This window comes from Suncus etruscus, chromosome 12 (assembly GCF_024139225.1).
Source record: "Suncus etruscus isolate mSunEtr1 chromosome 12, mSunEtr1.pri.cur, whole genome shotgun sequence".
NCBI classification, from domain to species: Eukaryota; Metazoa; Chordata; class Mammalia; order Eulipotyphla; family Soricidae; genus Suncus; species Suncus etruscus.
The window spans coordinates 82410454-82482542 of NC_064859.1; the positions used below are offsets into that span (position 1 = coordinate 82410454).

Sequence of the window (72089 nt, forward strand, 5' to 3'; positions counted from 1 at the left end):
TCTCACTGTTTGCAGATGACATGATACTCTACTTAGAAAACCCTAAAGACTCTATCAAAAAGCTTCTATAAACAATAGACTCATATAGCAAGGTGGCAGGCTACAAAATTATCACACAAAAATCAATGGCCTTTCTATACACCAATACTAATAAGGAAGAAATGGACATTAAGAAAACAACCCCATTCACAATAGTGCCACACAAACTGAAATATCTTGGAATCAACTTGACTAAATATGTGAAGGACCTATACAAGGAAAACTATAAAACTTTGCTCCAAGAAATAAGAGAGGACACACGGAAATGGAAACGCATACCCTGCTCATGGATTGGCAGGATTAACATCAACAAATTGGCAATACTCCCCAAGGCATTATACAGATTTAATGCCATCCCTTTAAAGATACCCATGACATTCTTCAAAGAAGTGGATCAGACACTTTTGAAATTTATTTGGAACAATAAACACCCTCAAATAGCTAAAGCAATCATTGGGAAAAAGAATATGGGAGGAATTACTTTCCCCAACTTTAAACTGTACTACAAAGCAATAGTTATCAAAACAGCATGGTATTGGAATAAGGACAGGCCCTCAGATCAGTGGAATAGACTTGAATACTCAGAAAATGTTCCCCAGACATACAACCACCTAATTTTTGATAAAGGAGCAGGAAATCCTAAATGGAGCAGGGAAAGCCTCTTCAACAAGTGGTGTTGGCATAATTGGATAGCCACTTGCAAAAAATTGAACTTAGACCCCCAGCTAACATCATGTACGAAGGTAAAATCCAAATGGATTAAAGACCTCGATATCAGCCCCAAAACCATAAGATATATAGAACAGCACATAGGCAAAACACTCCAGGACATTACAGGCATCTTCAAGGAGGAAACTGCACTCTCCAAGCAAGTGAAAGCAGAGATTAACAGATGGGAATATATTAAGCTGAGAAGCTTCTGCACCTCAAAGGAAATAGTGCCCAGGATACAAGAGCCCCCCACTGAGTGGGAGAAACTATTCACCCAATACCCATCAGATAAGGGGCTAATATCCAAAATATACAAGGCACTGACAGAACTTTACAAGAAAAAAACATCTAACCCCATCAAAAAATGGGGAGAAGAAATGAACAGACACTTTGACAAAGAAGAAATACACATGGCCAAAAGACGCATGAAAAAATGTTCCACATCACTAATCATCAGGGAGATGCAAATCAAAACAACGATGAGATACCACCTCACACCCCAGAGAATGGCACACATCACAAAGAATGAGAATAAACAGTGTTGGCGGGGATGTGGAGAGAAAGGAACTCTTATCCACTGCTGGTGGGAATGCTGTCTAGTTCAACCTTTATGGAAAGCGATATGGAGATTCCTCCAAAAACTGGAAATTGAGCTCCCATACGATCCAGCTATACTACTCCTAGGAATATACCCTAGGAACACAAAAATACAATACAAAAACCCCTTCCTTACACCTATATTCATTGCAGCACTATTTACCATAGCAAGACTCTGGAAACAACCAAGATGCCCTTCAACAGACGAATGGCTAAAGAAACTGTGGTACATGTACACAATGGAATATTATGAAGCTGTCAGGAGAGATGAAGTCATGAAATTTTCCTATACATGGATGTACACAGAATCTATTATGCTGAGTGAAATAAGTCAGAGAGAGAGAGGAAAAACGCAGAATGGTCTCACTCATCTATGGGTTTTAAGGAAAATGAAAGACATTCTTGCAATAATAATTTTCAGACACAAAAGAGAAAGAGCTGGAAGTTCCAGCTCACGTCAGGAAGCTCACCACAAAGAGTGATGAGTTTAGTTAGGGAAATAACTACATTTTGAACTGTCCTAATAATGAGAATGTATGAGGAAAATGGAGAGCCTGTCTAGAGTACAGGCGGGGGTCGGGTGGGGAGTAGGGAGACATGGGACATTGGTGATGGGAATGTTGCACTGGTGATGGGTGATGTTCTTTACATGACTGAAACCCAAACACAATCATGTATGTAATTAAGGTGTTTAAATAAATTTAAAAAAATTAAAAAAAAAATTCACTTAAGCCAGGGGTCTCAAACTCAATTTACCTGGGGGCCGCAGGAAGCAAAGTCAGGGTGAGGCAGGGCCGCATAAGGGATTTCGCTTACCGAATATTCGCAATAAAAAATCGCATTAGTTAAAAAAAATGCAAAAATAATCGCATTAAACATTTGCATACCCCAAACGGAGCTAGCTCGCTCAGGGTATGCGAATGTTTAATGCGATTTTTATTGCGATTATTCGGTAAGCGAATAATCGCGAATACTGCGATATTTGAAGCCCGGCCAGGGGCCACAAAATGTTGTACGGAGGGCCGCAAACGGCCCGCAGGTCGCGAGTTTGAGACCCCTGACTTAAGCTATTAATTATCCTTTCAACAAATTATACTTCTGACATTTGTGCTTTTTTTTTTTTTTTTTTTTTTTTTTTTTTGGTTTTTGGGTCATACCCGGCAGCGCACAGGGGTTACTCTTGGCTCTACACTCAGAAATCACTCCTGGCAAGCTCAGGGGGACCATATGAGATGCTGAGATTAGAACCACGATCATTCTGCATGCAAGGCAAATGTCCTACCTCCATGCTAGCTCTCTGGCCCTAACATTTGTGCTTTTGATTGGATTCAAATTGGGCATTCTAAATCCATTCTTAACTTTCCCAAATATAGTATTCTGGCATTGTCTTGTTTATAATATAGTTATAGGGAAAAGGGAAATAATTATCTCTGTTCTGATAGGACCTTTCTTTCAGGAAATGATTTAACTATTTCTCAATGAAAATATATCCTCACATGAGGAGGACCAGTCCATGAAAGGAAGCTTGCTGGCCACAAAGAGTGGTGAATCCAGTTTAGCTAATGAATGGTCCACGTGACAGTGATGGTTGGAACTGATCAGTGTGGACAAGAACTGGGTGCTTAGTGTATAAAGTGTTATACATGGCACCCCTTAATTAATAATAGTGCAAGCCACAGTAAAAGTGACAGAGAGAACAAGAGAAAAAGAAGTGAAATGTTTGCCCATAGGAAGGTAGGGGAAGGTGGGGGAGAGGGAAACTTGGGACATTAGTGGCAGGAAATATGCACTATATGCAAAACAAACTGTCTAAAAGAAAGAGAGAGAAATATGTATGTATGTATGTATGTATGTATGTATTTATAGAGAAGAAAAGAGATAGAAAGGGGAGAGGGCATTGGGGAGGGTGAGAAACTGGAATCATTGGTGGTAGAAAATGTGCACTGGTGAAGGTTGTTGTACATTGTATACTCAATCATGAACAACTTTATCTGTGAAAAGAAATTGTATTGTAACCATAGTACTTAAATTTAAAATAATACACACTCACTCAAAAGCTATCACCCAATAAAGAGATTTAAAAATATTGTTAAACTACTCTTCTATTATTCTAGAAAAATGGATTTAGATGATCGCAAAACCTAACATATTGTTGTTTCAGTGAATAATGTTTTTTACTACTTTTTACTGCTTTTTATCTATCGAATGGTATTGGTTTAGTCATTATGTGTCAAATAAAAGGAAATAACTTATTTTCAAGGACTATATAAAAATTAAATAAAAGAAAAATGATATGGCCACCCAGTATTTTACTGCCAGTATTTTCATTTCTATGGCAAAAAAGACAGCAATGATACATTCCCTAAATTTTATAGTGACAAGTCTGTTATTCATAGTACATAGTCACAAAAGATAAATTCCTTTGATAATAATAACTTTATTACTATATATTACAATGTAATTTCTGTGAAAGAAAGCTTCCTTCTTTAATAATAAATTTATTATGTGTTATATTGGGATCAGAGCAATAGCACAGCGGTAGGGCATTTGCTTTGCAATTCGCTGACATAAGACAGACCCGGGTTTGATTTCCAGGTCCCAAATGATCTGAGCCTGGCAGGAGCGATTTCTGAGCACAAAGCCAGAAGTAACCCCTGAGCACCTCCGGATGTGGCCCCAAAACAAACAAAAAAATGTGTTATATTATATTACAATGTATTTTATGTGAAAGAAAACTTGCTTCTCTAACTTTTCTAAATATGATATTGCATGGAATACTTATGAAATTATTTTTTTTATTTAAACACCTTGATTACATACATGATTGTGTTTGGGTTTTAGTCATGTAAAGAACACCTCCCATCACCAGTGCAACATTCCCATCACCAATGTCCCAAGTCTCCCTCCTCCCCACCCGACCCCCGCCTGTACTCTAAACAGGCTCTCCATTTTCCTCATACATTCTCATTATTAGGACAGTTCAAAATGTAGTTATTTCTCTAACTAAACTCATCACTCTTTGTGGTGAGCTTCCTGAGGTGAGCTGGAACTTCCAGCTCTTTCTCTTTTGTGTCTGAAAATTATTATTGCAAGAATGTCTTTCATTTTCCTTAAAACCCATAGATGAGTGAGACCATTCTGCGTTTTTCCTCTCTCTCTCTGACTTATTTCACTCAGCATAATAGATTCCGTGTACAACCATGTATAGGAAAATTTCATGACTTCATCTCTCCTGACAGCTGCATAATATTCCATTGTGTATATGTACCACAGTTTCTTTAGCCATTCTCCTTTGCTTATTTTTAAGATGCCATTGAGTTAAGCGTACTGGCTAATAGAATTCTTATCTTTTGATCTGACATGAATGAATGGGAGAAGGTCATGCTAAGCTAAAATACGTCAGAGGAAGGACAAATACCGGCTTTTATGGCGTATACAGTATTCATATAAATTAAAACGGGGGTCAGAGTGATAGAATAATAGGTAAGGGCACTTGCCTTGCATTTGGAGTACGACACTTGCCTTATATATGGCTAACCCAAGTTCAAACCTCATGAATCCATATGGTACCCCGAGCATAGCCATGACTGATTCCTGAGTACATAGCCAAGAGTAACACCTGAGCACTGCCAGCTATAACCCAAGGAAAATAAAATAAAGCAAGGGAACGATATCTAATTAAAACTGATAACCTGACCACAGGACAGTTCGCTACTGATGTTGAGTGGGATTAAAAGGAGAGGGTCCAATTGCACTTTGATGATATCTAATTAAAACTGATTAACCTGACCACAGGACAGGTCGCTACTGATGTTGAGTGGGATTAAAAGGAGAGGGTCCAATCGCACTTTGATGGTGGACATGATGTGTTAACATACCCCTAAAATAGTCTTTCTTTGTAACTAATAAATTTTCAATTGAATCACTGTAAGGTACAAAGTTAAAAAGTTGTTCATGATTAAGTTTTAGTCATACAATGTTTCAACACCCTTAGTCAAGTTGATTCCAAGATATTTGAGTTTGTGTGGCACTATAGTGAATGGGGTTGTTTTCTTAATGTCCATTTCTTCCTTATTAGTATTGGTGTATAGAAAGGTCATTAATTTTTGTGTGTTAATTTTGTAGCCTGCCACCTTGCTATATGAGTCTATTATTAATTTCTTAGATTCAAAGAGGAAGATACCAGACCAATAGGTAGCACATGTTGCCTGTGTTCTATTTTTTCAAATGGAATAATTCAATTGTATTTGAAAATCGTTATTACTAACCATCCGATGTTGCATAAATAATCTGATCTTTTAAAACATGCATGACAACTTTGCTTATCTATAGTTACTGAAGTTTTTAAAATTTTGAAGTAATTTGACTTTTCAAAGCTTCAAAAAGGACTCAGAGAGAAATTTTTTTCTTTTCTTGTAGAAGGGTGCAAGTAAAATTATTTCCAAATTTATTATAGTTTGGAATTGGCCGTACTATGTGAGAACTGGGAAACCAATTGAACTTCTATAAGAAGGAAGTAACTTTTCCAAATGTGATCTTAAGTGAGAGAGTCTTGGAATCTCCTTAACCAGCAAAGGAGGAGCATGTTCGCTCCTTGTAAGGAAGTTTCTCACTGTATTTCTGCTAATTTAAAGCATAGCCATAATTTATCAAGCCCCACACAGAAGTTGGCAAGTCGTTCCACATGAAGGATAATAGCCTATTTATAACAACTAGTAGGTAGCCTTGTAAGAATTAAGAAAGACAAAATAAAATAAACAGGATAATGTTTGTTTACATCTAGAAGGAATGCTATAAGCAAGCAACCATAAAAGAACATTCTCAGTAGGACGCAAAGAAAGTATTTTACTGAATAAAATATTTAAAGGAAACCATACAGGCCCAACTAAAGGCAGAATGTAGGTTACAGTCAACAACAAATATTATAAATGTAAATTCTTATGTATTTTTTAAAGTCAGTCAAATTGAGCAGTGTGTGTGTGGGGGGTTTATATGCCAACTTTTGTGATACTAATGTTAATAAGTTCTGATAAACCACTGCTATCGGACCAGCCTCTTATGTATTTTTGATTGTCAATATGTATTCTTTCTATCCTTCTCTTTTCCATATTTTGAGTTGTTAGTTAGCAAATAACCACTTTATTTCTCCACTTGAATCTAATGATATCACAATGTTAAGATTTTAAGATGTTTGTGTTTCTAAACACTGGTTAAACTAATCTTAAAAATGAGGAAGAATATTTTTCTTTCTCTACAGCTGTGAAAAATATATTCTTCATACAACTAGACTTCATAAAATAGTATCAGGAACATATCAAAAGATAATGATCTTAGATTTATGAAGCAATGTATTATATATTCTACCTCAGGTTATTGAAACTGACTTTATAAGTACTATTCATATAAAGTAATGTGGAGTCAGGGTATAACTTGACATTAGAGGTTATTACTCTGGCCTGAAAAATATAATCTGTTGGCTGTCTAAATTTGTAATTATGAAAGCAGTCAATATTCCTATTATTACTTGCACTGGTGATAATGTTGAAATTGGCATCTTTGTCTCCAAAAAAGGTTAGTAGTGTAAGTTTTGGATTTTGCTGTGACTTTTATTTTTATTTTTCATTAAACTAGAAGATAACTTTTAGATTTTTATTTCCTTTCTCTTTATAACCTAAATGTAAAAACAATACTATGAAAAAATGCTGAATTCTTTATTTAAACGATGATTTCATGATGCTTTGTCTTTCGACTGGAGCAATAGTATAATGGTCAGGCATTTTCCTGGCAATACCCAGCTGAATCAGGTTCTATCCCTTGCATCTCTAATGGTTCTCCAATTTCCTACAGAAATGATCTCTGAACTCAAAGAGAATAATCCCTGAACACATTTGGGTACAACCTTAAAACAAAATAAAATATTTGTTTCACTTCAATTAAATCTAATATGTACTGGGGCATTCTGAATTATAGGATCTTCCTGAGACTTTTTAAATAGAGTGAAGATAGTTATTTTAGCTAACAATATATTTACAGTGTTCCTAGCTGACCTCTTTCTTGAACATGAGGTTGATTAAATATTAAAATACACTTTGATCTTTCTGTTAATTAAAACTAAAAAGACCAACACCTATTTGAAAATCCATGTTCAATTCTAACTTGCTACCCCCTCATGGAATATCTCTAATGAACAAGTTAGAAAACTCTATCCAAAGACATAGAAAGGAAGGAGAAAATAATGAAAAGTTGAGTGCATGTTAGAGAAAACAAGAGAAATGTGAAAGGAAGATTGTTAATAAGCAAATGTTCATACCAATTTGCACGAAGATGGAATTAAGGGAGACAGGAACTATGGATTAATGGATTTAGCAGGAGGCACATTTTCCAAAACATTTCATCTCACTAAAGTTCCAATGGGGAAAGACGGCTTAGGCCAGCATTATTATGTGGTTTCAGCATTTCAAAGGAATTCATGCTAAAGGGTTCCCAATGCGACAATCAGTACTGTGCTTCTTACCTTTCAATTGTTAGAGTCATTCTTAAAATGTGCTTAATTGTATAACAGCACTTCATATATGAGCCTTCTTAAATTAGAGGAAAATTGATGGTACTTATTTTATCTGATAGCATCCATTCAGTATTGATATAGTCACTTCTGATCTTTATGTTCTTGGGAGGAAGATATTAGATGCCTGCTTATACTTTGTGAAATGCAATAGACCACATAGAGAACACAAACTGGAAAGCTACCTTTTTTCCTACTTCTAAATAGGAAATCTTATATATCTGACTTCTCCAAACTATCTAAAATGCTAAATGACTGAAAAAAGCTCATAAGCCAGAACCTTATACAGATCAACACCACTCTTCTAGTGAAATATGTTAATATGTGTATTGAGAAACCATTGAATTTGGGGAAATGTGGAATGATATAGGATTGGTGTAATATATGCTTGAGTTTCACAGTAAAATTTTTTTGTTATTATAACTACCCTAATTTTGATTCTCATTTACTGCTGGTGAAAATGCCGACTAGTCCAGCCTTTTTGGAAAATAATATGGATATTCCTCAAAAAAAAAAACTAGAAATTGAGCTCTACATGATCCAGCAATACCATTCCTAGGAATATACCTTAGGAATCCAAAAACAATGCAAAAAAGACCTGCTGCATTTCTATGTTCATCAAAGCACTATATATAATAACCCAAGTGCCCCAAAACAGATGAATAGCTAAAGAAACTGTGGTATATCATACAGCCATGAAATTTGTGAATAGCATACAGCCATGAAATTTGCTAATGTGGATAAATATGGAAATTATGCTGAGTGAAATGAGTTAGAGGGAGATGGATAGTCATAGAATAATCTAAATCTTTTGTGGAATGTAAGAAAAATAAAAGACAGTATGGTAATAATATCCAGAGACAACTGAGATGAGGGTCAGGAAGATCAATTCATGGTAGGAAACTTGACACAAAGATCAGTGGGTGCACACACAGTAGAAAAGAATCTACTATGACAATGATCATTGGAACAATTGCTCTGAACAAGAACTAGGTGCTGAATGAGGATAAAGTGACATGTATATACCTCTTCATTAATAATAGTGAAAACCACAGAGTCAAAAAGAAAGAAGAAGTAAAGGGAGAGAGAGAGAAGCAAAAATGCCTGTCCCAGAGATAGGCAGGGGTGAGCAGGTGAAAGAAAAACTGGGGACATTGGTGGCAGAAAAAAATGTACTGGTGATGTACATTCTATGACATCACCATATTCAATTATGAACATTTTGTCAACACAGTGCATAATAAAAAGAAAAATCTACCTTAAACACAAGGCATAGTGCATAAAACTAAGCCAAGTACATTCTAAGAACTTTACTACAGTATTGTCCAAATAAATGCAGAGTAGTGCTCACCAGTCAGAGGACTTAGTCCCAGTCTTAAGGCCACTATTAGAACTGATCACAGGTCAATAATTTATAGAACCACAAAGTCATATCTTACAACACAGGATAAAGTAGATAATGTTTACAATTGATTTTGTATTATAATTGATTTTCTATAGGCCAAGAGAACTAAAGGAGCAGTAATTTTGTACTATCCAATAATAGTTTTATTAAGGAGAACCAACAATAGAAATCAAACAACAAGCTGAATAATAAAGTACTCATTCAGTGAGTATGTTTTTGCAAATTTTTTTCAATTCAGGCTAGTTTGCTATTATATTATAATGCCCACGTTTTTATTTTGCTTTCAGGAAAGGAATCTGCATGCTCAAGACCTGGTAGGTGATACTTCATGGGGTATACTTCTCTTACATTTCTCATTGCCATATTTCTTAGTATTCTAGAGGAGATTTGCTGGCCTCATATTTTTTAAGCACACTTACCCATTCCACCTGGATCAGTTCTTCAACTGCAACCTATGGATCAATCTTCAATGTCTGTCTATATGTGTGTATGTGAGAGTGTATGTGGAGGACACCTGTATGTCTGTCTAATGCCCATGTGTATTGTACATAATGCCTGTCTATCTTGTACATAGTCCCTATTATATATACCCTTCCTTTTTTCCTCCCCTGATTACCACATTACATTTCCTTTTCTATCTTCTCACCCTCTGACCCCTGATCTCTTCTTTTATCTCCCTATTTAACTTTTTGTAGCCTCAGTTCTTAAATCCTCGGGAACTGAAATGTTTCCCCTGCCCCAATCAGCTGCCAATCAGTTTCCATTACATGATTCCTGACTTCCGCAGTTTTTTCAGACTCCACAATCACAGAGCAGGTTGAAACTGTGCTCTAGATTTTATCTCCTCTCGCAGACTATTTCAAAAAACTTAAAGAGATATGTATATTTCCTTTGCACATTTCTTTAGATGTATTTTCTTAATAAGTATATTTCTTAGTGTGTATTTCATTTAGTAGGGGTAGCTTTCCCCATCTCTTTTTTGGATGTGCTTAGTAAGAAATTCTAGTAGGTAACTTTTTCTTGGAGTCTGAGTTTAGGCTAAAATAAAGTCATAGAGATGGTTTGGCTTGCCGTTTTTACCCCCATTTGCACCAGTTACATCATGTGGCATTGTTCCTTTTAGCATGAGTACATTAAAATAGGGAAATCTTACTTATATAAAGAAGTTTTATTGAATAAGGTAAGAAATTCATAAATTTTATAGTGCAGGGGCCTTTCACCCTGAATTTTTGTCACAGTGACTTTACTTAGGCCTCAGTTGACATAAACCATCCAGCCCTGAATCTTGGATCCCATCTTTGGAACTGGCATAGTTTTCTGCACCAGAACTAGGAATCAAACTTTTACTGGGGGAGGCCCTAATGGCACCTGGGCACCAACTTGCTCCACCTTCAGTTCATATAATAGACTCTGTGTTACTCTGTGACACCCCAGCTTCAACATAGGATCTGAGAAATGTAGCATTTAAATAAATTATGCCAAGCTGATATTGGATGACACTTTTAAGAAAATAAACAGCTCAAAATGAGATATATTTTGTGTATGCATTCATATATATTATGAAAAAATACTATCTAAAAACAATGTTGCTAGAGGCCAGAGCGAGAGCACAGCTGTAGGGCACTTGCCGTGCATGTGGCTGACGCAGGACGAACCTGAGTTTGATCCCCAGAGTCCCATATAATCCCCTAAATCAGGAGTTATTTCTGAATGCATAGCCAGGAGTAACCCCTAGTGTTACCGGGTGTGAGCCTCAAACAAAAAAAAAGTTAATAAAAATAATAACCATAGGGCCCGGAGAGATAGCACAGCGGCGTTTGCCTTGCAAGCAGCCGATCCAGGACCAAAGATGGTTGGTTCGAATCCCGGTGTCCCTATGGTCCCCCATGCCAGGAGCTATTTCTGAGCAGACAGCCAGGAGTAACCCCTGAGCACCGCCGGGTGTGGCCCAAAAACCAAATAATAATAATAATAATAATAATAATAATAATAACCATTGTATTGTAAGTGCTTATAGCCTATGCACCAAACTGGATTCTTCAAAAATATCATGAATATAAAGAAAGACCTTGGGGTGTGACTATGAACATGTCCAGAGCCTGTCATCGGTCTCATAACATTATGCTTCAAGGGTGGAGACACCCTGTATCATCTCTTAGGCCAAAGAAATTTCCTTCCTAATTTCCTCAATACTTAAGGTGCCCATGCAAAAGAAATATTGCACATCAGCCCCCACCCATTCTTTTTCCTTTTTATTTTGTTTTTGTTTTGGGGCCACACCTAGTAATGCTCAGGGGTTACTCCTGGCTATGGGCTCAGAAATTGTTCTTAAGGGGCCATATGGGACATAGGGGATCAAACCTTGGTCCATCCTAGGTTAGTGCACACAAGGCAAAAACCCTATCACTGGCCTCTGTTTTTCCTCTTTTAAATTTATATTTATAGTTTCTAGACAGGGGCTCACACCAGCTTTCTTTTCTTTCAACAGAACTATAGAACATAAATCATTTTGTTCTGCCTCATATTTCTATGGCTTCCTAAAAATTGAGGGCGAAAAAACACGGATGATACAAGCGGCAAAGCATTGAGTGAAAAAACAAAATGATCAGACCTAAATACTAAACCCAAAGCCAATGACAATAGAATCAAGAGACCCACACTACAACAATCTATACACAAAAGGGACCTGTTACACCAGCAGTCTAGGGGGCTTAGGGTGCATGCTGGGAACAGTGGTGAAGGGAGGTCAACACTGGTGATGGAAATTGCCCTAATTCACTCTCACTATGTATCTTAAATATAAGCTAAAGACTTGTAATTCACATTGGTCTCAATAAAAGTTAAATAAAATACCATGAATAAAAAAATTTAAAAACAAAAACAAAAATACCATGTCTTTTAAACATATTAATAATCATTGTGTTGTTACTGTCTCAAGCCACACCCATTGATACACAGGGATTATTTCTGGCTCTGCATTCAGGATGTATACCTGGAATTTCTGAGGAAGTATATGGGATGCTGAAGATTGAGCCCAGGTTGGCCTCATGCAAGGCATGAGTCCTACAGCTGCACTATTACTCTGACCCAATATTAATAAATCATTTGAGTCAGTGATAACTATTACTGTTTTACAGATCAAGGAAATAAAGTTTAAATAAATTAAATGGCTTGTTTTAGATTAAGTAGCAATAAATTACAAAACTTTTGTCTGTAAACTTGTAAAATTAATTAACTTCATTTTGCTTCTCAAAACTTGTGTCAAAATAAAGACATCCTGGGCCAGGGAGATACCTCAACAAATTAAAGTACATGTTTTACCTGCAGAAACCAGTGTTGGAAATTCAGCACCATTTGGTTCATGTTCCAATAAGAGCAACCCAAGTCCTACAATGAAAATAATCCCCAAACATCAACATATGTGGCCTAAATTCAAAACCAAAAATGGGAATCCAAGTTAGATAAGAAAACGTCACTGGTTTTCAAATTTACCCAATTTGACTATGTACAATTCATATTAGCATGATAGATAAGAAAAATGTAGACAATTCTGAAAATACAGAATTGTCTATAAATCCATAGATTTATAGTTACCATATAAATATGTTTCCTAGAATTTCAAAATTTGGATGATTGGATTTGGATGATCCAGAGAAATTGCTTTTTGAATTTCCCAAATAAGTTCCCAGTCCTATGATCCACATAAGATGAAAGTATTTAGCAAAAACATTCTACCAAAGATGGAGTCCTTTTACAGTTTGGAGAAGAGTAAAATTACCTGATCTCAGTTATTCTAGTTTCTGGGGCAAAAACAGCTATATATTCAGGTCACCAATATCTATTATACATATATGAAATTGACTTCAAGGCTCATAGCAGATGTTTATAAAATTATAAAAGCCTTGTAATAATCAAGAGGTTTAATTCAGTGTTGACCTTCCTGGCATCATTAACTTGATGAAGTAAAACTCTCGTTTCAAGGATTTATAGAATGTGAGTCAACAGTCATAAAGAAAAGATGGAACACACATCCTTCCACATGTATAGAGTCCATTTTCATTGTTGAGAACATCAGCTGTTATCATTCTAATTACAGTAAACAGTTTACCTGGACTTCTCATACACTTCCCACCCACATGTTCCAAATAATTTTTCAAAAATATTTTATAATACTGTACTTTGATTATATTTGTATTAGTCACAAGAAACTACGTAATGTATTTGTAAAAAGATTTTAGGTTGATGACTAAAAGTGAAGCTAAGCATAAAAGAAAATGTCTTCTGACTCATTACTTGTTTAATGCCCCCTGGATACATTTCCTCATTGGAGCTACTTTTCCAAAGAAAGTGCCAGAGAAATGCTTTATTAACCTTGGCTCAGAAGCCAAGGTTAAGGCAATATTCTCTTTGGTTAATGTATCGTTGTTACAAAAGCATGTCCCAGAATATCTTTATGCTACTGATTTCTAAAGAAAGTTAAGTTCTTCACTTTACACTCAGTCACAGATGAGTATTTTGTGTTGTACCTGAGTTTGGGGTACATTTAACTTAAAGTTTATTTCTCAGGAATAATAATATTTTACTTTCTTCTACTTCATAACTTTTACTCATATGCAGTAAAACTGCTTTTGATGAAAACGTTTTCAAATTATTTGTAGTATAAAAATTTTAGTTTTATTATTAATAAGACTTTAAATAGGACCCTTAACCAAATGTAAAGATTCTAGGGCTAAAGCCATAGCACATGGGTTAAGATGCTTTTTTAACCTGTAAAACTGTTCAGTCCACAGGCTGTATGTACCACCACAGAGTACAATACCCCAGCACCAGAGCCAGGAATAATCCTAGACCATATAACGTAACATATAAAAAAATGTGCATATATATGTATATGTGTGTATATTCTACAGAAACAGAACATATAACAAATATATGAAAATATATTTATAATAATACAATATATACACAATATATAATACGATATGTATTTATGTAATATACAATACAATTTTGAGATTTGTGTCAACAAAGAAATATAACAGCAGTTAACAAAAACTAAAATGAAAAGTTAAAAATATTTTAAAACCATTTAAATTCTTCAAGGTTAATATAAATATATAGAAATAATTATGGTAACTACTTTCTTATTTGATTTCTTCAGGAAAGACACTTTTTTTGTTAAGCTTGTGTAAACATTATTATCTTTATAAATAAGAAAAGGGAGAAATAGAGGGTAAAGGAAAGAGGAGTAAGTTCAGGAGCATCTTTAACAACTACCCAGTTTTATTCTTGTCAACGCACTGAGCATGATGACATTTGCTTCATAGGGAATTCTGTGACTCACAAACACTGTTGATGATACTATGAAATTATACACTTTGGGGGAAAACCATTAAAATTTCTTAAAAAGTTAAAGATAAATCTACCCTCTGACTGCAATTCTTCACCTAAATGTTATTTAGGAGAAATACAAACATGCTTACCAAGGCTCTATACAAAAACATTCTGTGTCATTTTGTTAATTGAAGTCATCATATGGTTGTAGATGAACATACTGTGATAATATTCCTACAATGGAACACTCCTCAGCAACAGAAAGGAACACATGATTGATCACACAACAATAAAATCGTAAATGAACCACTGAAGCATTGTGCTGAATAAAACCTGAGATATAAAAAGAATATAATGTATTATTTCTTTTCTATTAAATTCAAGAATACGTAAGACCACCCTATGCTAATTTAAATCATGTCAAGTGTTTTCCCCCTCTGGTGTATATATATGAGTAGAGAGAGGAAGAGGAGGTGGTTTCTTTTTCTTCATTCTGTTTTTGCCAAATGTTTGTAATTATTTTTAATTATGACATGAAAAGTGGGTGGATATTTTCATAGCAATAAATTGATTTGTTTATGTTTGCATGAAGGTTCTTTATTAGTTTTTCCCTACTACTGTTTTGACATTTATAATGATCAATTTGTCTATTTTATTCTTTATCATTTTTAATATAATATTCTAATGTAAATTTATGTTTTAGTACCATCTTTGGCTGCATATACTGTTTCCTACTGCAGCTATTTCCTAAAGTTGTTCTCTTTAATAAGTTTAATTTCTAATTCTTTTTTGATTGCCTTTTTTGCTTCATGTTATAATGGTACAATGTGGTCTGAACAACTTCTAGTTCTGAGAGTTTTCTGTGGCACTTCATTTTATTAAGTTTCAAACAATTCCCATAGCTATTTCAAAGAATGAGGAACCTGAGATATTTCTGGAGTCAGGAAATATTTCCTTGTATGCATATGACCACAGTTCTATTCCTATCACCACATGGTTCCCCAAAAATTGACAGTCAGTGTCCCCCTAAAGAATTCAAATCATCAATAATTTAAACAAAATGTAAGAAGTATTAGTAAGATACTCTACCACTATATGTTGTTTGGCCTATCAGAACTTCCTTTTTATTGCACATATAAAAAGTTTTATCTTTTAATTTTATGTTGATTTACAATAAAAATTATGTCTTTTATGGATCACGGGTAGATTGTAAATCTAACTGATATAGAATAATTTTCTTTGACGTTTTTTATTCAAGTGTGAGAAAAAAACTGTGGGAATTCATTCCCTTAACAACAAAATTCCCAAGGACAGATATATACCCCTAAGTAAAATAGTTTAGGTCTTGGAATGCAAAGGGTTTGCAAATGTGCACCCAGAAAAGAATATAATAGATGACAAATATGGCAATATCTCTCAACTGCAAATGTGCCAGACCAACAGAAAATAAGATTAATTTGGGTCTTTTAGATGTAGGGACAGCATGGGCAAAATAGAACAGGAAACTGTCACAGACTTTACACCTTCTGATTGGTAATGTGAAATGCCCCAGCCTCTGTATATTGAATGCTGTTATGCTTACTAACTGCTCTTCAAGTCCCTACCAATGTATTAATGTATCCATTAAATTCTCCAAGATGGCTGTCAGGTGATCTTAATGCCTGAACAGTTTAAGTATGTTTGTCTCCTTACCTTTGCATGTCTCATTCTTTGCTACCAACCTCTGTTAATTGGAGGACAAAGGTCAAACTTGGCATTAGAAAATCAACCCAAATTACCAAGCATAATAGAGTTTTAAACTAAAACTCTTCACAGTGACTAAATAAAAAAAAAAGTTGAAAGATTAATTAAGGCTTCTTCAATTTTATATTACTTGATTATCTACATTAACATGAATTTCCTACCATTCAGGAGGTCCCCCAAAAAAGCGGTAAACATGTTTTATTAAAGTTACTTATTTCAAGAAGAACTGCATCTTTGGAAAGTACATAACAAGGACAATCTTGCAAAAATTTCTACCAGTAATCAATGTTAAGAAACGAAGCAAATCGGTGCAGGAGCGACAGTATAGGAGATAAGACATGTGATTTACATGTAGCTGACGCCAGTTCAAGCCCCAACTCCATCAGTGCTGGGTTATGTCTCAGGATGACAAGATGCTCATGGCAAAGCTTGAGTCAGAAATTACTTGTTAGATGAGGAATGACTACATTTCACCCCAGATGGGGAAAAGGGTAACCTTGACCATAGTTTTTCCAAACCTTTTAAAGAGAGAAGTACATCTTCCTAGAGCCAAAGTGTACATGTAGATAAACAGGTTCACAAGAAGTAATTTGTAAGTGGGAAATTTGTAGTTACTGGCCATTTTAGCAGTTAGTTATCAGAAAAGCCTCAGTGATGGTCATTTTCAAAAGGAGGTCCCTGTCTCTAGACTTGATTGATTACTTCTATGGAGTTGTTGATTTTTTTTCAAACAAAACAAACAAGCAGCAAAATGGTGGTCAGGAGTAACCCCTTTGAGTACAGACCCAGAAATGAGTCCAACAGGGAATAAATCAAATAGCTCAAACATTTAAAAAAAAAAAAAGTGAAACAAGTGGTTGAACTCTAATCCTTAAATTAGAATTGAAAATTGAATTTCAAAGATGATTGTGATCTTATGGCTTATGAAATGAACAAATCCAGTTATACAAGATTAAAGCTAATATTAGATTCTACCTTGTTTTATTCTTCAGCCTTAATATATGAGGAAGCTAGATGACCATATAGCTCAGTATTTAAAGAGATGTTCTCAGGATTTGCCTGAAGTAAACCCTAGAAAAAACTCTATTCTTTTTTTTTCTTTTTTGGGCCACACCTAGTGACGCTCAGGGGTTACTCCTGGCTATGCGCTAAAGAATCGCTCCTGGCTTGGGGGACCATATGGGATGCAGGGGGATAGAACTGTGGTCCATCCTAGATTAGTGCCAGCAAGGCAGACGCCTTACCACTCCAAGGCACCACTCCGAAACTCTATTTTTTGAGTAAAACATCTGGCAAATTCCCCCAAACTTTTGTGATTTATATTTGACCCTATACTATTTTGTTAATGTTCCTCCAGTAGTAAAGCTTTTAAGTGTATAGCATATTTCTTCTAACCTTATTTGTGTTGCAAGTTATAGTTTTCTTTGTCAATCTGATTCTGTTTTCCATAATTAAAATATCTGATAAAATTATGAAGTCACGACTTACATTTGAGGGTTTTTTTTTCATTAAGATAACATTTCTATTAATGGTGTATAAAATACTGTGTTCTACCAAAAACAACATGCTCCAAGAACTTCCATTATGTTCCTGGTGTCACATAATTTGCCTCTTACCCATAATTTGATTTATCTTGATTGGGAGTGGGGCATACCTGACAGTGCTCAAGGGTTACTTCTGACACTACACTAAAGAATCTCTGGGATGCTTGGAATTGAACCCTGGTTCATTACATGCAAGGCAAATGTCCTTCCTGCTGTGCTCTCTCTTCAGTCCTGAAATATTATTTTCCTTTTTTTTTTTTTACTTTTTTTTGGTTTTGGGGCCACACCCGGCAGTGCTCAGGGGTTACTCCTGGCTGTCTGCTCAGAAATAGCTCCTGGCAGGCACGGGGGACCGTATGGGACACCAGGATTCGAACCAACCACCTTTGGTCCTGGATCGGCTGCTTGCAAGGCAAATGCCGCTGTGCTATCTCTCCGGGCCCAAAATATTATTTTCTTATACCAAATTGTGTGGTAGGGAAAAAATATTCTCTGGAAGAAATTTTTGTTCTTATCCACAGACGTATGAGTGCTCATTTATTTGTAAGTAGGAATTATTTTTTTCAATAAACACATAAGAAAGTCTTTTGGCTCAATATTTTTAGTCCCAAACCTTAGCCAATTTAGATAGAGATGGTCAAAATGGTTCTATTTTTCCCTGAGTCAAAAATCAACTCCAGCTCTCATGAATGTAAGACATGTAGTTTATTTCTGAGCCATAACCTAGGCCTATCAAACAGTGCTTGTGAGATATTACCCCACACAGATTATTTTTAGAGCTGATTGTTTTCTATTGCATTTAAATTAGAGGCCTTTCATTTTATTTTTCTGATAAAAGCAGTCATAAAGCAAATGGGAACATTTAGAGAATAATAGCTGTTTTACTTTAACCCCATGATTTCTTTCTCTCAAATTGGAGATATTATTAATATTCTTCTTTTAATTTAGCCATGTCTAGAGAATAGTTCATATTAACAAATTATGAAAAACTTTTAGCTATTCTCACATAGAACACAGGTGCCATAGAGATGCAAAATTTTAATAGCCAATCCTGCATTCTCTGAAACTTGTAGAACAATAATAAATAGTCTGCACTACCAAGAATGGCCCCTTCAAAGTATTAGTGATGGCTAAAATATGATAGACTAAACTCCTTTCTGTCTCAAAGGCCCTGTCTTGCACAAATCCTTGCAAAGCAAGGTCAGCTTATATGAATGGTATCTTTTTGATTTTGGTAAAATGCTGGTCTCACTCAGCTTCTTCTTAACACCTAGAGCTCTCTCCTAAAGTCAGCTTATTCTGTTGAAATTGCATGTACATGTGTGTATTGTAAAATCATGAGAAAGAGGGGCCAGAGTACAGCAGGTAGGGCATTTATATGCTGCAGATATGGGTTTGATTCCTGGCATCTCATATGGTTCCCCAAGAGTAAAATCAGTAGTAATTTCCTTTTTTAAATAACTTTATTGTGTTCAAAGTGAATTACAAGTCTTTCACAGTAATATTTAAGGTACATAGTGACAATGTATTAGGTCCATTCCCACCATCAGTGCTGTCCTCCTTCCACTCACCCATGTTCCCAACATGCATCCTATACCTCTCTCCTTTGACCGATGGACTGCTAGTGTAACAGGTCTCCTTTGTGTATAGCTTGTTGTAGATTGTGTATTTATTCTGGTATTGTTGACTTTGGGTTTGGTACTTAAGTCTATCAGGGGTAATTTCTGAGTACAGAGAGCCAAGAGTAACCCTTGAATGCCACCAGTTGTAGCTTCGAATTAAAATAAATTAATTAATTAAATAATATTTCCATTATATCTTAGAATTAAAATAAGCATCTTCATTACTTCCAAGAAATGTCTAAGAAAAGTATTTATTAGAACTAAGTCAACATACTTATACTTTTGATAAATAGAATCCCAGGTATGTCACCAGCTAATAATAAGACAAAATCAGAAGACTTGTCACCCTCTGGTCTCTCCAAATGCCAAGATCGCGATTTACGGGTGACTGGCTGATAGAACCATGACCGGACTGTATTTTTCCTGAGACCAAAAAAAAAAAGGCACTAGTCCAGGGTTTGAGCTACGACCTGCGCAACAACCATGATCTCTAGTTTCAGAGGTCTGTCTGAGACAATTGCAACATAATGGGTCTTCTGGAAACAACGAAAGACGCTATCCCAGGCCCCATCCTAAGATCACCACAAAGACCATGACCACCAACCACAGAAGACGGATTAAAATGACACTGAGAGAACAGAACTTCTAGAACCACAAAGAAAATTTCATCATAAGTTCCACTCCCTGACCTGTGCAGATACCGAGATCTCTAGATACAGAGGTCTGATTTTATCACCCAGGACGGAGCAGAAGTCTTCCATACACCACAAAAGCACCAACGGGAAAGTAAATGAACCTGAAAGGAGTCTATAGTTAATCCCATGACAAAATGCTTCAAGGGTGAAGAAACCCTGTATCTCTTAGGCCAAGGGAATTCCTTTTGAATAACCCCAATATTTACTGTACCTGTGCAGGAGGGAAGAAAAAAAGGGGGGAGGGAGGCAAAAAGCACAAAACAATTTTTTTTATTTATTTATCTATTCTTTGTCGATTTCTTTGTTTTGGTGTAGATATTGAAGTTTTTGTCTCCATTCATTTTTTTTTCTTTTCTTCTTTTCTTTTCTTCCCTTATGTGCTCTGCCATGTTTTTTATCTCAAGACCATGGCTTTTATGTGGTGCTTATATTTATTGTTGGAGTGCTCACTGGATATTTTATTTGACACCTCTTTGTCTACTGTTGTGGTGTTTCACCTTCTTTTTCCCCTTTGTCTCTCAAACCTAGGATGAGAGCCTCCAGAAAGACTCTGCCCATTTTTGGTGTACTTGATTTTTCCCCCCAGTTTATTACTTTTCTCTTCTTCAAACAAAATCACATAACTTGAACTATCTAGTCTCCCCTCCCAATCAGAGTGGGAAATAAGGCAGGTACAAAGACCAAACAAGTGTAGGATCACTAAGTAGTAAGCTAGGCAGAGACGGGACCACTTATTCTGACAGACCCAGGGATGAGGGAGGAGGATATGGGAGGTAGGACGGGAACGGAGGTGGAGGGAAGATAATTCGGTGATGGGAATCCCCCTGATTTTATGTTAATATGTACCTAAAATATTATTGTCAGTGATATGTAAGCCACTATGATTAAAATAAAAATTATATTTACAAAAAAAAAGAATCCCAGCTATGTTCAAAGAACATAGAGTGTTTTCTTCTTGAAATCACTACTTATATCTTTGTCTCCAAATTATTTAAATTTGCATACAATTTATTTCAATTGGCATACAATTTCTCCAAAATCTTGCTTTTATCTTGTCTATCTTATTAGGTAAATAAGATAAATGATCCTATAATGATCATTTTATGATATATTTATGATATTTTATAAGATCATTATATGATCAATTATCTTATTTATCATTGCATTTCAACCTAAAACTGTTTTTACATCTAGGGAACTTTTCCTCACCTGCTTGTTCGTTGGTTTATTCATTTAATAAGTGTGTACGAATCCCTACCACATACTAAGCACTGTTTTAGGCACTGGAAACACAACTGTGAAGTCACACACAAAAACTATGGTCTTGTAAAACTAATGTACTTGTTAGGTCTTGGAAGATTAGATATTCAATCATAATTTTAATAAATATCTTATAGTTTAGAAACCGACAACTATGAACAAAGTTGACCAATGTATGTGTTACAACATTGATGGGATACACTTTTTTCCAACATAAACTCTTAGCTCCTAGTAAAGACTATGACTAGTTTATCTTATGATAACTCCATTTATTGGACCACTTTAGTATTACTTAACAATATGCCATTGTTCAGCCTTATATAGTCATAGGAAATGTATAATGAAGACGCAAAAGAAATCATTCTGGAGGCTAAAGACATAGTACAAGCAAATGTATGTGGTCAATCTCATCTAATATCAAGCACCTCTGGTCACTTGAGTAGCTCTGAATGAAGTCTCCAAGGACCTCTGCAGTGGCTCAGGTAGTCCCTGGAACTGCATGGTCAGAGCAGTTTCCATCTCTGGTTCTTGTATTGAACTTCCATACTATTGGGTGTCTCCTCCAAAAGAAAATGAAAGAAAAAAGAAATTATACTATACCTCTCTAGGTTCTTCGGAGATTGGGTAAATCATCAAACAAAATCAAACACAATAATAATAATAAGAAAAGTGAATGAAAGCATATTAATAACATGTAAACATTTTATATGCATAAAAGAGACCCAGAATATCACACATCCACATGGTTGCAGATAATAGCTTTAAAAAGACAGAGTTTAAGAGATAATTAGGAAGAATTATCAGAAAGCTTATTAAAGAAGACATAGTAAAACAGATATATACAATCTTGAGACCAATAAAAAAGCCCTAGCCTAGGACTTGAGCTACGACCTGCACAACAACCATGATCCCCAGTTCCAAAGGTCTGGCAGAGACAACTGTAATGGAATGGGGCTTCTGGAAACACAAGGAAAGGCATTATCCTAGGTGCCATCCCAGGGTTAGTGCCAAGACCAAGACCACCAACCACAGAAGTTGGACTAAAATGACACTGAGGGAACAGAACTTCTACAACCACAAAGACTGACTTCATCATAAGTCCCACCCCTGTAACTGTGCAGATACTGAGATCTCTAGATACAGAGGTCTCACTATATCACCCAGGACGGAGCAGAAGCCTCCCAGACACCACAAATGCACCACCGGGAGAATAAAGGATCATGAACAGAGTCTATAGTTGATCCCATGACAATATACTCCAAGGGCGAAGAAACCCCATATCTCTTAGGCCATGTGAATCCCTTTTCGAATGACCCCAATATTTACTGTGCCTGGGCAGGAGGGAAAAAAAAAACATTGTTTATTTTTCATATATTACTTTTTATCTTCATGTACTACTATTATTTTTTATTTACCTATCTATTCTTGGTCGATTTCTTTGTTTTAGTGTGGTTATTGAAGTTATTGCCCCCACTTATCTTTTTTCTCCTATTTTTTTTTCTTTTCAGATTTCTGGGTGGCACCGGGCAGTGCTCAGGGATTATGCCTGGCTCCGGGCTCAGAGATTGCTCCTGGCGGGCACGAGGGACCATGTGGGGCGCCGAGATTCGAGCCGATGACTTCCTGCATGAAAGGCAGACGCCTTGCCTCCATGTGATCTCTCTGGCCCCTTCTTTTCCCTCTTCATGTGCTCTGCCATGGTGCCTATCTCAAGACCCTGGCGTTTTTTTTGTTTGTTTGTTTGTTTGTTTTTTTGGTTGGTTGGTTGGTTGGTTGGTTGTTTTGTTCTGTTTTTGTGGTGCTTAGCGTTATTGTTGGAACTCTTAATAGATATTTGACACTTCATTTCATAGGGGTGGAGTGTTTCACCTTCTTTTTCTCCTTCGTCTCTCAAACCGATGACGAGAGCCTCTAGAAGAATTCTGCTTATTTCCGGCGTATTAGACTTTTACCCCAATTTATTATTTTTCTCCTCTTCAAACAAAACCACATAACTTGAACTAGCTAGTCCTGCCCCCCAATTAGAGGGGAAAATAAAGGAGGCATCAGGACCAAACAGGTGTAAGACTACAAAGTAATAGGATAGGTACAGAGGGGACCACATATTCTAGCAGCCCTGGGGGTGAGGGAAGAGGATATGGGAGGTAGGACAAAAACGGAGGAGTAGGGAAGACAAACCGGTGATGGGAATCTCCCCTGATTTTATGTAAATATGTACCTAAAATATTATTGTCAACAATATGTAAGCCACTATGATCAAAATAAAAATTATGTTAAAAAAACAGATATATACAAATTCAAGTTTTCCACTGAAAAAAATATCGTGTCTTTTCTGGTATGGTGACTAAGAAACCTAAACATGTAGATGTTTGTATGTTAATTTGATGTTTTCTTTTTTAATTTGGGGTCATGCCCGGTGAAGTTCTCAGAAATTCATGACATGGCAGTTATCAAACCCAAGGCTCACATTCCAGTTCTTTAAACTATCTTTCACCTATGTTTGTACATATATGTATATGTAATATACATATTTACATGTATATACACTAAATACATATGTATATTGACAGAAGGGGATCTCACATTCAACTTTACCAAGGCTTACTCCTGGTTCTGTGCTCAGGAATCATTTCTCTTGGTAGAAGAATCAAATGAAGGTCAGCCACATGCTATGCTATACTATCATTCCAGCCCATGCTAGTATCAATTTAAATGTTCTTAAGCTACATTTTTTGTTTCCCCATTAGTTAATATTTGCCAAAATAAAATATTTAAGGGTGATATTTTTTGCATCCTTATACATGTGAACTATAGCAGAATTAGGAGAGGAATCTGGAATCATATTCTTTTTTTATTAGTTCATCACACCACCTGTCTGGGAAAGTTTTTTCCTTTTTAAAATAAGGGGATATGGACTAAAAAGATAATACTAGGGTTAAGGTGCTAGACCTGCACATGGCTGACCCCAGTTTGATCTCTGGCTGTGTGTAACATGCTGAGTACCACAAGAGTGATCCTTGAGCACACTCCCAAAACAGAGGAAATCGTTCAAATGGCATTTTTTAAAACTTAAAATGTAAGTACATATATGTCATGCAGCCTCCCATGATTTCACTATATTTTCTTATCAGCTACATGCTATTTCTATTCAGTTGTAATTCTTATTCAAATACTTCTGGAACTGTTCATCTAAATTCAGCCTGGTCCAAAAAAAAATGAAATTGACCCATTCTCACTTTCAGCTACAATGACCAATATCACTGCACAGAAATAATAATTAAAAAAATCCCACAAAATCCTACTAACTCTGCTTTTTTTTCTATTCAATCCCACATTGAAATGATGCCCAGCCACATCAGATGAGCAAAGTAAATGCTAATCTCATCAAGAAACACTCCCATAAGCACACCCCTGGGTAAAACAATTCATCTGTACATCCCTTAGAGAGTCAAGTTGACACATGAAATTATCACTGAGTCCAAGAAATGACTCATAATCTTTATAGATATAACTCATTCACAGTGATTTTGAAAGAAGATACCTTATTAATAAGTGTGAATGATAATGTGTAAATATTACATTTTCTATGACTAAATGTCAAATTGGAATATTGACTAGTTGCAGTTTGTTTCTGACTCACTAAGTATGGACTCAGAGATTAGACAAGGTCTAGGACCATTTGCATAAATGTTTGTTACCAAAAAATTGTATTCCCCAAATGGTAGATATGCAAGGTATTGAAAATATAATGTTCACTGTGAATAGATATAATTTACTTTTTTAAATTTTTTTAAAATTTTTTATTTTTTGGTTTTTGGGCCATACCCAGCTGCCCTCAGGAGTTACTCCTGGCTCTGCACTCAGAAATCACTCCTGACTGGTGCAAGGAATATATGGGATGCTGGGGATTGAACTTGGGTTGGTCCAGGGTTAGCCCTGTGCAAGGCAAAAGCCCTACCGACTGTGCTATCACTCTGAACTTTAACCACTCTAAGTAGAATTTTTATAGATGATAATTTGTCTATCTTTAACGAATGTGGTCTTTGGATTCAAATATTCAGAATCAAACAACAGCCTTATATTTTGTAAAAAATGGTACTTTTTCAAACTATAATCAACTCATTGCATTTCCAGTACTAATAAATATTAAACTATCTTGCAAAGATAGAAAATGGGCTAACCATCAATATTAGACAAGAACATCTGTCCTTGGGGTAGAAGAGACAATGGAGCAGATAGAACCCATGTCTTGCACACAGCCAACCCAGGATTAAATTCCTGAAACCCAACATTCAATCCCCCATCCCTGCAAAAGTGTTCTCTAAATATAGAGCTAGGAGTAAGCCCTGAGACCCTCTGGGTGTGGCCCAAAAACAAAGAAATAACCAAGAACAATTGTTCTTGCCCCAAAGCAAGGTCAAAGATAAATTTAATTACAAAATTAAAGATAAAGACAGTTTATCTTCAGTTTCCCTTTTGTTTAGTTGTACAGATAAGATGGAGTGTCCTTCAGGAAACCAGCTCAGGATGATATATACAGGGTGGCAGGGACATAGCAGAACCATAGTGGGAGGGAGTGCAAAGAGATGATAAGCATAATATTGGGTTTGGGAATGTCTCAAAGGACAACAAAAGTGACCTGTAATCTCCATTAGCCAGAATTCTCTGAGGGAAGAGGAATCAATCCTGAGATCTAACCACTAATCATTAGAAGATGGCGCCTCTCTTCTTAGGTCCTTCCGCATCTCTGGAGTGATGTCTCTGAAATTTGCGCCTCAAGGAGGATCCCCTGAACAGTTACTCTGCAGGGCTCCATCTGTCAGGCAGTTCGGGAACATTGTCACGGTGAGGATCAACAGGTTGTATGCAAGGCAAACTCCTTGAGTGGATTCTTAAATTATATATATTATAATATAATAATAATATATAAATAATCCAGGGGTCAGAGGCACATGCTTAACATGCATGAACACTGCCAAGAATGATTCTAGTGAACACCAGTACCCCATGGGGGTATTAGTGGTCCTCTGGCATGACAGGACTGAAGGAATGCTTCATTTTCAAGATTTAGCAAAGAAACATCTAACCTGGTTAGTTAGGAAAGTATCACCAAGAATAGGGCTGCCATGCTAAAACCTTTAAGTCACAGAGTACAAGGACACCTTGAATATTCAGAGGAAAAGATATTGAAACTATTAAGATCAATAAAAACGGCATGCAATAAATTTAACTACACAAACATTAAAAAACATAATTATTTTAATAGAAAACATTCATAATCAAATAAAAAAGAAGTACTGTAAACCATAGAAAATATTTACAACTTAAATCACAGACAAAAGGATAATTTCTAAGAAGAAAAACCACTTTTAAAATTAAGAAGAAAACCCCTAGATCTCAGACATAGAACTGACACAGTTCCCCACAACAACTCCAGGAACCAAACTCCCTCTGGGACATTCTTAATACCGTTCTGACACCAATAAATGCCAGTTTTGATATGACATCCTGACAAAATGGCAACAACTTGGTCTAAGAGCAGGTTGTCTTACTTCAACATCTAACAACAATAAGATGAAATCAGAAGACATGTCATCCTTTGATCAGTACAAAAGCCAAGACCACAACTACAGAACACTGACTGTGACAACTATGACTGGGCAGAAACTATCCCAGGACTAATTAAAAAAGACCCTCGTCTAGACCTTGGACTATGACCTGCACAACAACCAAGATCTTTATCTTCAGAGGTCTGACTGAGACAACTGCAACTGAGCAAAACTTCTGGAAACATAATGACAGACTCTATCCTAGGCTTAATACTAGGATTGGTGCAAAAACCAAGAACACCAACTACAGAAGACTTATTAAAACAGCAGTGATAGAACAGAAATTCTAGAACCATAAAGAAAGACTCCATCCTATGACTTGTGCAAATACTAAGATCGCAAGTGATAGAGGCCTGATTTTATCATCCACGACTGAGCAGAAAGTTTCCAGACATCACAAAAGGACCTAGGGGAGAGAATAAGCATGTATGGAGTGTGTAGTTATTCCCATGACAATATACTTCAAGGGTGGAGAAACCCTGTATTTCTTAGGCCAAGGGAATTCCCTTTCTAATCTCCCCAATATTTACTGTGCCTATGCAAAAAAAAAGGGGGGGGGGGGGGAAGCACAAATTAATTGTTTGTTATTGTTGTTGTTGCTTGCTCTTTTTGTTTTGTTTTGTGCTTTGTTTTGTTTTTATCTTGGGACCATGGTTATTGTTTGGTTGTTGTCTTTATTGCTGTGGTGCTTTTCAGAGTTTTTTTGTTTGATTTTTTGTTTTTTGTATTGTTGTTATTTTTTTCCTTTTTTCTTTTCTTCTTTTAAATTGATATTTATCACCTCTGGAAGGACTCCTCCCGTTGTTTCGCTTGTTTGATTTTTGCCCTCCCTTTTTCTTTTCTTCTAACATAGCCACATAACTTGAACCATCTTGTTCTGTCTCACAAATTGAGGGAGAAATAATGGAGGGTACCAAGACCACAATTGTATGAACATCAAGTAGAAATAGAAAATGATCAGACTTAAACACCAAATCCAAAGCCAATGACAACCCAATCTACAACGAGCTATACACAGAGGGGACCACCCATACTAGGAGCCTGGGGAGTAAAGGAAAGGGATATGGGATGCATACTAGGAACAGGGGTGGAGGGAGAACAACTTTGGTGGTGGGAATGCCCCTGATTCAATGTCACTATGTACCTAAAATATTACTGTGAAAAATTTGTAATCCACTGTGGCCAGAATAAAAATTATTTTTAAAAATATTAAGAAGAAAAAGATGAAGATATGATAAGAGAAAGAACAGGAAAAGACCAGATTTTTAAAAATTGTATCCCAAATTTTGTATAAACAAAGACACAAAGTACTGAGATACTGCCCACTATACCATCACTCTGGCCCTGGAAGAAATTTAACTGAAAAGGCAAAGTTAAAATTGAAAAGGTAAAAGTTAAAAATGTCCATATTTAGTCAAAGACAGCAAATTTCTATATCAGAGTAAGACTCAAGAAGTTGACTGTTACATATGTATATGATATATCACTGTTATATATGTATATAATGTATGGCCTTTGCATATGTATGTGTTTTATATCTATGTGTGTATATATACATATGCATTTATGTGCATAGAGAGACATACAGCACAACAAAATATTTGTTTCTCTATGATAGGGATCAACCCCAGGCCTAATCAATAAACCACATCCCAGGCCCAAACTTAAATGTAAACCATCAGATACAGTGACCGATACTTTTCAAATTGATTATATCCTAAAATGCATTATCTGGGGCAGGAGAGATAGCAAAGTGGTAGGGTGTTTGCCTTGCAAGCAGCTGATCCAGGACAGGCGATGGTTAAATCCTGGCATCCTATATGGTCCCCTGAACCTGCCTGGAGCAATTTCTGAGTGCAGAGTCAGGAGTAGCCCCTGAGCACTACCAAGTGTGACCCAAAAACAAAACAAAGCAAAACTAAAATGCAAGATTTCAAAGGAATATAACATGACTAAGAACATACAACATGATAGTACAATATACAAGATAAATTCAAAAACTATCCAGCATACAAAAAGCAAGAAAAGTGTGATCAATCATCATGAAAAAATATAAATAACAGGTTCCAAGATTATGAGATCCCCAAAACAGAAGGAAAAAAATTAAATAAAAATAAAAGATATCCCCATCTAGGAAACTTGGTGGGAGTAAAAAAAAATGCTGTACGAAAAGAGACAAAGGACATATATATGGATAATGCAAGTCACAAGAGAGGCTGGAGAATACTATATTTGATTTGGGGGGTTTTGTTATTTTGTTTTGATTTTGGTTTGGGTTTGTTTGGGGGCTACAAAAGGAGATGCTCATGGGTTACTCTTGGAATAACTCCTGAGTAAATAATTCACTCAGGAATTATTCCTGGCAGTGCTTGAGAAAGAGCATATGATGGAGATCGAACTTTGGTATGTCTCATTAAAAGCAAGCAAGTGCCCTGCCCACCATACCATCACTCTGGCCCTGGAATAAATTTAACTGAAAAGGCAAAGTTAAAATTGAAAAGGTAAAGGTTAAAAATGTCCATATTTAGCCAAAGACAGCAAATTTCTATCAATAAACTCTGCAAATATCAAACAAAATAAATTTTAAAATAACTGTACCTTTGTTTATTATTTGCAAAGAAAAATCTTAAAGTAACAACTGAAGAGAATGTCATGTTAAATACAAGGAACAAATATTTTAATCACATGCATTTCCCTTAGAAATCATAGAAACTCAGAGACAATAGAAAAAATGCAAGTATTTGAAAAAGAAAATTGTCAACCTGGAATTTTACTAGTCTATATTCAATAAAAAACAAGTTGGGGCCGGGCGGTGGCGCTAAAGGTAAGGTGCCTGCCTTGCCTGCGTTAGCCTTGGACGGACCGAGGTTCGATCCCCCGGTGTCCCATATGGTCCCCCAAGCCAGGAGCAACTTCTGAGCACATAGCCAGGAGTAACCCGTGAGCGTTACCGGGTGTGGCCCAAAAACCCAAAAAAAAAAAAAAAAAAACAAGTTAGAAATAATAGGAAAATAAGGGTCAGCATGACAGTTCAGTAGGAAGGGCATTTGCCTCGCATGTAGCCAACCTGGGTTCAATTCCCAATACCCCATATTGTCACCTAAGCCTGCCCGGAGTGATTCCTCAATGCAGAGCAGAGAATAAACTCTGAGTATCACTGAGTGTGCCCCTCCCCCCAAATAGAAAGGTTAATGTAGATAAGGTCAGTGATGTTGGATCCCAGGCAAGTAGAGTGTTTGCATCTGCAAACCCTCCAGGTGTCACTTTGGGGAGATAACTCTGTTTATTTTAGGTGAAATTCAAATGCTTATAAAAAGCTTCAGTCCATCATGTATGGGAAAGTAGGATGTGAACTTTTTGTATTTAGGAGATTAGGGGAAAGCAGTGTGTGCTCTGTGTGTTTAGCTACAATAAAGACATTCTAACAAAGTAGAATTACTAAATCTGTCATCAACAGATCATCTCTACAAAACTTACAAATGATAGCTATTCAGACCAAAGAAATAGAGTATTAGAGTTCAAATTTTTAGTAATCAAAGAAATTCAAGAAAATGATAATTATCTGAGAAAAATATTGAAATGTTCTATTCAAAAATTGTGACTATTGAAAGAAAAATCTATAACATTTAGTAGGATTTTCAATATTTGTAAATTAAGGGGAGGAACTAAGAGGAATTTGTCATTGCAAGGGTTTGTTTTGTTTTGGCAGTACATTATTATTTCTTTTTTTTATAATTTTTATTATGAATTATGAGAACAAAAGATGCAAAGAGGATAAGGTAAAGTTACAGTGGAAGGACAATCACCCATAACATAATTATCAGAATAAGTCCCCTTGCTGATATCTTAACTTTGAACTTTCACCAAAGAAAGTTAAGATAAATAAAACAGAATCCATGTGCAATTACTTTGTCCCTCAAGTCCCCAGATTGTAGCACATTATAATATTTCTTAACAGCACACAAGGCAATCTAAAGCCATCAAACTTACGTAACTCCTTAAACATTAGAGGCATAGTATTTTTTACATTTCCATGTACATGCATATTAGCTTAAGTTAACCTCAAATTTTAAGTGGGTGCGTTTTAAGGATTAGAGTCAAAGGAGCACAGTAAAAACGGTGTTAGAGTGGCAATTGTTGTTTGCATAGGCCCACCAAAATATGAGAGGCATGGAAAGGAATAACCTTGGCCTAAATACAAAGAGATCCTACCCCTGAAGTTTCCTGGCATAAGACCAGCTCTAGGCCTCAGGAAAGTTATCGTTCGCTCCAAGACATTGTCCGTAGTGCCAACACACTTATCACACAGTCTCTGTTGTTGGTCTCATGTTTCTGTATTAAAGATTCTGGAATCTGCATGTCCTACATTGAAGTCATGATGTGGAGTGCCTTCTCGTTTCACCTCACCATGAAAGGGGAATGCAGGAAGCCCTGTCCTGTAAGCAGGTTGTTGTTGTTAAGTCTTCTCAGTGTTAAGGGAAGTCTCTTTTGAGCAGGACGATGTCTGAGCAGTGGTAGGGTCTTCCATGGTAGAGGATTGCTTCCAGGTGATGTTATAGACAAACCTCACCATAAAGGGGCAATACAGCAAGCCCTGTCCAGTAAGCAGGTCATTGTTCTTGTTGTCTTCTCAGTGTTAAGGGGTGTCTCTTTTGAGTAGATCGATGTCAGAGCAGCTGTAGGGTCGTCCCTGGTACAGGAATGCCTCCGGGTTATATATGTTATATACAACCTTGGATGTTTTGTAAATGTCTTCTGTAGATCAAGGGGTAAATGGAGAATGCCCATTCTTCTGAGGCCTGAGCCAGGTCTTTATGTCAATGTTCAGGGTGTAAGGTCTCATTGCACTACAAGATTTGTGTGTTCCCATTTCTATTAGATAAGAACTTATTGGTATGTATAGTATTTTCCCATGTTAGTGTGCCTATGCAAACAAGATATTATTATTATTATTAACAAGACATTATTATTTCTATGTAGAAAAAATTGTGATTATAATGTTCAACTATAATATTCCTCTCCAAAATAGCAGCAAGAAATCTTAAATGATACAGAAATTTAATAAAAAAGATAACAATATTATAAAACATACCACCTCTCGTGAAATTCTTTGACAAATTACAATAGGATAATACAAAATCTTTATTATGATGGATCATAAGAATCTCTCATTGGGCCCGGAGAGATAGCACAGCGGTGTTTGCCTTGCAAGCAGCCGATCCAGGACCAAAGGTGGTTGGTTCGAATCCCGGTGTCCCATATGGTCCCCCGTGCCTGCCAGGAGCTATTTCTGAGCAGACAGCCAGGAGTAACCCCTGAGCAATGCCGGGTGTGGCCCAAAGACAAAAAAAAAAAAAAAAAAGAATCTCTCATCAAGGAGATTTGGGACTTTGGTAATGGGAATGTTGCACTGGTGATGAGTTGTGTTCTTTACATGACTGAAACCCAAACACAATCATGTGTGCAATCAAGGTGTTTAAATAAAATATAAAACAAAACAAAACAAAAAAATGTTAAGAAGTTTAAAATTACAATTTACATATGTAAACAAACTTAATATATTATCCTGGAATATATTCCTAATATGATGTGATCTACTTGTGAAGAGTTTAGCCATAAATTAAAAAATCAGCTGATACTTTATCAATTGAGACCACACCTGTCAGTGTTCAGGGCTTACTCCAGAGTCTGAGTGAGGAATTACGCCTGGTGGCACTCCCAGACCATATGGGATATGAGAGATCAAACTCTGGTCTGCAGTGTTCAAGGCAAGCATCTATCCACTGTACTATTTCTCAAGAAGCTAAACTGAGTTGAGTCTTTAAAGGTAATTTACAGTTATAAGAGATATAGGAGTAGGAAAATAAGTCAAAGAACATCACAAAGAGCAAACATACAATGCAGACTTTCTACAGAATAAAATGATTACAAGTACTTAAAATGATTTGATCTTATGAGTAATTCAATATTATGACAACAGAACCATTGGGGTTAAGGGGTCATTGCAAGCCTAAGGGACTAACCTAAAATATAGCCTAAACTTTTTAGGGTCTGGAAGCTAATAAAATGTCTTTATCATAATCTTACAAGGAAGAAAGAAAAGAAAGCAGACAGCAGTAGGGTAATTGGGCAGTTATGACTAGAACAGGTCATGAACACTCCTTTATCTCTCCCCTCAAAGGAACCCTACACCATTCAGAAGAACTCCACTAAAATGCTATGGCTTGGTAAAACAGTTCTCATAATGACAAGATTTCGGAAATATTGGGGCCAGAGTCATAGTACAGCAAGTATTTGCCTTGCATATGGCCAACCTGGGTTCTATCTCCATCATCTTGAACGGTCCTCTGCCCCTGAGTACAGCCAGGAGTGATCAAAAAATAAATTTTGAAATGCTAGCAGATCACAAAGTACAATAAAGAAGGTATAAATAAGGCAAATAAATATAGCATTCAAAAAAGGGCATAATGATAGAAGATGACCAAAGAACAAAAGAAATATTTTTAAGTTTATTTTTAAAAATGCCTGTTATTTATAAAATTATAAATAGTTAAATCTTAAACATCTAACATGTTCTAGTACCAATCCTACCACCCATCTGTGTCAACTTCCCTCCACATTTTTTCTTAGGTTCTCCTCATCCCAACCCCCATGTTCCCACCTGTTTACTCCTAATTTGAGATCCATTCCACAAAGATCACCAACGAGACAAAAAGCACTGAAAGAAGACATGGGAGTTTATTTACCAGCATGCTGGGGTCACCCCTAATTCAGCAACGACCACTTTCTGAGCTCTCAATCTCCTTTCAGTAGGGTTACCGAGACTTCAAACCATCACAGTTAACCTTTAAATTGATTGGCTGTTATCTAGGGTGTTTCCTTTCCAGCCAAGCCACATTTTAAAGTTTGGTTGTTGAACTTTGTATCTGCTGTTTACAAAGTGGTTTTGCTCTGTGGTTTGGATAAAGAGCTATATCACTCCTCCATATTTCTGATGTACTGTGAGGACATTAATCCAAAGTCCTCCATTACTTCCATTCCTCATCATTTTACTCCCCACTCTACTCTTTATCTCTCTCCTCTATTTATCTCCTCCCTATATTTCACATTCTTCTTTTTTTTTTTTTTTTGGTTTTTGGGCCACACCCGGTAACGCTCAGGGGTTACTCCTGGCTATGTGCTCAGAAGTTGCTCCTGGCTTGGGGGACCATATGGGACACCGGGGGATCGAACCGCGGTCCGTCCAAAGCTAGCACAGGCAAGGCAGGCACCTTACCTTTAGCGCCACCGCCCCGCCCCTATATTTCACATTCTTAAGAAGACTAGTTCCTAAGATGATTTGAGACAAGTAGGGAAAATTTCAGTCAAGCCTTAGAGAGGCATTCAGTCTCTGGATGGCATTGTGATTAAATCAGGAGAATGTAAAATTTATTTTAAAGCACAGAGAAAGCATCTATTTAATCAAAAAGTCTCGCTTAGGCATCAGGGTAGTCTTAGTTTCACGTGTTGTCTTTTTTTTTTTTTTAACATAGAGTTAGAGCTTTAAAATAAATTTGGTATTGTATAAACTTCTTTGTAAGTAGCCCAAATTTTCATTTGCTTCCTATTTAAAACATATTTAACTCTAAGAGTCTACCAAATACATGCATGTTTTAATTATCTTCTGTTTAAAGCATAATTAGATAGTATGAGTTTTAATTAGGTGCTGAGCTTTTATTTTCATTCTTTTGTATGCTCTTCGGTATGTGCCGGTGTTTATGATTTTAAGACTTGACTCTTAATTAGTTTCCACCCATTTTGTTCTTTCTCAAAAATAATGTCACAATATCTCTGGTATACATCTAAATATGCTCAATGATAATAGATAAAAAAATTTATATTGATTTAATGTATAAACTTATTAAAGTAGTGTTGCCTCTCGGCTATTTACTTTTTACCTAAGGATAAATGTTTTCAGAGATCTTTACCCAAATTATAAGTACATAAAAATTATATTTTTTTAAATAATCGACAATAGGGTTTCTTGAGAATATATTATAGGAGTAATTTTAGTTTTTATATGATATGTTGTATATTACATATTACATAGTTAATTGTGCATATAACATAATAAATATAAGAACATAGTATATATTTTAAATATTAATATAGAATGTTAAAAGTAAAACTCTTAAAACTTTATATTTTTTGGGGACATGATTTCTCAATTAAATCAGAGGATTTTTTTAAATATAATTTTTATTTGACCATATTGGCTTACATATCTTTCACAGTAATATTTTAGGAACATATTAACATTGAATCAGGGGAATTCCCATCACCAAATTTGTCCTCCCTCCACCCCCCGTTCCCATCTTGCATCACATACCGCCCACCCTAACTGAACTGCAATCTTATTCTTTTTTTAAAAAAAATAAAAAGCTATAAGTCAAAAATAAGCATGTTCAGTTACTAGAATATGTAGGATATGTCAGTAGTCTGAAAAAATGTTACTATGGAACCATCTTCAACATCGCTATTGACACCCCCTCCATAAATGCACCAAAAACTCTCACTTTGTGGTGTTATTAATTTTATCTCAGAAAAAAATTCTTCTCTTTTTGTTTTATCTGTCTATTGTACATTTTATTTTCAGGAATAGCACCAAAAAGAGTAGATATAATGTTTAAATTTAAAAAATGGCCAAAGAACAAATCAAACAGGTGTCTTCTTATCAAAAGGACAATGTTAAGTCGTTTGTAATTTGTAATTCTATAGAATTTGAGTATTGCCTCATGGATTTAGTAGGATTAACTAAAGCTAAACACATGAAACATATTTTGGTGCCTAACATACAAATTTCCACCAGGTTGAACAGTAATCCCAAATGATATATCTATACCCTCATTCTTGCAATTTGCTAACATTTACAAACTTATGTCAATTCTTGAGATAGGGCTAAGGAAATAGTTCAAAGCTGAGGGCCCCTTGTACAATATTTGACACAACATGGTCCTATGAGCTCCATTGAGACCAATCATCAAGCACTGAGCTAGGAGGACCTACAAGAGAGAGAAATAGAGAATAGGTATTTAGAGGAACTAATTACTGTTACCACCACAATAATTAACTCTAAGAGACTAACTTAGATATTCTACTATAAGAAAGCTCTACCATACTTTGGAAATACAGAAAAAGGAATGAAAGTTTTATTGGAAACATTAGAAAAGGCTTCATTGAAAAGGTATCATCAGAGCCATGAGAGGTAAATAGGAATATAGTCAAGGAAAAGGGTGACTTGGGAAAAAGCAATTTTGTAAGCCAGAGATTATACCAGGAAAAGTATATCTAGTAATAGAAGGCACAAAAGAAAATTAAAAAAATATTTATAGAGATGGAGAGATGGTAGGTGGATAAAGTCATTTGCTTTACCTGAGGCCAACAGGTTGGATTCCAGGCATTTTATATGGTTTCCTGAACTGGGAGAGCTGAAGTAAGCACTGAGCATCAACAGGGTATGGCCTCAAAACAAACAAAAAACAACAAAAAGAAAAATAAAACAAAAAAAAAACGCTTGCATTATTTTTCACTGAGACCAAGTCTAAATTGCTGTTGTCTCCCAGGGGTAACAGGAAATTCTTAGATATTGATAAAATGAAAATACTGTTTCAAAATAATAAATTTTAAAAGAATTTTATATGAATAAAACCTTATCAGTGAAGATAGTACACAGTTTTTCTACTAGGTTTATGATGTTAGTAACTGAGGAAATTGAATATAGTATAATAATAAAAGTTATATTACTCCTTCATTACATAAAGTCTATTTGGTAATTTTTATTATAAACAAATGATTTTAGTGATAAAAGCTTTTTGGTTTTTTATTGGGAAAATTTATCTACTATGTTGGAATTCTTTCATACCTTTTATTCCTTTCTACTACTCTCAAAACATCTACTAGACACATGTACAAAAAATATGTTTTAAAATGACAAGTGGAAGATGTTTTATAAATTCCAGATGGAATTTGGTCTTTACTCAGATCAAATATGGCAACAGAGTGGATATCTAGTAAGTTAAGTCTGCCTGACTCTTTGAAACAAAATGATATGCAATTTACTAGCAATGTTTTTAATGAAGATCAGCAGCTATGCTATTAAGTAGAGAAATGGAAAGTGAAAAATTTATAGGTGGGAAATATCACTTATTGGGTACCAATAAAAGTGTCAGAAATTTTATATACACTACAACATAACATTAAGTACAACAGCCTAAGCACCTGAATATATCTGATATTCACTAAGTTTAATTATCTTGCCCAAGTCAACATACAATTGGAGTCATTCAGTCATTAGATCGCCAAGCTTTAAAATCTAAAGCCTGTAACTTCAAAGTGTTTGCTTTTCCCACATACAGGATGTTCACCTTCTCACTCTATCAATCCTTCACTATATCCCATCTCATTCTGAATTCTTTCTTTCCAATTTGTTCCAACCAACATTTAGCCAAAACTTAACTCTCTTTTCCATCTATTCACCAGATTTTCTAATTTAAATATTCACTGATTTTCTTCATTTTCAAGTTATCTCACTTCCTGAATTTTAATATAACACATAAATATAACATATTTTAGAATTTAAAAAGAATTACCAATAGAGTCATGAGTCTGGCTTTTGAAAGCTTCCCAGTCTTTACTGTTTTTTGCATAAACAGCCACTGATAGATTTTAAATTTCTTCCTTAATCTTTTCTGCAGGTGCTGGCCTTTTTCATTTCTGCAAATGCTTATTTATGCATCAGCAATGGGCTAAAATACATGACACAACTCAATGAGCTCAAGAGGGGAATTCAGATCAACTGTATACCACTTCACAGTGAATTCACTTATTCAGAAAATATTTGCAAGGTAACTATTAGACAAGAACATTTACCAGACATTTTTTACAGTGTCACAGATCAAACCCAGGTTTCTATTTATGCAAAACGTGTATGTTGCCACTGAGCCATGTCTCTAGTATTAGAAACTCAGGTCTCCATGTATGCAAAACTTGTGTTACCACTGAGCCATGTCCCTAGTACCAGAAACATACAATACTTATTACATGTTATAACTTTTCTTCTCCATGTCCTCAAATCTACCTTTCTAGCTTTTGGTTTTCTGCCTTCATGAAAGAAATTTTCAAGTAAATTGTGTTTGGATTAGCATTAGTCTCTAGAAGCACAGTAGTTTTTCCTACTTTTGAGCTTTTATTTGTTCATTTATCTCTAACTAGAAACTTCTTTCATGTCTTGAAAGCTCTAGAAATTCTATTTATTCTACAAATTTCACCAAATGGCAAAGACCGAGAGGTTCTTATTAACTAGAGCTTTCATACCTTCCTAACTTGCAAATACATTCTTTTTCATTATAATTTATTTTATTTTATTAATGGTATTATAATTATAATAATTTTCTTATATAGCCTATAAAATGGCACAAAACAGTTTTACCTTATTACTATCTTGTGAATTCCTGGTTAAATTATAAAAACTCCTTTGATAGACCCCATCCTAAAACTGTTGGCAACAGCCAAAATGAAGAGACCATGACCACCTGCTAAACTATAAAGTAGATCTTGGCCAAAGGCAGTGCTTCACCATCTCCCTATTCCTGGCTGTGCCTTTTTTTTTTTTTTTTTTTTTTTGCCTTTGCCAGTCTTAGAAACCACTCCATTGGCATAGCCTTGAGAAAGTGATGATAAGACCATCTGGACAGTATATATAACTGAACTCAGTTTAGGTCTCTTTCTATACTTTAAAGAATTGGCAGACATAGGAAATGACTCATTGTGTAGTCACCAAAGATAAACTTTTAAAGTAAGCTCCTTTACAGGAAGATTACTCAAAAGACTGGAGCTCATGCCAGGAGTAACCACGTGGACTAGCTGTTGAGCACCTATGTGATCTCCATGTATGTGATCCCCAAACAAAACAAACAAACAAACAAAAAAATCATCAACCTACAAAAATGCACTGGTTTCTGTTTTTGTCATTAACTTCTTGCCTTCTGTGAATTTGATACTGAGAAAATCAACTAATACCTAGGAAGCTTCCCAAATTGCAACCCCAAAATTCTAATCACCTTCTTCCTGCCATAAATTAGTACTTTTCTGATTAAATCACTGTTAACATTCTATTTTATATACTGTTTTGTCTTCTTAACTAATAATCTCTTCAATTCTATGACTATGCAATTTTAAATCCTGATAAGTGCTATGAGTAAAATTGATATGGTCATATGACAAAGAATAGCTAGAAGGTACAGAGAAAATGGAAAAGTAGTACACTACTGTTCAGGGCTGAAGAGAGTCTAGAAGATAGATTTTTGTTTTTGTTTTTGTTTTTGTTTTTGGGTCACACCCGGCTGTGCTCAGGGGTTACTCCTGGCTCTACGCTCAGAAATGGCTCCTGGGAGGCACAGGGGACCGGGATTCGAACCACTGTTCTTCTGCATGTTATCTCTCCAGCCCCTAGAAGATAGACTCTTAAATCCCCAGCACCCTCCTTGGTCTCCAGAACCCAGGGGATTTATCCAGGAGTAAACTTTGGGTAGTGCCGAATGTGTCTCAAAAGAGCAGGAGAAAAAAAAAAAAAAAAGATGAAGAAGAAAAAATGTTCAGAAGAGGTGGCATTTCAACTAAATTATTAAAGAAGAGAGATCTCCATAAGAAAGGTTAGAGAAATAATAGGACACAAAAGTAACTCAGACAAGAAAGCATTTGGAACATTGGTCTTTGCTCCTGAAGTTTAGAGTAGTATGTTATTTTTCTGTTTTGTTTTGTTTTTGTTTGGGGGCCACACCCAGCGGTGCTCAGGGATTCCTCCTGCTCTGAGCTCAGAAATCGCTCCTGGCAGGCTGAGCAGACTATATGGAATGCCAGGATCAAAGCCAAGTTTATCCCAGGTCAACAGCATGCAAGGCAAACACCCTACCGCTGTGCTATCTCTCGGGGCCCTAAAATGAATGGTATGAAAGGAAGTAGGAAACAGATAAGAGATTCCAAAGCCATTTTAGGGTGTGGGTTTTATTGCAAGTGCAATGGGAACTCATTTAAACATTTCGCTCTGGATATGGAGGCATTTTAGTTTGCATATTTTGTAAGTATTTATGTTAGCCCTAAAATTATTTGTCTTCTCATAATTTATCTGTAATACAATTTCTTCTAAACTCTAGCTTCATGTCTTCAATTGTCAATCAGATTTTTTCCATATTCTATTTTAAATTTATAAAGTGAAAGAAAAAATATGTCCTGTGCTCAGTAACCAACATTGTTTCCTCATTTCCTTCAGATCATTGGTTGCCCCATTTAATAACCTAACACTTTTTCATCCTCACCTACCAATCCCAGGCATGGATCCTACTTAATGGTTTAGTTTTTCATTTCCACTCTACTACCACTCTCAATCAGGACTTCATATTCAAATCTTTGATAAACCATCAAGAATAGCCCAATAGAATTGTCCTTCCTTCAGGTCCCCATTTTCTAAAATAAAATTTTCACAATGATCATACCATTCACCAATTAGGAACTTGTTATCCACCATCTTCTTCCCCACCAAAAGAAAACACTCTAAATCTTCTGTTGTGACACTTATAACCTACCTTAACCTGAAATCATATCTTCTATTACTTCTCTAAGTCTTCCATTTCAGCCAATTTGGTGAACTTTTACTCTTTTACTCTTCTTCCACCAAAAATCTATTAAACACTTCGTTTAACTCATCAGAATATTTGGTCAAAACCCAAATCAAATGTTAATCCTTTTGTGGAAGTATAACTTAAGTATAACAAAATAACTGCTGGTGAAAAGATCCTTTTTCCTCAATTTCTCGAGGCTACTATTTAACTTTGTCTAGCAATTAAAACTTATTTTTTCATATCATTATATTCCAATATTTATCTTCCCAAATAAAATAAAGAAGCCTTGGTTATATTTGCTATTGAGCAGGGTGCTAAATACAGAGAGTTACTTTCATTTTTATTTTCTCTTCTGAGCATAGATAAAAAGCAGAAATAAAAAGAAAGACATCTAATTTCTTATAAAACAAAGTTTTTGACAAAATTTATGCACTCTTCCATTAATTCAAACAAAACTCAGCTAAGCACATGTTAAAATATATTTTCAATTTTTCAAATTTTCATTGGCCTGTTAGCACTGTCATCAAAACTAGAAAAATTGACAACTTGGCAATGAATGTAATGATCTTTGCCTCTCAAAGCAATCTTGTCTTTCTTGACTCCCTGACCTGCTCTACTGGAATACAAAATCTCAAACCAAAATAATCAGATCTTACCTGCCACCATCTTATAAACTTCTATCAACCTGACATTCCTTCCATGTGTAACATAGGCACTTTTCTCAAACTATTTTTTATGCACACTCAGATAAAACACACGTAATATAAGTCAGGCACTAGGATTTCTTTTATGTGAAAAATGTAAAGTATTCCAAAAGACTTTCAAAAACTGAATATTTAGGAAATAAATACACATATTTTTACATTAACCAGCAGATATTCTCATCAATATAATCTTGAATTTGTTCATGCAGTATTTTCCATTTATTTTATTTTATTTTATTTTATTGAAACCATTGTGACTTATAAAGTCCTTTATAGTTGGTTTTCAGACATACAATGAATCAAGGTCAGTCTCACCACCAGTGTCAACCTCCCTTCACCAACGTTCCCCAAGTGCATCCATATAAGCCCTTGCCCTCCAGATTGCCAGTATAACAGTATCATTTTAAGTTTAGATTGTTAAAGTTTGGGTCTCTGGATTCCATCATTGTTATCTTTGGCTTGGCTATTTAGTTCGATTCTTTATAATCAATGTGTAGATTTTCTTTTTTTTATAAAGTCTTTATTTAAACATAGTAATTACAAACATGATCGTAGTTGTGTTTCAGTCATACAAAGAACACCCCCTTCACCAGTACATCACTCCCATCACCAATGTCTCCCATCTCCCTCCTCCCCCAACCCCTGCCTTTATTAGAGACACTCATTCTACTTCTCTCACTCATTAACATTGTCATAGTAGTTGTTAGAATATAGTCACTTCTCCAACTGCACTCACCACTTCTTGTGGTGAGCCTCATATCATGATCCAGTCCTTCCAGCCCTCATCTCTGGGCATTATAATGTCTTTTGTTTTTCTTAAAACCCATAGATCAGTGCTCACTTCGGCAGCACATATACTAAAATTGGAATGATATAGAGAAGATTAGCATGGCCCCTGCGCAAGGATGACACGCAAATTCGTGAAGCGTTCCATATTTAAAAAAAGAAAAAAGAAAAAAGAAACCCATAGATCAGGGGTTGGAGAGGTGGTGCAGCAGTAGGCCATTTGCCCTGCATGCAGCTGACCTAGGAGGGACCGCAGTTACACACACACACACACACACACACACACACACACACACACACACACACACACACACACCATTCCATATGGTTCCCCAAGCCAGGAGCTATTTCTGAGCTCATAGCCAGGAGTAACCCCTGAGCATCACCGGGTATGGCCCCCCCCCCCAAAAAAAAAAAACAAAGATCAGTGAGATTATTCTATGTCACTCAATGTGTAGATTTTCTAAGATTGAACACTCCCTAGACTTAAAGAAATAAAAACTGGGCCCGGAGAGATAGCACAGCGGTGTTTGCCTTGCAAGCAGCTGATCCAGGACCAAAGGTGATTGGTTCGAATCCCGGTGTCCCATATGGTCCCCCGTGCCTGCCAGGAGCTATTTCTGAGCAGACAGTCAGGAATAACCCCTGAGCAACGCCAGGTGTGGCCCAAAAACCAAAAAAAAAAAAAAAAAAAGAAAGAAAACTGTAGATAATTGTATCTTTTTCCACTGATGTTTTTTAGCAAATATTTTAAAATTTAAAGATTACATGCACAGTGAAAGAGTTTTGGGAAAAATAATGCAAATTAATTTATAAACCTTGAAATATTTTGATCTCAAAATTAATTCTTAAACCAAAAATTTTTATGTAATAATAAATAATAAAATATCAGTCACTATCCCATGTCAAAGCAAGCAATTGTATATATATTTTTTATTCACTGAGTACTTCTCACAGGGAAAGTGGGTGACACATCTGATCAGGTCTCCTGATGAACTCCCTTATCCACACACAAACATCCACTAGCAGTAGTAATTACAATCTTGAAAGACACACATGATAAATTCTTTTAATAGTATCCTTTTTAAAGGAAAACCAAAAAGAAGAGACATTTAAGGTTGGGATATTCTAGGATCTTCTACACATAAGGTTCATGAAAAGAATTTGATGAACTTGATTTTACATTTGAACAACCACATTTTTCTCTTATCCTAATCTAATAAAAATACACAAGATGCAGAACTTGTCAGGACAATTTCATGTCAATAAAATAGATTTGGGGGAATACATTTTTTTGGTTTTGTTTTTTGTTTTTTTTGGGGGGGTTTGTTTGTTTGTTTGTTTTTTGTTGTTTTTTGTTTTTTTTTTTTTTTTGGTTTTTAGGCCATACTCGGTGACTCTTCAGGGTTACTCCTGGCTATGCATTCAGAAATTGCTCCTGGCTTGGGGACCATATGGGACACCGGAGATTGAAACCAGGTCCATCCTGGGTCAGCCACTTGCAAGGCAAATACCCTACCTTCATGCTATCACTCTGCCTCAAAAATAGATTAATTTTGAAGTTATTTTAGCAAAGCACTTATCTTTTAGATAACTAGTAAATTGGTTATTACTTATCACAAACTAAAAAGAAATTAACATTTCCATTTTAAATGAAAATTACATATTTAGCTATTTTTTACTCCAGACAAGTTCATCTCTTGAACACATACTTCTCTGTTTCTCTCCTATCATTCTCTAAGTAAAGGTTTTTAAATAAAAACTATTCAACTTTAAAAACAAATAAATAGATCAGCTTGTTTCTTGAGCTTCTGATATGAAAATACTACTCCTACTCCTACCACTATTTCTACTACTACTGCTACAGCTTTCACAACCACTACTACCTTTAGTACCACTAGTGTTAATAGTAAAATAGTATTAAAAATAAAAGCAGTTATAACTTTTGCCTGGTAATGCACATAAGTTCTATCATTTCAATCCTATCAGTAATATTGTGCTATGTATATATATATATATATATATATGAGTGTCACAACATAGAATGTTTTATAGAACAGTCATGATTTTACTAAGTATTTGAATCTAAAGCTTTTTTTTTCTGTACTTTTATTTTTTCTGTATTTTTTCTGCCTCTTTTGAAAAATAGAAAGAACAGAAGTGAAGGGAAAAGACTAACATAAAAGGAATCCCGATTATTAGAGATAAGAATCAGAATCAGTCATATAAAATTTGCCAAGAACATTTATATCAGATGTGAGAGTCCTGGCAGGGCAAGTTGATACATTTTTGGCTTGGCTAATTCATTGTCTCTTTTTTTTTTTAACTGGAAAGTGTCATGTGAATTAAATGATTTAATAAATGCAATAAGGCAAGCCCCAAAATTGGTAATGCTTAGGAAAAGAGTCCAAGGACTCTTCAAATAGCCAGTTTAAAAGTGTAGATTGACTGTTCAAAAATAATTAATGTCACTGGATTGGGTCACAGAACGAATAACTAGAAGGCAGGAACACAGACCCAGCACAGAAAAATGAAGAAAAAGATCATAGAACAAAAATTCCTCTGTATCTACTGAAATACTGAAATATATGTAAGTGAAATAAATCCTCACCAGCAGACTGACTCAAGAAATTTATTGTTACATATGTTTATAATATATAACTGTTATATATGTATATAATATGTGACTATTGCATATGTAGGTGTTTTATATGTATATATGTGCATATAAAGAGACATATAGCAGAACAAAATATAGATTCTTATTTGTTTCTCTATGACAAAGATTCCTTCTATATGTATCATTTTTCCAACTTTAATAAATTAGTGTAATATTCTTATCTAAAATAAGCTAAGTCTGGGGCCGGGCGGTGGCGCTAAAGGTAAGGTGTCTGCCTTGCCAGCACTAGCCTAGGACGGACCACGGTTCGATCCCCCGGTGTCCCATATGGTCCCCCAAGCCAGGAGCGACTTCTGAGCGCATAGCCAGGAGTAACCCCTGAGCGTCAAATGGGTGTGGCCCAAAAACCAAAAAAAAAAAAAAAAGCTAAGTCTAGATTTTTTATGTTTCATTTTTCCAATATTTCAGTTATTAAGAGCCTCTTTAGTTGGGTCCTAATCCTCAACAAATTTCTTTTTGTATTATTTTTTATTAACTTATTATTAGATTCACAGAAACTAACAATTTAAATAATAGTTCCACTGAACAGCGGTCTGACTATAAGAACTTGAGTTTTACCAAGATTAGAAAATATTACTAAAAAAAAAAACAAAATTTTAAAACATTCATAATAAATTTGTAAAAGAAAAAAATTCTTCCATGGACTAAATATTCTAAGTCCTTTATTCATATGTTAATTACATACTCCCAATGGGGAATATTAGAAAGTAGAGCCATGGAGAGGGATTAGTTCTTAATAAAACTGTCCCATTATATATACCAAAAATTAAACCCATAGTAGACATCAAACTGCCAACAACTTGATTGTAGATTTTTCAGGCTTCAGAACTGTGAAAAATACTATTCTATTGCTTATAAACTACCAGGTACATGCTAGAAAGTCCAAATGGACTCAAATTTTCTTTCTCTAATATTCAATATTTCCTATTCCAACAGCAAACACTTTCAGTTCAGTTATATCATCTGTATCTATTGATATTTCATCTCTATTTCTGAATAAAATGTCTATGTTATTGTTTCTTGATTTAATAGTCACTATTACCTGTATACATACATATATACCTCCCACCAGTCATTCTTACACTACACTACAATATATTTGCTAAATAAGTAGTCATCTTCACCTTACTTCTACTTTGTACTTATTTATTATGAAACTAAATAGTACATTAAGTGTAATTTTCTTATTTGTATATGGCACTCTTCCTACAGGGATTTAATAATTGTCAGATATTTCTTCCTTAATTTCTGTTTGTTTTCCTTAATTATATTAAAGTGCTCCATTATAATATCACATATTTGGTACAATACTTTCAAATTCTCAAGGATTTCAAAATGGCATTTTTTTTTTTCCGTTCTGATAAACTGTCTCCAAAGTGACCTTGCTGCCTCATTCACTCTGAACTGGTCGCTCTTTGATTGCAGTAGAGCTGGTCTCTTCCATCACCATTATTTTTCCTTTATCCTTATATCTTCTTGAGATTCTCAAGATTAAGTTACCATTTTCTCTATGACATAATCTTTCTTAAGCTTAATTACCCCAAATAGTTTTCAAGAACAAATGAATAAAGGCATTTTTGAAGTATTTGAAGTGTTTTTTCCTATTAACTCATACTTGAATAAAAGCTGAGCTTATCTCATTCTAAATTGCAAATTATGGTATATAAGATGCCTTTATTTAATTTTTATTTGAGGCATTGTATTTTACAGTACTATTAACTATAGCATTTCATGCATAAAAGTTTGAGCACCGCGCCACCCACAAAAGTGTACCACTTTCCCTCCACCATTCTATCAGTATCCCCACAATCCTACTCCCTCCCACAACCATCCTTTCTGGAGAAATCTTTCTACTAAAGATACGTTATCAATATTTGTTGCTTCTGGTTATTTGTTATTCCCCTACTATGTTTCTTTATATCCCACAAATGAGCGAGATTATTGTGTTTGTCTCCCTCCATCTGACTGATTTCACTAAGCTTATCACTTAGGTCTATCCACAGAGGCATATCTGATCCCAAAGACATTGTGTACTCAGCAATAGAGCACATGACTTATGTGTGAGGCCCTGCGTTTAATCCCAGCACCTTTAGAATAAGAAGAAAGCATCATTTTGCCTATCTCTGCCCAGTTAGTAATGTTTATGTCCAGTAACACAGTCTTAATCATTTTATAAGGTGCTGTTTCATTTTGTATCTGCCGAACACCTATAAACATTTATAATCACACCCTGAATTTCATTTACTGAGGAGGCATTTTGTAGTAGTTCAACACATAGTATAAACCCAGGCGGAGAGATAGCACAGTGATAGGGCATTTGCCTTGCACACAGCCGATCCAGAACAGATGGTGGTTCAAATCCTGGCATCCCATATGGTCCCCTGAGCCTGCCAGGAACAATTTCTGAGTGCAGAGCCAGGGTTAACCCCTGAGTGCTGCTGGGTGTGACCCAAAAACAAAACAAAACAAAACAAACAAAAAACAAAAAAAAAGGCTACCTGTGTCAAAGCCCTCCCACACCCCTTTCTAGATATCAACCTGAATCATTACATTTCCGTGCAGTTCTGACCTATAATTTTGAAAGCTCTAAGTAAGTTATTCTTTCATTTTTTTGAAACATGTTTTCAGTTTTTGTTAAGTCTATACCTTTCTTGAAATATCAGGTTTTCTTGATATTTGAAATATCAGGTTTGCTCAGGTCTGATTTAAAAAGCTGTTATTCTTGGTATTGTAGACTTTCTTAGCTAGAGACCAGTTTATTGTTCTTTTCAATATGAAACAAATTAAAGGCTTTTGGTATGAGACAAGAAAAAGTGACTCCAGTTGCTCCAGACGTTCAGAATCATGTGATTTCCAAAGCAGAAACTAATAATGTGAAAAGACTTCATTGTTACACTTAAGTGAGCATGTAATCATGCCATAAAATTAAGAACTAACACTTACATTATACCTAATTAATATCCAAAAACCCACATGGCTAGTAGGCAATAATAAACTATTCAGTGGAATTACAATCTATATTGAATAAATGACTGATAAAATAATTACAAAAAATAGCACTGTGTGTTATCAGACAACCAGTTGTGGTAAGAGGAAATTTCCATTTTGAGCTTTTTGTGATGTTTTTGTTTCGATCTCTCAAACCATAATTGGTTTAGAAAGAAAAAAGTTAATTAGCTTTCTACTTAATGAATACATTGCTCTTTCAGTAACCAAAAGCAAAAATAATAAACATGGTGAAACAAAATAACAACTTTTATAGGAAATTCATTCAAAATTGATTGGCTAAAATCTTTGCAGTATTTGGATTGATCTGACTGAGTCATATATTAATTAATGTTTAGGAAATAAAAGGAAATTAATGCACAAAGAATTTATTTCTTTTCATAATAGTGTTTCTTAGCACAGTTTATAATTTTCAAAGATATTCTTAGTCAAATATTACTTCCAAATAAAAGGAATCAAAAAATACCAAAAAGGAAAATAAATACAAAAGAAAAAAAGATTAAGTGAAAAATTAAAATTAAAAACAAGGTATAAAAATAATCAGATATAAAGGGTTAGCTTGTCATTCTTTAAGGGAATGAAATTAATAAAAATCTTTAAAAGAAAAATGGTGGAGAGCATATGTAAAAATTCTATTAATGGGTAAAAAATTATATATAGAGACAATTCATAACATTTCTGGATAGCTCTATAAAAATGCTAATTCTTTAGTTTTACATTTCTTTATTCAAACTTTAGTACAGGGACACTCTTGGTTTCTATTGATTTCCCCTTGGAGTACACCATGTTGCAGGTATATGTTCTTTCCTTTGTTTTCTATTGTGGAAGGAAGAGGGTCAAAGATTGAAGGACCATGCCTGTCAGCTCAAGGTCTATTTCCAGTGGCTCCAGGCTATGCTCAGGAGATGCAGTACCAGGAATTGAACCCAAGCTTCCATGCAAAATATGACCCCAGTCATTTAAGCTATATCTGCAGCCTTCAGATATTGAATCTTGCAATTTATTCTGGGGCATCTTCCTATTCTTCATTTTGCCTCATTCTCTATGCTTCAGTTTGATACTGGTCAGCAATACTTCCTCTCCTACTTTTATAGAAATGTCTGGATGCAGTCTGCCATGTTCAGCGGCTCTTGACTTCCAAATAAATGTGCACCCTATGTGGGCTTCTCCCACAATTTGTCTTTACAACACAGTGTGTAGACTTTTAATCCAATCTGGCAATACTTCATTGACTTTCACAGTTGAAGCATTGAAATTTTGTTGTGTTCGTACAGTGATACAACAAGCACAGTGGCAACTACAAGATACCAAAATCATGCAGCAGGAGGGTTGAGTCAATGGCTCATCCTGGCCATGTGTACATGGTTTATTGCCTGTGAGTCACAGTAGTTCTAGGTTCTATGTCATGCTGTGCAGTTAAATCATAGGAATGGTGGGAGTTCTTAGTATGCTTACTCAACATCTTTAATGATCTTGGAAAAATATTGGAAACTTTTCTAAGATTGTGCTGTAGGTACCAGGACTAGTAATGCTCATGAAATTGCCAGAATGACTCCTGCCAGTGTTTCTAACCTAGGATCAGTCATCATAATGTTTGTCTCTTAGAAAGACATTTTTTAGAATGGTGAATGGGTTTCCTTCTCTTATGAATTGGTTGTTGATCAGAGCAAGTGAGCCTTTATGTGGAACATTTAAGAGAATGTTCTTTATTCTTGATTATTTTTAAATTATCCTGGGTATTTTCCTATCAGCCTTCAAAGTTGAGATACTAAAGACTCATCTCCAATAGTGGAATCTCTGTCTTCAGGTATCCTTTCCAGCAAATTTTTTTATGTATAGTTTAGATTTCTGTGTGCATGGAAGGAAATGATTTCAGTTTCCATCTTTGTCACTTTGTAAATCTGAGCACTATTTGCTTTTAATTACATCACAGCAGTGGCATCAAAACTATCTTTCCTGCCACTAGTTTCATTCAATGTGCGCTCATTAGTAGAATAAATAAGTGAAGTGATTTCCCTGCCTTAAATTTGTCTTGATTTAGACAATAATACTTTATGGTTTTCAGGGTTTGGGGTGGGGTGGATCTTTGTTTTTAGGCTACAGCTGGCTGTCCTAAAGATTACTTCTGGCTCTGTGCTCAAGGAACACTTTTAGTGGTTCAGGGGACCATATGGTTTGCTGGGGATCAAATCCATATGTATGGCAAGCACCTTGCCAGCTGTATAATTACTTCAGCCGCATAGCTAGAATTCTGAAAGCAAAATGCAAGCTATGTATCATGAGATACAACCTCTTGTACACATCAACCTTAAGAATAAGGTAAATAGGGGCAGGAGAGATAGCACAGCGGTAAGGCGTTTGCCTTAGACGCAGAAGGATGGTGGTTCTAATCCCGGTATCCCATGTGGTCCCCTGAGCCCGCCAGGAGCAATTTCTGAGCGTAGAGCCAGGAGTAACCCCTGAGTGCTGCCGGGTGTGAGCCCCCCCCCCCAAAAAAAAGAAAGAATAAGGTAAATAGCCTGATGATAAGAGCAGGTTAGAACTACCAAGAAAATCTCCATCCTGACAAGTTTTTTACTTAGCCAATAATTACAGTGAAAGTTTTCAAGATATGTAATCTTCTGTTTGCAAAGTCTTTCTAAGCCTGTTTTTTTTTATCATTTTTCTCATGGAAAACACTTAACTTGGGGCCACACCCAGTGGTACTCAGGGATCACTCTTGGCAGAGTTCAAGGGGTTATAAGTGGTGCCAGGAATTGAGCCCAGGTTAGTTGTATACAAGGCAAGCACCCTACACACTGTACTGTCTCCCAGGCCCTTAGTCTGATGTGTGTATGTGTGTGTGTGTGTATGTGTGTGTGTGTGTGTTTGGACACCAATAGTTGCATAGCATGCTTTTGAGAGGAATTATTTTAACACTTCAAGTGTGGCATAATCCAGTCTTCACCCCTGAATTGGTTAACCTATTGTCAGCCTCTAAATAATCCGTTTTTCTTCACTCCCTAGAGCAAAATCATCACTTTGATAGAAAACAAGCCTTGATTCAACATTGTCGGGGTATATCCAATGCTTTCTGAGGTAGGTAAGCTGGGATTTAATGCATCTCTGGACACACAGATGCCAGAGCCCTGCAGATATTTTTATTCTTGAGCAAGGAAATCCAAATGCTAAGTGACTCACTCACTGTGTTCACATGCTTTTTCACAAATATTAACATGGATTAATGCATCACCTCCCACATGGCATGAGCTGTCAGTTTGTTAAGAGAAATTGCAAATTAGATTATGACAGAAGATCTATGTAGAAGAATACCATGTTTTTTTCCAACTTCTGGAAAATGTAAGGCTAAAGATGAATCAAGGCAAATAACACATAAAGTAGCAGTATAGAGCTGCCTATATTTTTTTCTTTTTCTTTCTGTCTTTATTTTCAGGAGACATGCTCTTGGCTTTGTGCTTAGGGATCATATCTGAGGGCTCAAGGGTCCATATGGGGTACCAGGGATCAAATCCACAACAGTCACTTTTAAGACAAGCATTCTACCCCACTTCTCTAGCCCCAAGTTCTGCCTACTCTTATTTTGTCACATTTATTCTAGGTGTTTATAAACTATACCTAAGCCCTTTTTTACAACATATTTGATATATAGTTTTGAGTTTTAGTGTGATTTAATTTTTGCCAGTGACTTTTTCATGCCTTAGAACAACCTGCACATTTTTGAATGCTCAAATGACATAGACAGTTGGCAAAAAATTTAATAATATTTCCTGTTATGAAAACTTTAGAGCAATATAAGTATATGAATAAGCATATTTAGGTATCATGTAAACTTCAAATATAGTGATATTTTTATAGGCATTCCAGATGGCAGAACACCTCAAAATCTTTAAATAAAATCTTAAACCATGGCATAAACAGTTTTTGCTGGCATTCTAGAGACCCACACATTTTATTACCATATGCCTCCCTGTTATATTTTAACAGGCCCTAATAATAACCAAAATAGTAGCACATAAATAGCAGTGATAAGTTGAACCAAACTATAATGTGGAAAGAAATTACGGTATTGGTGGCAAGAACACTGAGAATGTGTCAGGATATGTTGTTTCTAGTTTTGTCTTTAGTACTGTGTGAACTTTGACATATTTAGATTTATCATTTCTCTATGTCTTGGATAACAAGTTTCACTACCAGGGTTCCCTAAAAGTAGAGTTTGGGAGAAAAGAACAAATACAAGTATTTTATTTGGTAAATTGTTCCAGAAAACAAAAGTCAAAAACAAGGAAAGTGAAACAAAGAGGTAAACAGGGATCTATATGGTTTCAAGTGGCCACTATTATGGATTGTAGAAGCACAGAACATTTGGGACCAGAGAGAATATTCAAAGTCTGGAGTGTATGTCTAGAAAACCCAAGGCCCTAGGTTCAATTCCTAACATATAACCTGGGTGGTCCCAAGCACCACCAAGGAAGCCTAAATAAAATAAAATTAAAAAGCAAATAAAATTGAAAAACCTTTTGAGAGGCTCATGAAATGAATGACATTAGTACAATAAACTTAGGGGATACCTGTGAAAGGAAGCATTTATGATTTTCTCAGTAGTTCAGCAGTGAAAGGTAATTCCAAATTAACTAAAATCCCTACATACACAGCTTTTACTTGCAAAAGTAAATATCAGGTTCTGCTGGTATCCACTCAAAGATATCATAAAAGACCTGACCAGGAAGGAAAACATGAGAATACAAATCTAAAATAAATTGTTCTTGGAATGAACTGAAGAAAAGCAAGTTCATCTGCACAGAAGTGGTCATAAGCAAATAAAGTTCACTGGTGGCATTGAAAAAGAACCAGACTGGGGCCAGAGAGAGATCACAGAGATAGGGAGTTTGTCTTGCACACTGTCAACCAAGGAAGAACCTGGGTTTGAATCCCATCATCCCATATGGTCCTCCAAGACTGCCAGTAGCGATTTCCGAGTGCAGAGCCAGGAGTACCTGGCACCCTGAGCACCACTGGGTGTGTCTCCCCAAAACAAAACTAACAAATAAAAAAAAAACTATGAAAGAAAGGAAGGAAGGAAGGAAGGACGCAAGGAAGGAAGGAAGAAGGAAGGAAGGAAGGAAGGAAGGAAGGAAGGCAGGAAGGAAGGAAGGAAGGAAGGAAGGAAGGAAGGAAGGAAGGAAGGAAGGAAGGAAGGAAGGAAGGAAGGAAGGAAGGAAGGAAGGAAGGAAGGAAGGAAGGAAGAAAGAAAGAAAGAAAGAAAGAAAGAAAGAAAGAAAGAAAGAAAGAAAGAAAGAAAGAAAGAAAGAAAGAAAGAAAGAAAGAAAGAAAGAAAGAAAGAAAGAAAGAAAGAAAGAAAGAAAGAAAGAAAGAAAGAAAGAAAGAAAGAAAGAAAGAAAGAAAGAAAGAAAGAAAGAAAGAAAGAAAGAAAGAAAGAAAGAAAGAAAGAAAGAAAGAAAGAAAGAAAGAAAGAAAGAAAGAAAGAAAGAAAGAAAGAGAACTAGACTAAGGGGGGGGGTCCAAAGAAACATATCTGATTTTTCCAAATGCAGTATTGACTTGCCCACTGAGAAGCATATTAAACACTGCAGACCCATGAGCTAGGGTAGGGGAACCTAGAAGAGCATGTTCTCAAAACTTGATTGAGGATTGAGGTGGAAGTTCCTGACAACCAATGGGCTGCAAGAAAAAGGGTAGGTTTGGAACAGATTTACCTGGATTAGGAAAGTAATCAATTGATGTGACAATTCTCATATCTTAATCAAGTCAAGCCAGAAGGAAAAAATTTAAATGCTAGCAAAAACATCTAAGAATACCAACTCTACAGTATCAGAGATAAGAATTAAAGTTAATTATAGAACATAGAAGTCAGCAGAATCAAAAGTGTCTTGAACACCAGATGGCATTTGAAGCTTATTGTTAAAAGCAAGCAGGTTTATTGATGCATGGAAAATCAACCTGGTGTTAATGTCTAATCCACTTTTCAAACTGTGATTTCTTAAAACCCAACATCAGAAATCTCTATATTTATAAAAGAAAAACTTATATACTTATATATGTATACACAACTGCACTAATTCCCAGTTATTTCTGAAAATTAATAAATACTATAAATTTAAGATTCAGAATTTTTATCATTTTAATCATTTTCAACAAGCTTAGATAATTCTTATGTGCATTTGAAGTATCACTGGTATGGTCTATGACTTCCATGAGTCTATTGCTTAAAAGAACTATATGCTTATTTTAAGAAGAGCTAATGACCAAGGAACAATGACCTAGACTACCTTCTCAGAGGTTCTACACTTTGTTAATTAGATAAAGCCAGGTACCCAAAAAGATAATACAGTGGTTAGGGCTCAATCCAGAAGGTTCACCCAAGTACTACTAAAGTGATCAGTTCAGAGCCATAACTTAAACTTGAGCACCACTGAGTGGAAAGAAAAGAAGAAAAGAAAAGAAAAGTAAAGAAAAAGAGAAAGAAGAGGAAGGAAGGAAGGAAGGAAGGAAGGAAGGAAGGAAGGAAGGAAGGAAGGAAGGAAGGAAGGAAGGAAGGAAGGAAGGAAGGAAGGAAGGAAGGAAGGAAGGAAGGAAGGAAGGAAGGAAGGAAGGAAAGAAGGAAGGAAGGAAGGAAGGAAGGAAGGAAGGAAGGAAGGAAGGAAGGAAGGAAGAAAGAAAGAAAGAAAGAAAGAAAGAAAGAAAGAAAGAAAGAAAGAAAGAAAGAAAGAAAGAAAGAAAGAAAGAAAGAAAGAAAGAAAGAAAGAGAGAAAGAAAGAGAGAGAGAAAGAGAGAGAGAAAGAGAGAGAGAAAGAGAGAGAGAAAGAGAAGAAAGAAAGAAAGAAAGAAAGAAAGAAAGAAAGAAAGAAAGAAAGAAAGAAAGAAAGAAAGAAAGAAAGAAAGAAAGAAAGAAAGAAAGAAAGAAAGAAAGAAAGAAAGAAAGAAAGAAAGAAAGAAAGAAAGAAAGAAAGAAAGAGAAAGAAAGAGAGAGAGAAAGAAAGAGAGAAAGAAAGAGAGAAAGAAAGAGAGAGAGAGAAAGAAAGAAAGAAAGAAAGAAAGAAAGAAAGAGAGAGAGAGAGAGAGAGAGAGAGAAAGAAAGAAAGAAAGAAAGAGAGAAAGAAAGAGAGAGAGAAAGAGAGAAAGAGGAAGGAAGGAAGGAAGGAAAGAAGGAAGAGAGAAAAAAGAAAGAAAGCTAGTTCTATTGTGAATTTTTCACAACAGATAAATGTGATCTTTCTAAAAGTGGAATAACTATATTCCTAAATCAAAACCAAATCAAATGATTAACTCCCTTTCTAAAAACACTTTCACTAAAGTAGTAAGAGGTAGACAAGGTCTTCAGTATAATAGTTTTGACTTTGTTGCTGTTGTCAAGGATGGGGATCAAACCCAGAAATGCATGCTTGTGCCAGCATGTGCTGAATCATGGATCTCTTTTACCCCAGCTCAATACTTTGTAGCTTTCAGGTTTATAAAGGTCTAAGCTAAAATTGGAAGAGTAAAAACCATAAAGAAATACTTCCAGTTGTAGGTTAGCACACAGTGGGAAAGGACAGATTTATGAATGCAAAAGAATATTACCAAGAAATCACAAAAAGGAAAAAGCTGATTTATGAAACTATATACATGAAACAAGTAATATAATAAAGCACCATTAATTCGACAAGAGCTGAATACAGATGAACAAAAATAGCAGCGTTTTAAAGCAAACACAACTGAAATTTATAAATATAGAATTATTTATACAATCTTTCCTTTCATCAGCAGCAGCTCAAATGTTGGATATAAATACTATCCAAAGAAAATGTGTCACAAACTGATAAAGAGCTAAAATAAATATTAACTGTTTAATGTATAGCCAGGAAGAAAATGTTTTGTTTAAAGAAAAAAACCTATAAGGGGTAATAAGTTATTTGCTTTGTTCTCTCAGACACTAAAATACTGACATCAATACCTAACTGAAAATTTTAATAATAATTTACAAAGTTTTTTAACCCAGATCTTTATATATATTAGGGGTCTTAGGGAAAAGTTAAGTTTCCCTTAATGCCACTAAATTGTATTTCTAAATATTATTAAAATGATAGATGATATCATGTATATTTTATGATCACTCTATCATTTTGAAAATAAGCTCATAGCAAAAATATTTCACTGTACCAGGCACAATACTTTACACATGTTAAAATAAATTGACTAAAACAAGTATAGAGTTTTCACTTTGCCTTGATAAATTGAGTATTCCTAAAAGGAAACTAGCAATAAACTCTAAAGCATAAAGGTAAATATCCTTCAGTCCACATTTTTCATTGGTAGGTTTCCTTAAAACAGAAGACTCTGATGGTAATTTTTTATTATAATTTCAAATAAATAAGAAAATTCTTTTCTAAAATATTGATAATAATAGAATATTAACATAGTCTATAAGCTACAGGGGAAAGTTAGTAATTTTTCATGTTATCTTTAATGTTGGTTCTATGGAAATTAATAAAATAATTTCTACTTTATTCTCCAAATTCTGTAACCACAACCACAAACATTACGACTATTAAAACTTCATTTTTAACTATGGAAGAAAGTCTGCATCCTTAGGATTGTCCTCAAAACAGACTTTAGAAAAATCCAAGTAACCAATTTTATGGTTGGTCCTATGTGGTTGAAGGAGAATAAGAATAAATTTGATAAATAAGAGGGAGAGGGATAGATATAAAATAATCTCACTTATTTATTGGCTATAAGAAAATTAAAAGATAATGTGCTAATAATACCCAAAAACAATAGAGAGGAGGTCCAAGAGGACCAGACTATGGTAGGTTTCTTGTCACAAATAATGGAGCAGTACAGTTAGGGCAGAGAAGGGACTACTATGACAATGATAGTTAAAATTGATCCTCTAGATAAAAATGGGGTGTTTAACAGAGATTAGTGTTATGCAGGTACCCCTTCATTATCAATAGTGCAAACCACTGTGTCTAAAAGGAGAAAAGGAAGAAAAAGAAATAGAGAGAGGAAGAGAGAGAGAGGTAATAAATTGCCTGTTCTAGAAGCAGGCACAGTGGGGCTGGGGGACCTGGGAGACTGGTTGTAGGAAATGTTCTTGGGTAAAGGGTAGTGTATGTTGTAAGACTGAAAATTCCATCACGAACAACTTTGTAGTTACCGTGTTTAAATAAAAGGAAAAAAATGAATTTGAAAAACATTCCATTCATTTTAATAGTTCCACTCCAAAAAGTAGGTACCCTTGAAAGAATGACTGTTGTGTAAATGAGTAATGCCACCTGTCTCATAAATGAAAAGATTTATGAAATCTTTTGTTCAGTACCAAATTTTTGATGGGCCTGGGGCTGTAGAGATAGAACAGTGGTTAGGGTACTTGCCTTGCAAGAAATCAACTAGGTTTCATCCCTGATTATCTAAGCCCCAAGCCCCACTAGGAGTAATTCTTGTGGGCAGAAATAACCCCTAAACATTGTCTGATGTGGCACCCCCTAAAAAAAAACCTATTGATATGTCTAAGATAATTTTTGATGTTATAAATAAATTAATGTGTTCTGAAATGGATCAGATACTTTCTTGAATACAAGAAGTATAAGTAATAGGTAAACTAAGCATTTTTCACTATGATTTACTAGCAAATAAAATTTGCTAAAATATCTTTAAAATGTTACACTTTTTGTTATTTATAGTGTCTTTTGCTATTGAACTTTTATCTTCCATAGGCATTTCATTTCAGAACAATAGAATATTGGAAATTATTTCTAAGATTGCAATATTCTAGATGCAGATATATTAAACCAAATGAGATAAGATAATGCATTAAAGATCTTACAGTGAGGCCACAATAAAATCTCAAATACCTTATTATTTTAGTTGTAGTGAATCTTGCCTCCTAGATCTCCTCATCTAAGTTTGTATTTTCTCTAATTAGAATTTATAATATATCCATGCATATTTCATGTAGTATTTGGCAAATATTACAAATGCTAGATATTTTCTCAGTCTAAATAAATACTTAATGGTTATAAACATTCATGTAGTCATAGAATTGGAATTACTAATGACATTCTGATTTCCATTAGAACATCAAAGGATATGTACTATATAAGAGAACATAAGAGTAACAAATTAATATAGCTATTTATATTAGCTTACTTTTTTGGTTATTATTTTCTAGAAGTTTCTAAGCATGAACTTTTACAGTACTTGTCTACTGTCTTAATGTTGCCCATTTAGTCTATGGTACTTTTTTGGTTTCCAAATGCTAACAAAAAAGATAAAAATCTCCATTGGAGCCATTTTTCATGGCTTAAAATACTTTGAAATGCATGTTCAAAAGAAAGCTTTCTCAGTGTTGATAGAACAATTCCTTTGAAGAATCTCCATTAGAAAAAATAATCTATGATAAAAAAAAACTTTAGAAAGTTAATAATGGACTTTTTCACAATTTAAAATGAACTGCAATAGTTGACTTTTTCATTAAAAGAAAAATATATTTATAGAAAGTGGAGGTCTGATACATTTTTAAAGTAAACCTCAAGCTAGGAGAAGATTCTTACTAGAAAAGTCAAAATTATAGGAATCTTCTTCAGTGCAAATGTCTGTGGGGAGTCAGAGATAGATGGGAAATCAGTCTGAAAATACATAACATATAATTCAAATCATATGCTATTTTGGAAAATATAAAGATATAAATGCGTTTAAAATATCTTTTAATAAATAACCTTTATTTCTTTGTAACCAACTTCAAATCTTCTTTAAAAATATTATTGATTCAGGGGCCGGAGTGGTGGCACGGAGTCGTAAGGCGTTTGCCTTGTTGGCACTAGCCTAGGACGGACAGCGGTTCCATCCCCAATGTTCCTTATGGTCCCCCAAGCTAGGAGCAATTTCTAAGCACATAGTCAGGAGTAACCCCTGAGCGTCACGGGGTGTGGCCAAAACAAAACAAAAAAACAATTAAAAAAGACACAAAAATATCATTGATTCAGCTCCAACTTTATAGGTATCCTAAAAATATATCAATATTTAACACATTTTTCTGACATAAAAACTTTATTATTAAATAATGGGTTGAAAATATGTGACTTTTTAAAGAAAAATATCAGTATATACAGACCTCAAAATTAAATATTGAGCTCATTTCATTATTACTGTATCATACAAAAGTTGTCAATAACTTTGTAGCTAATCAGATATTTTTAAGGAGAAACTTTTGATGTATAAAGAAATTTTGTGAAATTGTACAAAACTAAAAACATCTGCACAATAGATATTAGTGTTATTATAAAATGAAGTACTTGTTGGAAGTTTATAATCTACCCAGCAACCTTTAAAAATACTCTTCATTCTACTCCATTCAAAGTAAGTTACCTTCAGGTTTTTGGTTATGATAACAAATCAGGATGCCCTATAACATATGTTCTATTGCATGTTATGATCTGTTTACAATTATCACTTGATGAATGATGATGATGATGAAGATAATTGAGATATATCAGATTTGCCAGTGTAATTGGCTTTTCAAGTTTCCATTTACTAAGCAATAAAAAGATGTTTGCTCTTTAATATCAAATTTTAATAAGTTGACATACATAAATTTGTGAAATTATTAAGTATTCCATAATCAGAGTTTTTCAGAGAAACACAAGCTTAAGAAAAGGGAAAAGTAAAATTCAATGACTGTTATGAATATGTATGCAACTTTAGGAATAAAATAAGCAAAAACTAAAAATACTTTATATGCTTTATAAAAACATACCTTATTTCACTTTGTTTTCTCTCCATTAAATAAAAATATTTAAAATTCTGACGAGTTAAGCAACAAAATTTCTAAAGAAATATACATAGCATCTAAACTAGATTCAAGATTTATTCCACATCTTCAGCTTAAAGAAAAAAAAGTACAAAAAAGAATTGCAATAAAGAAAAAGTCATGTAAATTGCAGATGGACACAAAATTCTATGCCTTAAGAAGGAAAGTTTAATTAGCATAATGGATTTCAGGCATAGAATTTTGTGTCCATCTAAAATTTACATGACTTTTTCTTTATCGCAATTCTTATTTGCATTGTTCATTCTTTCATTCAACTAATTTTATTGAATGATTATTATGCAATGCATCATTCTAGGTACTATGAATACATCAATTAAAAAAGTAGACAAAACTTTTCTTAAAATTTAAAATATATAAATAAATAAGTAAATAAAATTATGCACTAGTGTATTGGTTGCAAGCTATTCAGGAGAGAAAAACAAATTCAGGAAGAAGCATATAAATGTTAAAGAGAAAAAGAAAAGCCGCAGTGAGGAGGCATTTAAGTCAAGTCCTTAGGAAGAGAGTGCAAAGGAAAGCTATTAATATACCTTACAAACAAGAATTCCAGGAACAGAAAGCAATTGCAAAGCCTCTGAAGCGGGAACATTCTTAATGTGTCCAACAAATGGCAAAGTCAGTTTAGTTTCAGTGAAATAAACAAGGGGAAATAGAGGAATTTAATGAAACATTAGAGGGTCAGATCATTTTACAGCTCTTCTACATCAAAGTAAGGATTTTACTTTTTTCTCAGAGTGAACTGGAAAGTCTTTTTGGAAGGTTTTGAGTAGAGCTGTGGTGTGCGATGTCATATTTTAAAGAATCATTCAGGCTGTGTTCAGAATAGACTGAAGGGAAATAAGTACTAAAGCAAGAGACCAATTATATGTCTACTGCAATCATTCTGACAAGAAAAGCTAAAGTCAACAGGATTTGCTAATAGCCCAGCTGTGGGTTGTGAGAAAGAAAAATCATGTATCAAGAATGACTCAAACTTTTAACCTGAGTAATTCAAAGAATGAAGTTACCTGGGCCTAGGAGATGGGTGAATTTGTAGAGTGTAGGCCATTCACATATGTGGCCCTGAGCTGTATAACTGGCTTTGTACACCTCATCCACCACCCAGGACCACAAAGTATGCCTCTAGTGTTCTCCAACACTGCAAAGCTCAAGTACCAAACAAACAAGCAGGCAAACTGAGCCAAGCACAATATTTATATGCTTAAAAAAAAATAAAAGGGCTTTCCACTGTATTAAAAAGATATTTATACATCACACACTCGACTCAAGTGTTTAAATATACAAAAAAATGAGTAGGGAGTTAGCCTTGCATGCATCCAACCCAGGTTCTATCCCTGGCATCCCATATGGTCCCCAGGCCTGCCAGGAGTGATTTCTTGGTGCAGAGCCAGGAGTAACCCCTGAGTGTCATAAGGTGCTTCCCCTCCCCCCCGAAAAATACACAAATAACTAAAAAGCAAAAAATGTAATTTATTTTTCTGACAAAAAGGTAAATCTGAATAAAAAACTATCTTAGAAGATATACAGATAAATAACAGGAGATGAAAATATGCTCATCACTATTCATTATTAGAGAAATCCAACTCAAAACATAACAAATGTGATATGCCACCTGGTTCCCCAAGTACTAGCAGGACTGAGCCCAAGAGCTAAATGTAACCCTTGAGCATAGCCCAACCCCAAACTACAGCTGAATCAGAAAACTATATAAACACCAAAAGTAGGTGTTTGAGAGGATGTGAAGAAAAGGAACATTTATATGCTGTTGGTAGAATGAAAAATCAGTGCAGCCCCTATGGAAAACAGGATGAGGTTTCCTCAGGAAAAAAAAATGTAGATTAGATCTACCATATGATTCACATATAAGTTTTTATCCAAAGACTGTAATCACTAATTTGAAATATATATATATATATATATAGATATATATGTGAAGTCCTATGCTCATTGCAGCATTACTTGTAACAGCTAATGTATAAAAACAGACCACTTATACATCAGCAAGTAATTAAAGAAAAATTAGATATATACACAATGGAATACAACGAAGATAATTTTTAAAAGAGAAAATCTTGCTTTTTTGACATAGTATAGACTTTTTTATTTTTTTATTTTTTATTTATTAGGGGGTGTGGGAGAGGGAGTACACCCAATGCTCAGGTTTACTACTGGCTCTGCACTCAGAAATTACTCCTGGCAGGCTCTCAGGAATAGCCAGGATTGAATAGTCTATATTAGATGTTAAATAGGTTTTTTGGCAAAGACCATGGTGTGGTAATACACATTTGAAGAAATATAAACCTGAATTCTTCATATATATATATAATATTGTCATATATAATATTGTCAATAAATATTACCTTATTTTAAGAGTAGCCCTGCTTCTTTTCTCCTATATACACACCCATATATTACTAGGACAGGAGAGATGGTTGTCTTGCACATGGTCAACCTGGGTTCCATCTCCATCACCCCATACTGTTCCCAGAGCCCACCAAGAGTGATCCCTGAGTTCAGAGCCAAGAGTAAGTTCAGAATACTGCCTGGTGTGACCCAGATTCATATACAGACACACACACACATACACACACACACACACATCACTGAACTGAAGCACACAGACGTTGAACAAATTAAGTATCTTTTATTTATTATAAGATAAACTTTCAGATTTTCAGTGTTATAGCTTTCATGTATATAAGACTTACCATATTACCACCATAAAGATTCCATTTATTCTTCCCAATTCTCCCTTTTCTTCAGTGAAAACATTGAATCTAGAAGTTAATTTTTCTGTTTGCTTATAGTTGTTTATAGTTGTCATTCATATTTCGCATATGAGACAAGCCATCCAGCAATTATTTTTCATTGCCTTATATCATTCAAATTCCACCCATTTTGTCCCAAAAGGCACATTTTAATGATAAAGTAGTAATCTATTAATTATATGTAGCAGGACTCCTTATTCAGTCATTTGTTGCTATTCATTTAGATTTACTTCATGTTTTTGAATAATACTTTTAAAAATAATTTTGGAATAATTTTTAAATAATGTTTTGTGAATAATGCTTATGAACATTGTGGTACAAATCAGTGTTTTCATAATTTTTATAAAAATAAAAATAAATATTTTAATGTGACTTAACTCCCTTGAATAATTTTCTAATTTAAAATAATGTAACTTAAAAGTTTTAAAAACAGTGCCGGAGACATAGCATGAAGGTAAGGCATTTGCCTTTCATGCAGAAGGTCATTGGTTCGAATCTCGGCATCCCTTTTGGTCCCCCGAGCCTGCCAGGAGCAATTTCTGAGCATGGAGCCAGGAGTAACCCCTGAATACTGTCGGGTTTGACAAAAAAAAATTTTTTTAAAACAAAGATTAAAAAATACAGGGTGGAGGGAGGTACATTTTAATTTAAAATATCATCAATCACAGCCCCACAAGTGAAATCTCTCCTTACCTGATTAATATTTTTTAATCAAGTAAATCGAAAGTTCTCATTGGACTTCTTAAATTATCTACCAATGGTATGCAATAGCTAGCTAGTAGAAGGTACTTCAAGGAGTTGGGGGGGATGAAGATGGAAACTTTTAATTTGAGAAAGAGGAAAGAATGAGGTAATTGGCCAATAAAGGTGGGGGGGGCTCTTTTGCTTTTCAGGCAAAGACACTCTACATTAGAAAAAAAAAAAAAAAACAGAGGTGTCTTACATGCCCTCTACACTCTTTGCATGCCCTTACACTCTACCTTAGGGGGAAAAAAAACCATAGAGGTCTTACATACCCTCATTGGGGTAGACCAGGATCTCTGGATTGATCCTTATTTTAAATTTTATTTTAACTTAATTTAAAAACCAGTGTTTACAAAGTTGTTCACAACACGGTTGTTTTGGACATTCTATGTTCCAACACTAATTACTCCAGCAGTGTAACCATTGTCTCCAGTTTCTCACACCCACCTCCCAGCTGATCCCTTTAGCAAACACAAAGTAACTTATTTTATATTGCTTGCTAGACAGAATTACTAATGAATTTATTTTTAAAATATTTTAGTAAAAGAAAACTTGTGAAAATTATTAGATTTTACAAGGGGTCACAAAAGTCATTGTCCTATGGTTTACTAAACTGTCTGCTGCTAGTTGAGTCTTCTGTTTTATTGATTTTGTTTATTGGGCTTAGTTGGCTTGTGTGTTACTTTCTCATTTAATTTGATGTGCTCTTACAGGGCTGTCAGTGTTATGGACTTTATAGGTATGAGCTATATGTTCCAGAATTCAGGATCTGTGCAACTAGTTTGATGAGTTTTGGCTATTTGGCTTGGTTTGCATTTCTTCTAAAACTAGTGGTGAAGCTCTGCAGCTGACCCACTGCTTACCTGGGGTGGCTCTAGGATGTGTGTAGACGTTGGGGCTTCCAGAAGAATGGTTGCCCACCCCACTCTGAGAAGACCCCAGAGTGCTCAGCCCAAAGACCAGTATACCTGGTATTTTTCCATTGATTTAGTATCGCTGCAAGAATTAGTTATGAAGCATCGAACTTGGGCCATTTGCTGGTTTACATGGTGGTGGCTATGGATTAAGGGTGCAGTTGCCATGATTTTGACAGGGTGAGAACTTAACACAAAGATGTGTGTACCCATGAATTTTAACTAATTGATTTGTATCACTCCGAGATTAGTGCTGAATCTGTGAAGCTGGGCCATTGCTTACATAGATGTGGCGCGGGATGTCTAGATTGTTTCATTTGTCAGAATTGCTAAAATTGCAATTAAGATAGGTATTAAGTTTGTGGGGTTTGTCATAAATAACATCATTTGAGTCCTGTTGTATTTCTTAACACTTCCGAGAGTTTAAATCATTAAATCTAAAATAATAGTTTCTCTCTATCCTTAAATTGTATAATTCTAGAGATTAAAAAAAGTGCAGGGATCAGAGTGGTGGCGCAGGGCATAAGGCGTCTGCCTTGGATGGACCACAGGGGTATGTGTATCTCTGAAAGTGTATGTATTTTCAAGTCATAGGAAATGGGAAAGGAATTATTTTTAAAAGATCTGTAAATCAACACAGTAATGAGGCAGCAGCATGCAAACCACCTTAAGCAAAACAGGATTGTGCTGAGAATTTAAACTTATATAGCAAATCAGTTTAAAGTATGAACACAATTATAAATGAAAATGAAAATGCATTATTAATGAAAATGCATGTATTAAAGAAAATATAAAAGTATCAATTAAAACTCTAGGATTATGGGAGTTGAGGAAGGGAAAAAACTCTAGGATTAGGATTAAGAATGCAAACACAGGAGGTTTGTGGGGAAAGAATACGAGCACAATAGGGTATTTTTGAGAAATAGATCTGAGCACACAGCTCAATATTCATCACACCAAATACAGAGATATTTGTGTAGACAAACCTTGATTTTGATGAGATTTTCCTTGTGTAAAAAATAATCCAGGGTCCGGAGCAATGGCGTAGCGGTAGGGCATTTGCCTTGCATGCAGCTGACCCAGGACGGACCACGGTTGAATCCCCCGTGTTCGATATGGTCCCTCAAGCCAGGAACAATTTCTTAGTGCATAGCCAAGAGTAATCCCCGAGCATCACTGAGTGTGGCCCAAAAATAAAAATAAAAATCCAGCAGAGAGTATATAAAATAGTTTTTATAGGAAGAAAAATAAATTTAAAAGAATATTTTAACAATTTTAAGGAATATTGCTAAAGATAATCTAATTCAGAAGCCAGAAAAAACTTTCCTAAAGAAAATAAAAATTTCTAACTAATTATTATTTAGTTGCTATTAGTTGCATTGGAGCTATTATAAGTATATGGCATGTTTTAGCTCATTTAATCTTCACATTGATCCTGTCTATTCTCCTCTTCAGAAATATGGCCTTCCCAAGGTCATAAAGCTTTTAAGATTTCAAAAGAACATTAATATTACAAGAAGTATATTCATTTGCTTAAATAATATTTTATAAGCTCTTTAAATGGCAGATACTATTATTCTAGGTTCTTGAGATATATTAATGTGTCAAGGGCAATAATATGCCTTTTAGAAGTGTACTTTCTAGCAATGCATGCATTATTATACACTATCTAGGTGATAAGAGTCTGTATAGAAAAAGAAGAAATTAGAGCAGGATATTGAAGTTGAAAAGTAAGAGACTGGATCAGAGGCCCTCAAACTACTGCCCACAGGCTATATGCAGCCAGCCAAAGACATTTATTTATCTAGCACTGTCAGGTGTTTTTGCCACACTGCCTGTCCTGCTTAGCTTCCAACTTATCTAGTGCACACGTGTGGGATGTGCACCTTATTGACTCCCTCCTCTCTCTCTTGACTTCTCTTCTCAGTCTTGGGCAAGGGTTTTCAAACTACGCCAAAAGCAGACCCATAGTTCCGCTTTGATTTAACTTTACTTGTTCTTCAATTTAAATATTGTATTTGTTCCCATTTTGTTTTTTACTTCAAAATAAGATATGTGCAGTCTGCATAGAAATTTGTTCATAGTTTTTTTGTTTGTTTGTTTTTTTAACTATGGTCCAGCTCTTCAATGGTCCGAGGGACAGTGAACTGATTCTTTGTTAAAAAGTTTGAGAATCCATGCACTGGAGTGAATATGGCATTTGATAGATTAGGATTTTATATGATGAACCATAAATCATTTTATAAACATATAAGGCTTTTAATCTTCCACACAAAAGCATTGTATAAAAAAAGCATTGTATAGATATATTATGAAAAATAATTATTCAACTACTTGACATTTTTAACATAATAAAAAATCGTTGATGTGTATATTGTTAATATATGAAAATTAAGACTTACATATATAAAAATAAAAATGACTTAAATATAATTAAATAATAAAAATAATAATCTCTCTCCATATTTTATAATGAAGATCAAATATTAAAAAGAAATTAAAATATTAAAAAATATAGAATTCACTATAGAATTAACAAAATTTTTACAGATATTGTAAAATCTTTTGAGATAACATTCCAACATATTCTTTTAAGTTCTAACATTGAAGTGAAAGTTATAACATTTATTTCAAATAAGGATGAAGCTGTTTAAGCTTAGCATTTCTTGATAAACCAATTCTGATGGGTCGACTACATGTCTTAAGAGGTAATACTCTGGAAATTCCATTTGAGAAATTAATACCTATAAAAAAACACGAGGGAGTAAAAATTATTCATTATCTTGTATGCTTAATTATTTTACTTTATTCAGTCATGATATAAACACTATTATTCTGTTGAGTACTTTAAATATACTACTAATAATATACTTACTTATCCTCCTTTTTAAATGGGTAAGCCTCAGAACAAAATAATTAAGTTTTCCAATATAAAATAACAATTAAGCAAAAAACAACATTTCTAGTCAGGCATTTTACCTTAATAACAGCACAACAAAGACAAAAACCAAAAACATAGAGCTTTAAAGTCAACATGATAAAGTGGCTTTTTCTATGAAAAACTAAACAACTAGACTATGCTGTTAGCCTATTTGGCTTCTGGTACAAATTATTGTCAATAATAGAACATAAATGTATTTTCATCTTTATTACCAAAATTGGGGTTCAACTCTGAAACTTTACTTAACATTACACTGTCGTTTTTTTAAAAGACATTTCATGGAAGTATCTTTGTTACTAAATTATTTAACCTGACAGGATCAACTAACTTGATAATATAATAACATAAATGCCTCAGCGTGCTTTTCTAAAATAAATAATGGAGTGGATGTATAAAGCTAAAGTGTATCAAGAATGTATGACCTTAATATAACTGTGCATTATATTAAAAACACTGAAATCAACCTAATGTTAAATCTGAAAAATGGTAGAATGTATGATTTTTATTAGGTTGAATGAGACAGAATCTGTATGTATTTATGTAAGCATTGACTAAACACAGGTTTAACTATATTGTGTAAGTATAATTAATATAAAAGATCATATCAGAGAATTTCTGTCGATTGATGATGCTTTAGTCAATATTAATACTTTGTAAAGCAAGAAAAACTGTATTGCTATATTTTTAGCTTTTATTTGTTTGTTTGTTCTGGGTTTGGGGTTATACCTGGTACTGCCTGGATGTGGTAAGATTATTTGTGTTGCCATATATCGAGCCCAGTCAGCCTCGTGGAAGGCAAGTACCCTACCATATTAACTTTCCAGTGCCTAGAGTTTTAGCATTTAAACAAAAATATTATACAGGGGCCAGGCTGTTAGAGCAGAATATAGGGTGTTTGCCTTGCATGCAGCCTACTGGGGCTCAATCCTAGGTATCATATATGGTCCCCCGAGCCTGCCAGGTGTAATTTCTGAACACAGAGCCAAGAGTTAGCCCCTGAGCTCTGATGAGTGTGACCCAAAAACAAATATATTATCCAAATAAAATAAAATTCCTGGATTATGCTAGTGCAATATGCTATAATGGATAATTTTGCCAATGTATGCTATGTATTTTGCACTGTAAGGTTATTGCTCGAGATTAAAGCCATAGTCAATGTGATTACTTTTATGAAGTATACATTTCTTCTTTCATATTTTAATATGAACAAATGCTTTGACAATTTGGTAATAAGTATGAAATTACTGAATAAATTAATTGAAAAGCAGACCTTTTGCAAAGCAAATTTCTTTCATCATTTCGTTATTATAAGAATGTGTTTCTTTGTCTTTTTTAAATTTCCTACCTCCAGGGCCCGGTGAGATAGCACAGCGGCGTTTGCCTTGCAAGCAGCCGATCCAGGACCAAAGGTGGTTGGTTCGAATCCCGGTGTCCCATATGGTCCCCCGTGCCTGCCAGGAGCTATTTCTGAGCAGACAGCCAGGAGTGACCCCTGAGCACTGCTGGGTGTGGCCCAAAAACCAAAAAAAAAAAAAAAAAAATTTCCTACCTCCTTTTTTTGCTTGTTTTGAGGGATTTTGTTTGTTTGGAGGGAGCCACACCCGGTTTTCTCAGGGGTTACTCTTGGTTCTGCGCCCAGAAATTGCTCCTGGAGGGGCCAGAACGATATCACAGCGGTAGGGCGTTCGCCTTGCACGCGGCTGGTCCAGGACGGTCCTAGGTTAGATTCCCCAGCGTCCCATATGGTCCCCCGAGCCAGGAGCAATTTCTCCTGTCTTTGCACTCAGAAATCGCTCCTGGCTCAGGGGACCACATGGTATAAAGGGGATCTAAACCACTTCCGTACTGGGTCAGCCCCATGCAAGGCAAATGCTCTACCATTGTGCTACCACTCCGCCCTGGCCTCCTTTTTAAATAAATCATTATTCTTTTTTTTATTGCTATACATTGTAACTCACTGCTCTGAATTGCTTAACAATTCAAAATTGTGAAAAATACTAAGAAATTACTTATTTAAAAAAATCATTAAGTGCTTTAGAGATCTTTACAAATATAATTAAATTTTCAAATGTTCTCTATGTCTTTTCACCTCTTAAGTATGGCCTTCAGACATAGCATCCACATTTGCTACTGGCATAAAATGTGTACTCAAAATAATTTCAAATTTCTATATTTTTTTACATCACAGTGAGATGAAAGACATTATGCACTAGAACATTGGTGGTAAATTGGAGACAAGTGAACAAGTATCAACAATATTTCAGTGCAGTTTCCCAAAACGATGTTGAAGAATCAGGAACCTATAACCACCTAGTTCTTTCCTATCCTCACTCCCTATTGTCTCTCAACTTTTCCCTTACTCTATGGTTTTTAGCAAGCCCTGGGAAGATCTTTCCATATTTATGCACTTTGCAAGTGAAACCAAGATGACTATGCTAAATACTAATAAAATTATTTTTATATTACATGACAGTGAGATCTGAACATTTCTTTTTCTACTTGAACACATATTTAAATCTTTCTAGTATAGCCATTTCATTAACAAAATTAGAGATGACAATATGGTTACAAATTTATTAATCTATACTATCATTCATACTATCTCAAAATGCTTTATTAAACCTATTCTTCCTCTTCTTTCTGTGAAGAACTGAAACTCCAACCATTTCAGATGAATAGCTTCCATCCTGCTTTTAGTTTTATGGCTTTTTTTTTTTTTTTTTTGGTTTTTGGGCCACACCCAGCAGTGCTCAGGGGTCACTCCTGGCTATCTGCTCAGAAATAGCTCCTGGCAGGCACGGGGAACCATATGGGACACATGGATTCGAACCAACCACCTTTGGTCCTGGATCGGCTGCTGGCAAGGCAAACGCCGCTGTGCTATCTCTCCGGAATATTATTCTCTTAATTAAATCTCTATATTCAAGGAAGAACTATTCACCGATGGGTTTAGATCTACCCGGGGCCTAATGTGTTTTTATCAGGGTCACACTGAGTGAAGATAGGAGAAAGGTATAGCCTTTCTAACACATACTATCACCCCCACCCAGCCATCCTACTCTTATTTTGTTTGCCCACACCAGATAGTGCTCAGTGACTACTCCTGGGTCCATGCTAAGGGTAAGGGCTCTTGCAGATCTTGGGAGACCAGGTAATGGCCAGGATCAATGAAGGTCATCTGTCTCAACTTCTGTACTCTCCTAGGACCACAGTCCCTATTTTTAAAAGCCTTTCACTGTATATTGAGGGTGGGAGAAAATGAAATTTTGAGGTAACTAAAAAAGGTACAAGAAACAGTATTATACTGTCTCCAGAGATAAGTCAAACAATTTTTTAAAACAATTCCTGGGGTTGGAGAGATAGTACAGGGTTAAGGCACTTTTCTTTACAGATAGCTAACACAGGGTCTATCCATTGAATCACATATGCTCCCCTGAGCACCTCTCAGTTTTTTGTGTGAACCAAAAACTCAAAAATAAAAAACATGATCCATACCTAACGGTCTTATGATTCATATTATTCACCTACATTACAACTAATTCTAGAAATCATCTTGTATAATACTAACAGTTTCTGACCAAATGAAAATGTAGTCATTTAGAAAAGAATTTCCTTTTTATTTGAAGTTTCAATTCTCCCCAACCACATCCCATTTGGTATTACAAGTTAAGTAGGGGAGGAGAGATAGCATGGAGGTAAGGCATTTACCTTTCATGCAGTAGGACAGTGGTTCGAATACCTGCATCCCATATGGTCCTCTGTGCCTGCCAGGGGCGATTTCTGAGCATAGAGCCAGGAGTAACCCCTGAGCACTGCCGGGTGTGACCCAAAAAAAATAAAATAAAAAAGAAAAGAAAGAAAAAGAAAAAGTAGTGGGGCCGGCGAGGTGGCGCTAGAGGTAAGCCATCTGCCTTGCAAGCACTAGCCAAGGAAGGACCATGGTTAGTTCCCCCGACGTCCCCATATGGTCTCCCCAAGCCAGGGGAAATTTCTGAGCACTTAGCCAGGAGTAACCCCTGAGCATCAAACCGGTGTGGCCCGAAAAACAAAACAAAACAAAACAAAAACCAAGTTAAGTAGATGTTAAAATTAGCAAATTTTATTCTAATATTGCAGGCCATTTGGGCAATGGATGTTAATTGTTTTGCTTTTCTTTAGTATTATAAGCATTACCTTATAAATGTAAGTTTTAATTAATAAAATTTACATGTAAAATGGACATAATATGTTAAGGATATAAATATTGATAATAAATAAATTATTAGAGCAACACTTAATAAAAATATAACATAGGTATTCATTTTGCTCTTTCCAATTAATGTTACATATATAAGCTGTGTGTATTAGGTATGTATATCACCTTTCTCAAACACAAAGTTTGTTTAGCAATAATGTAATGAATAGCATTTAAAATGTAACTATTTTTATTTTTATAGTTTACATTTGTGAATTGTTAAAGTTCATAAGATTCTAAATCTTGTATTTATTTTCAAATAATCTTACTGTATTTTCTTAAAATATTTTCTAAAAATATAAGAATATAGTAGTATGTATTCTTTAAATTAAGCAAGAATCTTACCTCCTTTGAGTGAGTCATGAAATGTTTCTTCATTCAGCTCACTAGCAAACAAAGCAGGTCTTTTTGCTGAATGATTTGCACCATCTGAAAAAAAAAATAGCCACTTGCAAAGAAGCGAACATAGACCCCCAGCTAAAATCATGTATGAAGGTAAAATCAAAATGAATTAAAGACCTTGATATCAGACCTGATACCATAAGGTATATGGAATAGCACATAGGCAAAATACTCCATGACATTGAGACTAAAGGCATCTTCAAGGAGGAAACTGCACTTTCCAAACAAGTGGAAGCAGAGATAAATAGATGGGAATACATTAAGCTGAGAAGCTTCTGCATCTCAAAAGAAATAGTGCCCAGGA

The 72089-nt window shown here is 35.1% G+C and overlaps 1 protein-coding gene and 1 non-coding gene across 2 annotated transcripts in view; one reads left to right on the forward strand and one right to left on the reverse strand.

The window, feature by feature from the left end:
* The first annotated feature begins 42313 nt into the window (after positions 1 to 42313).
* LOC126025080 (U6 spliceosomal RNA) lies at positions 42314 to 42420 on the forward strand. The gene has a single exon (XR_007501126.1). It is a non-coding gene; the product is annotated as a U6 spliceosomal RNA (small nuclear RNA).
* Positions 42421 to 66833: 24413 nt separating this feature from the next.
* RAD51AP2 (RAD51 associated protein 2) overlaps positions 66834 to 72089 on the reverse strand; it is an 11780-nt gene continuing 6524 nt past the window's right edge. The window contains exons 4-5 of the mRNA XM_049784662.1: positions 71729 to 71812; positions 66834 to 66952 (exon numbers count right to left, since the gene is read on the reverse strand). Coding sequence (XP_049640619.1) covers positions 66834 to 66952; positions 71729 to 71812 — 203 coding nt within the window. The remainder of the gene's footprint in view (positions 66953 to 71728; positions 71813 to 72089) is intronic.